The sequence below is a fragment of the Sturnira hondurensis genome, unplaced genomic scaffold (genome assembly GCF_014824575.4).
Source record: "Sturnira hondurensis isolate 20B ecotype Veracruz unplaced genomic scaffold, ASM1482457v3 Scaffold0006413, whole genome shotgun sequence".
Lineage (NCBI taxonomy): Eukaryota > Metazoa > Chordata > Mammalia > Chiroptera > Phyllostomidae > Sturnira > Sturnira hondurensis.
Window position 1 is genome coordinate 7,151,411 of NW_028079044.1, and position 72,089 is coordinate 7,223,499.

The 72,089-nt window shown below is 39.4% G+C and overlaps 1 pseudogene; it reads right to left on the reverse strand.

The window, feature by feature from the left end:
• Window positions 1-28,667: 28,667 nt before the first annotated feature.
• LOC118988894 (40S ribosomal protein S6-like) lies at window positions 28,668-29,378 on the reverse strand (annotated as a pseudogene).
• Between the last annotated feature and the right edge of the window lie 42,711 nt (window positions 29,379-72,089).

Here is a 72,089-nt window from a genome sequence, read left to right on the forward strand (position 1 = left end):
ACACAGAAGTCTCTTTTAAAATGAGAACGTGGAAAAGCATGATCAGTTTCCTTCTTAGTTAATAAGAATGTCCAGTGAACATTTTATCCTAAATACTGAGAGTCAAAGCTCAAAACATGTGTCTCTTAAAAGAAAAGCCATAGACAAACCAATAGACAAGTTTCATATTTTAAACCAGCATTTCCTAACACATGATCCATGAGTATTATGTTTTTTTATCATGTAAAGAAAGCTTTCTGTGAACAGCATTTGAAGAAATATTAAGTTAAACTGGTTTCTTTAGTGCAAGACATCCCATATGCCAAAATGCATTATGAATCTATGAGAAAGGGGTCCAGTTTTGAGTGCTTCTGAAGGGCTGTCAACCAAAATGTTTTCCATGCATTATGACAGAATCAGTGCCGTAAGGAATATAATCCAGAGAACTCTCAACTGCACTAATAGGGAGAATGAGACCATGGCCCATAACCACAGCAGATCCCCTATCCTTAAGCATGAAAATACTTCCCAATAAGGAATACTGACATAGACTCTATCTCCATTTGCTCTTCTCCTTCTGGCCTGACCTGAGCGTCTATTTTCTTTCAAAACCTTCTCCCATCTATTTTCTACTGAAATACCTTTCACAAAGGCAAATCTGATTATGTTTTAATTTCATATTAGAAATGAGGCTTACAATGAAAACTTCTGCCTCTTATTCTATCTATGATGTTCCTAAGTTACCAAATCAGAATGCTGTTTTCTTAAATAAATGATATTTTCTGAGTTCCATTATGTATAAGCAATGTGTTATAAACCCTGTTGATAAGGGAAGAGAGAGAAAAATGTTCTGAGGAAGAACAAAAGACCAGTACTCTAGAGAGCACAAAGTTGGTGACCTTGAAGTTTGCTGAGACCAGACTTAGGGAATATTGGCATTTCCTGGACAAGTGGGAGGGTTGTTGGGAGATCTAGTTAGAAACCATCTAATGGGTTCCTTTGAGACTCAAGAGAGACCTTAGCAATTATTTTAAATCCTAGTTATCAGATAGGGCCTGCAAGATCAAGGCCCTTTTAAATGCTATGGGGGATTTATTTCTCTGTTCTTTTCATGGAAAATGGAAAAAAGGTGCCAGGGAGACTGGCAACCTAAGTAGCAGAGAAGCTTTGTCAAACCCAGAGGTAAAAACTTTTTTTGCAAATGTACCAAAGACAGTAGAAATATACAAAGGCCAGTTCATTGTCAAATACAAGACAATGAGTCTGGGCAGCTGAGTGGATGGAGGGGTAGCCTGGCATGTGGGCATTAAAATAGAGGAGGGGAAATGTAGTTTTCACTCCTGAAAGTTGGATCCCTGCTGCAGAGAGCTTGGGGCAGCTTTGTTTTTGCTTTATCCCTTAACTAAAAAAGCATGCCAAGGGGATCAAAATGTAGAATCAGTTCGCCTGAGCAAAGCTGTAGAGTTTCCCCCCAGTACTCAGTAGCCTTTCCTAAAAAGCAGCACAGAGATATATGAGAGAGGGAGGGAAGGAGGGAAAAAGGAAAGGCAGGGAAAGAAGGGAAGAGATGAGAAGGAGCCGTCTCGGTAAGTGCTATTTAAAGTCAGTGTTGGTTACCTGCAAGTCATGGAGTAAGAAACATCATTCCACTTATGTTTCTATTTCATTTTACTTTTAGTTTCTTTTTAGTATAGCAGTAAGTCATTACTTTCAAGAAAACCTTCTCATTTCTGTTTATGAAAATGCATTTATGGGTGCAAAATAACCCAAGAAGTCCTGAGATCTGGGAACTGAGATTACATGGCATCGTGGCCTGGGTTCCTTCATGAGGTCTGACAGGGGCATTTTTACAACTGACTATGGCATATTAATGTCTCTGTCTTACAGGAGTCTCAGGAGAAGACAAACAGCTGACAAAGGAATAAAATAGAGTGGATACTGACATGACGGGAAGCCAGAGAATCTGGCGCTCCATTCGTCTTCACCTGCTTTGATACAATGCTGTAACAAAGACGTGGGAAAGCTCACTGTGCCTTCTCAGACCAGAGATCACTGAGTCTGCAACAACAAATGTGACCTCCGTCTCTTCCATCTACATGGAACTTCACAAAAATTATATACATGTGTGCGTATAAATGTGCATATATATATATATATACACATATATAAACACATACACATATAGACACACATATATAAGGGGAACCCACCAAAAACCTGGGATTTATTTACAAAAAATTGTGTATTTATTCTTATATATTTAAACTTCAGTTACCTTCAAATTACCTTCCATCTGCTGAAATGCACCTATCAGGTTTTTTTCCACTGCTCAAAAGTTTTAGAACTTGTCAATTTTAATGACTTTTAGTTCTTCTGCCATTTTGGTTTCACTTTTTCCTCATCAGCAAAACAGTTCCATTTGAGGACTTTTTTTTATCCAGGGAAAAGACAAATAAAAAAAAACGTTGCTCAGGGTGAGATCAGGTAAAGAAGGTGGGGCACAGGGGTCATGCTGGTTTTGGTCAAAACTGCTGGACACTCAGCGTGGTGTGTGCAGTTGTGGTCATAAATCACCCACCACAAAATGGGCAAACAGCACTGAAGAGTTTTCAGAAAAAAATTCACTAAGCCAAATGCAGTCTCTCAAAACAATGCCAGCTGGTACACCCATACAGTTGGGTTCTTAGAACACTCACCTAGTGGGGGAAGCCTGTGCTGCAAGGGGCCCATTTTCCAGAAGAAAATTCTAGGTTTTTGGTTCCCCCCTTGTAAATCTCTCTCCCCTCCTCTCTCTCTCTCTCTCTACCTCTAACTCTGTCTCTATCTCTATCTCCCTGACATCTATTCAGAAAAAGTTGAGCCATTGTTAATATGAGGGTGGTTTGTGTGACATCAATACGTAACTTGGCAGCCAATGAGAGTGGAGTGGAATGTACATGCGTGACCAATGATGACTTCACTGTGCTAGTCAGTGGGGGCAGTAGATGTCATTGAGTGAGAATGTATACTGTGTGGCTGGCACATTCAAAATGACTGAGCGAGTAGAGCAAAAAATATGCATCAAATTTTGTGCTCAGCTTTCCTCCATGGAAACTATTCAGATGATTTAGAAGGCTGCAGCTACGAGGAACTGGTGATTGGCAGCTTCATCATGACAATGCACCCACTCATGCATCGCGTCTGTGCAGAGTGTTTTTGTGAAACATCAAATCACCCAGGTGACTCAGTCCCCCAACAGCCCAGATTGGGTGCCCTGCGACTTCTGGCTTTTCCCAAAACTAAAATCACCTTTGAAAGGGAAGGGATTTCAGACCATCAATGAGATTCAGGAAAATATGATGGGCCAGCTGACGGTGACTGGGAGAACTGTATGAGGTCCCACGGTGCCTACTTTGAAGGGGATGGAAGCATCATTGTCCTATGTACAGTGTTTCTTGTATCTTGTATCTTCTTCAATAAATGTCTCTATTTTCCATATTACATGGCTGGATACCTTCTGGACAGTTCCTCATTTAAGCCTCATAAAAACAATAAAAACTCTGCAAAGTGTGATCCTTATTCCTTGCTGTACTGATAAGAGAGGCGGGGCTCAAAGAATGAAAGTGATTTGTCCAGTGTCAGGGAAACAGGAAGGGGTAAAGCTGTGAGAAGAACTGAGATCCCATGATGTCAAGTCTAGTGCACTTTGCATTTGCATGATGTAGGAGAATCTGAGGTATTGAAAGAGGTTCAGGGATATATTCAAGGACACAAGTCTGGTTGAGAACAGAACTCAAATGGATTACACTGAGGTGACTGCAGCATTTTAGGGAGAGAGAATATGATTGATAGGTAAGGTCTCATGGACATTTCCCACTCCATAACACAGTCATCATTTAGAAAATTGAAAGGAACACAGGCCTTAGTCGAGGAGAAAGAAAAAAAATGCAATTGCTCCCTTATCTCCTCCCCACAGTTATTTCGTACAGTCTTGATGAAAGTTCTTCCCAGGATTTTTAATGTCTCACAGGTAAGGGTGAATATAGTTGGAAGGTTCAAGGTGAAATTGAGTTTCCGCATGACAGTTTCAAACCTAACCCCAGCCTGTCCCCAAGCCAGCAGTATAGTAGTTGTGATGTATTCATACCCACTTCATCTAGTAGAGAAATATTTTGTGTGTGTGTGTGTGTGTGTGTGTGTGTGTGTGTAGGGGAGCTGGAATGCTTCCATTTCATTTATGAGCCTTCACAGATAGACACACTCATAACTAAGGTGCTATTTCCAGGATTGACACATTTAATTTTGTGGTTGCCAGGTTTCTTTCATTTCTAGGAAAAGTAGTTGCAACCTTATTTGGATTTCCAAATTTAAAGTCGAATCCAAATTTTTACTCTATCCTTCCTAAAAATGGAATCTCAATTCTTTTTCCCCAATGTTGGCTGAGTAAGCATGAAACTTATCTTTTTGTACATTTCCATTTCCCCTCTATAAAATGGGAGCAATGAAACCCACTGCAACTGCTGGGAATGAAGGCATCTGAATATTACGGAATCTTGGCTTTTATGTGAGATTAGCCTGCAGGAAAGAATCTTAGGTTCTTAGATTTGGAAGCTGGAAGACTTTCATGAAACAGAATTGCCTAATGGTAAAAAGACCTGTGTGGAGTCTTATTTTCTCCAATTTTCAGTTTCTTTGCCTTCGTAGCTGAACTGACGGTAACTCCCTCATAATGTTATTGAGAGGATTAATTAAAATTATTTATATTAGTTACAGAGACCATTAAACATTTATAAGTGTCCAATAAACTTTAGTTATTATTATTATTATGCATATCACACAGCTCTTGTGAGAAGACAGCAAGAATTTACATCCATAAGAAAAAATGCACTGGGACATGTGATACATAAATAGTAAAAGCAACTGCTCAACTAGAGGATATGACAGGGGACCACTATGATTTGCTTCCCTCACAGCTGTGAATTTAAGGTTTGCTTTAGGTCAGTAATACGATTGAGTTAGTTGTGGATACTGTGCTTTCAGGAAAAGGACCAAGCTCTCTAGAGAGAACTTACTGGTAATTTCTCTGAGCCAAAACAACACCAGAGGGTTGTGCTCATTGTCTTCATGAATGGGAACTGGCTTTTGAAGACCCAGTGACTTGGTTTGAGCGTCCCTGTGAAGGTTTGAGAGCCTGAGGAACAGTGGCAACCTACTTGGGCCCTGGCCTGGTTTATAGTCCTGTGAAAATACATGAATGGAGCCAGGGAAGGGTGGGTCTGAGGTGACTTGCCCAGAGTCACACACGTAATAGGTCATGTGGTCAGGAATCAATGGCAAGTGCTCTGGTTTCAGAACCTATTGCACTTGGACTTTTGACTCCTGCCTTATGGTTCTGTCATATTTTAAATAGATATATATGAGGGGAGTAACGTTCTCATGGCATCTTAAAGAAGAAAGGAGAAATCAGCAATTATCCTGTTGTAAATTTCGGGTACCCTCATGATACAGGAATTGCTTCATAAAATAATTCTACAGATAATTATTGGTGGGAATCCTCAGGGGGCATTGCTCTCAGCAGGCTGTGTGAAAACCCCAGAAGAAGGGAGCTGAGAACTTGGTATCATTCTTGTCACTCTGAATGTTTTTTTCAGTTCAAAGAGTTTCCAAGAAAAGATGGTTCTGTTAAGAGTTTAAAACTATAAACTAAACCTTGAACTAATCCAAAAGTGTAGAGTTAGAGCATCGTGCCACAAATGTGATGATCCCAACAGTGGGCAGCATGGCTGGCTAACAAGAAATATTGTATTATTCACATTAGTTGCTACAAACATCACTTTGTCAAAGTCAAGGGCATTTTGTTTCTCAAAAAATTATTTACAAAAAGCACACTATCTTGGTTGTTTACTTATGGTGGAAAGTAATTCAAGAATTATTACATTCTTTCTACAAGTTCCACTTTTCTTCCCACAGAGACAAAGAATAGATTTTTCAACACAAAGAAGCCATGGAAAAATCCTCAATGATTTCCTGTCTTATTTTCTGATGCATAAGAGCACAAGAATGTATAAAATTATATTGATTAAGATCAAGCATAAAATATGCAGCAAAATTTTATCACCATTTTCAAAACTGACAAAACAAAAGCAGCTTGGGAAATGGATTTAACTGAGTCCAGAAAAACCTCAACATCCCCCCCCCACCCCCCCGCAAAAAAAATAACTGAAATTTGTATTCTTCTCTTTCCATGCCAGAGAGGGCACATATTAGACAAGGATAAAATGAATCAGCTGTCACCTTTTCCCTTTAGAGAACAGCAAAGAGAACAGGTACAGGTACAGGCCAGGTACAGCATGGTGCCACATTTAGTGCCACACCCATGTATCGGGCCACAGTCTAGGGAGTGTCTCAAAGTTATAGAGTATCGGCCAATGACGTTTGGGCAACTATGCTCCCTATTTCCAGAGTCAGTGTAGGGATACCATACCAACCTTTGATGGGGTTATGTGGTAAAGGTGGCATTATCTCCAGAGAGTTAGAGTCCAGGGCTTGGCCTTCCCATACTGCAAATACATCTGTAAGCTGCACATTGTCTGGAAGGCCTCTCAGTGCTGGCCTCTTAGCTGTGACATCACCTAAACAGAAGACACTGTTGATCACATTATATATTTTTTTCTCTTCGCCATAGCTCAGGTAGTTGTAGCTATTGTTGTTTTTTCCTAGCAGGTCTGCACCCATAAAAAGAACTTCATCTTTACACCTGAAATTTAATCCGAAGAACAAGGCAATTTCTCTTTATAAATATTAGTGCTGCTTCTTGCAATACAGATTATTTCACTAGAAAAGGGAGTCTCAGGTTATGTCCTGTAGACTCTTGGGTTATCCTGGAAGCTCAAGAGTGTTTTATGAGCTAACAGGCTTCATCTAGTGTTGTAGTATTTCACTCAGTGCTTAAATCTTCCTCTTGCCTTCATGGCCAATTATTGTTTTACAATCTAATTTCACACTTTTATACTTTCATAGCCCTTCTTCTGCAATCACTCAATTATTTATTTAACCCTGATGAAATTCTCAGGAGCCAGGCGAGCATTGTCCTCGTTTTCACAGCAGGAAAATGGAGCGGGGAGTGTGCATGTGGTTAAAGGCATGTGTGTAGGAGAGGAGAGGAGGAAGCACTGTGCTTTTCCACAGAATCGTTTCAGAACTTTCTCAGTCATTTACTATGTCTCACTGTGTATATCAAATGAGGGACACAGCCAATAGATATATGCACTGATCCTATAGATGGTAAGCTGTGAAAAATACAGGTTAAAAAAATTATCCTATCTGGCTACATACCTTAGAAAACTACCAGAGCTACATATAGTTATCTGAAGATAAACCTTTCTTCCTAAATTTTTTTTGTTCTTAATTTTCTTCCAAAGCATTGATGGGTGAAGAGCAAATTGACAATAAGTCACTATAGAATTCCATTGTTCCATCATTTAATTCTCTAGTGGTTTAAGCTTAGTGGTGTGTTTCTTTCTAGTTTTTTGTTTGTTTTTATTTTATTTCTTGAAATTACAGAGATAAAACAATATGGAGTGGTAGATACACTGAATTTCAAAAATTACCTGGATTAATAATTGTCAGACACTTTCTTTATCTCTCTTTTTATCCTTGAATCCAGACAAGTCCTATTGTAAAGTAATTAGACTAATTGTACCTCTATTCTACAATCATTTTGATTTATAAGCTAGATTATTTCTAGTTTCTTAAAATATTTTAGGTAACAGTTACTACATATGGTATATGATTCAGTATATATTTTAATGTTAGTATTTCTCTGACCTTTGATCTACACGATAGGCAAACATTAGCCACTAATTGTGTTTCAGGAGTTGAGTCACACACGATGTATCACAGAAGCAGCACGACTACTCCCAACGAAGTGACAGTAGATGACAAAGCCTTGTCAAACACCCAAAGGAGGTATTTCTTTTTAAAATGTTAGATTAAATGTGATTAACTAGATTAAGAAATAAAGGGTGTTCTAAGAAAAGTGATCATCTCTACTTTCACTATTCTGTATCTGTGTCACTTCTATTTTCAGTAGGCAAAGAAGAAGCATAAGGGGATACAGGTCATAGAGAGGACTATTGAGGAGGAAGAAGGAGCCTGAAAATACTAGATTTAAGGAAGAGGACAGTGGCTACCTCTGGTGGACAGGTAGAGGTGGGAGGAGACAGGAACACATGAAAAGTTATTAAGTGCTGGTAATGTTCTAATTCTTGGAAAGAGTTATGGGTTCATGGGTAAAAATATAGATAATTGACTTATTACATATATTTTTCTTTTAACAAATACTGAGTTACAAATTATATTATCAGCATCAGAACTGGCAGAAATTAGAGTTCTGCCTTCTATGTAATATTTCTACTACTTTCTTATATTGTTATTTTTGTAGCTGGTATTATGAAGTGAAGAGCTCTGGAAACAAAGAATTCTGGGCATGGCTAAAACATAGTAGTCTCCCCCTAACTCTCACAGAAAGTATTTTTACAAACATGTAGGGTGTACATTTTATCTGCTTCACCAAGAAAGCGCTGTTGTATAGACTCTTATTCCTTCCTTTCAGTTATTATGTCCATTAGCCTGTCTCAGTGCCAAAAATTTCACACATTAGAATCCAGGGCTTTTTCCCCTCCATCTGTTGCATACAAGAGGTTTCCATCTGTTGCATGCAAGCGTGCATAACAATAGTCCTCAACAACTCCATCTGAATTCATCTGGCACAGCCTTTCCAGTCTGATAACTAGCTGAAGACAAGACACTTTAGAAATGGAACTTGAGATATGTAAACTTTTTGTTTGCTCCCTCCATGCAAGGGGGGAATGGGAAGATAAAAAAAATAAACTAAAAACTGAGTCATTGTCCTGGAAAACAATACTTAATTATGCAATCTAACTGGATTATTCAACTATCCATTTAATGCAAGTCTTGGGATTTGGGGAGAACAAGGTATCTCGAAATCATGGAAGCTAGAGCTATGTTTTTTTGGTCATCTTTTAGCCCCTAAAATACACTACTAGCCTTCATTTGTTAAGCCAGTTGCTGAGGGGAGGTTGAAGCAAAATCATCCAACCATATGATCCACCAACACTGAGCAACCACAAATAAGGTGGTCAACAAACTTATTTCAAGAGAACACCCTAAAACTCGTTCTTAGGACAGTTGGATATTACTGGGCTTTGGAGAAAATGGATCCAGATATTTTCAGAAGAGCATGAAGATGGTAGGAGCATTATTATCTACAGCAAAGTCTTTGAAGCTGCCACACCGTGTTAGAGAACATCGTGGAGCTCCCCAATCCCCCTTTCTGGATTAGGTAAGACTTGGAGATGAAACCTAGGTTGGTGTGCTCAAGAACCAAGGATAGGTATGTGAATGATTAGGACTAATTCTCAACTTAGAGATGAACTAGGTTACCACCATAAACATATAGCTTTAGTGAGGTCATTTGTATCAGTCAGGATCCCAGAAGGAAACAAAACCCAAGTCACATGGAACAAGAAACTTTAATGAAAGTCATATTCATTGACAAATAGGCACTACTGAAAAACAAAGGATGTTAAAGTACCCAAGTAATAACCAATAGCTAGAAGTCAGTCCCAGCCCAGGCTTGGAGGAGCAAAGGTAGAAACAGTGCTATGGAAGTTCATTGGAATTGGACCTTCTCTGATGGGATAAGAACTATGTATTAATGAAGCAATAAGCCAATTCTAGGAATTCAGGCCAAAGCAAGCACTCAACTCCAAACTCTCCTCTTGCCTGTCTAATTTCCATCACATACCTCCCTTTGGTGAACTCAACAGTCAACAAGGGAACCTAGGTGATTCAGACTTGGAAAGTTAGCCTCCTGGGGCCCAAAGAATAGATAATAGAACTGAAGTGTGGCAGATGAGAAGTCAAATGGGGAGTAATCAGCACGCCATCTAAAATATCAGGTCATCAGGGGTGAAAAATGTTAAATCATCAGGGGTAAGTGGAGTACAATAGCTAACTCCAAGGCACTGGGTCAAGAACTGATCAAACAGAGTAGAAACAGGACTGGAAGACAGTTCCCAAGGTACCATGCACATCAGTCGGAAGAATGCTATTGACCACCGACCAGAGCAGATAATGTCAACCATCAGCCACATGGATACAGAGTCTGAACACCAGCCTCACTAACTTTCATTTTTAAATTTCCTTCTCAAAAGTCTTGAAGAGAACACACTAGTCCCTCCATCTGAATATACCCCAGTACTCTCACTTTTCTTTCAAACTCATAATTACCTTAAGGGAACCTTGACCTTCCTGAGGAGAAGATCGTCACTGGAACACATGCTCTTGCTGAACCATATACTTTCCCTTCATAGTATTTTTCACATGTGCAATTTTATACTTAATTGTGTGATTCTTCAATCAATGTTTCTTTTACTTTCATACAATAAATCATATGACAGTAGGAGTCCTGTCTATTTTGTTCACCATTGCTTCATCAGTGCTTTCATATGGTAGAAACTCAATAGGTATTTTTGAACAAATATATATATAATATATTATAATTATACAATTGGAAATAAGTATCCTTAACTCATGGCATTTGAGTGGCATATCTAAGTCCTATCTTCATAATTTAACAAACAATATCTAAGATAAGCCTTTTTATGTTGTGCAAAAAGAAAATATGGAATTCAGACGTACAAAGAGAAATTGCATTCAATGCTTGTTAAAAATGGTCAGACAGATTTTACTCAAGCTATTGTAGTAAAAGAGAGATGTGTAAGTATAGAACTCAGTTAAACTCTGAGTTAAACATGCAAGGAAGACTCTATTCAAGAACATTACAGAAGGACTTCCACCAAGATGGAGGCATAGGTGGAAACACTGTGCCTTCTCCCACAACCAAGTTTGAATACAACAAAGGTTTAGTAAACAAAGACACAGCCAAAGAACAGAAAATTGAACTATACAGAAGTTCGACAACAACTAACCGTTCAACTGGACTGGTAAAAGGGGTGGAGTCAGCAGCGGAGCAGGGTCAGGCAGGAAGGATCCCCTGACCCCAGGTACCCAGGCGGCCAGGGTAGCATCTGGTGGACCCAGTGAAGGTGCGGGGCGGCGGGCTGACCGTGGTCACACATTCGTGACAGACCGTGTGGGCCCGGTGGCAGGAAGCAGCAGAGGGGACCACCATTGCTCCCCTTTGACCCTGCCCCCACATACAGCATCACAATCCAGCAACTGAGTGGCCCCACCCTGGTGAACACCTAGGGTTCCATTCCTCATACGTAACAGGCACGAACAGTCCAAAATATGGCTCAAGAAGAACTCAAAGCCCCAGAGCCAATAAATCTAAGTGAAAAAGAAATGGCGAACCTCTCAGATGCACAGTTCAAAATACTGGTGATCAGGATGCTCACAGAATTGGTTGATTTTAGCCACAAATTAGAGGAACATATGAAGGCTAAACTAATTGAAATGAAGGGAGATGCACAGGAAACCAATAGTGATGGAAAGGAAACTGGGACTCAAATCAATGGAATGGACCAGAAGGAAGAACAAAACATCCCACCAGAAAGGAATGAAGAAATGAGAATTCAAAAAAATGAGGAGAGGCTTAGGAACCTCCAGGACATCTTTAAACGTTCCAACATCCGGATTATAGGGGTACCAGAAGGGGGAAAGAAACAGCCACGAGTGGAAAACTTATTTGAACAAATAATAAAGGAGAATTTCCCCAGTCTGGCAAAGGAAATAGACTTCCAGGAAATCCAGGAAGCTCAGAGAGTCCCAAAGAAGTTGGACCCAAGAAGGAACACACCAAGGCACATCATAATTACATTAGCCAAGATTAAAATGAAGGAGAGAATCCTAGAAGCAGCAAGAGATAAGGGGACAGTCACCTACAAAGGAGTTCCCATCAGACTGTCAGCGGATTTCTCAAAAGAGACCTTACAGGCAAGAAGGAGCTGGAAGGAAGTATTCCAAGTCATGAAATCCAAAGACCTACAGCCAAGATTGCTTTATCCAGCAAAGCTTTCATTTAGAATGGAAGGGCAGATAAAGTGCTTCTCAGATAAGATCAAGTTCAAGCAGTTCATCATCACCAAGCCCTTTTTACATGAAATGTTAAAGGGACTTATCTAAGAAAAAGAAGATAAAAAATATGAACAGTGAAAGGATAGCAAACTCACAGTTATTAACAACCACACCTAAAACAAAAGCAAACCAAGAGGACAGCTAGATCAGGAGCAGAACCATAGAAATGAAGAACACATGGAGGGTTAGAAACAGGGGAGTGGGAGGAGGAGAAGAAGCGGGGAGAAGGTACAGAGAATAAGTAGCATAGATGGTAGGTAGAAAATAGATAGGGGGAGGGCAAGAATAGTAGAGGAAATATAGAATCTAAAGAACTTGAGACACGTGGTCATAAACTAAAGGGGGGAATGGTGGGGGAGGGGGTGTGCAGGGTGGAGGGGAATGAAGGGGGGAATAGAACAACTGTAATGGTATAATCAATAAAATATATTTTTTAAAAAAGAACATTACAGTGTGGGTCAGAATTAATTCAATAGAGGAGAGAGACTAAACTCAACTCTGTTAAAACAAAAGTCAAGAGAGTTTGTAAGCACTGCGGGGAGTCCTAGAGGAAAGTCCAGAACGATGCTGGGGAGAGGATGGTCAATGTGATTGACCATCAGTGTTTTTAAATGTCACTAATCAAAGTTAGGGTCCTACCCTCCCACGCAGACTGGGAAACAGGGCTACTGTCTTCTTGATTCTAAGATTTCAAGGGATGGCTTCCAGGTCCTTTAGCAAGACATTTCTGGGTTACAGAAAGGGAAGAGTAATAATTTACAATCGAGAATTCTTTTAAAGTAAATGCTCTAAGAAAAGAGAGGACAGCAGCCAATAGGAAGAAATCTGTTAAGATTAGTCAAGCTGAGGGGAGTGTTAAGGCCCTCTTTAACTATGTTTCACCACTTTTCCAGTTTTTAAGCAATCTAAACTACAGGCAGAAAGAATCTTAGCAGCAGTATGAGTTCTTATTCATCACGAGGAGTACCTGGTATGAATGAGTGGGAACAAGAGATTATATGATGATAGTAAAAAGCCCCTTCAAGAAAGAGGAAACGATCTGCCTCTGTGATTTCCAATTATACCCTCTCAGCCATTGCACGGAAAATAGAATCATGCCTGGTAATTATGGAAGAGATATCTTGGAAGCAGGAGTTAGACTAAAAGCCAAGTCAGCAAGCAATGGTACAGGAAAATTATGCCACCCCTTGCATTGCCTTCCACCCCAGAGTCTGACATGCTGACAGCACACTTCCTGCTACCCAGTCTGGAAATCCCAGGAACTGCAGTGGGTCAAGAGCAAGCCCACAATTCACTGCTGAATTTTGTTTATTGACAAACAAAATACCAGATCAGGTAACAAAACAGGGAAAGCTTTCGAGGAACCAAGTGCAACTAACAATGTAGGTCATCGGCTGCTCACTCCTGCACAATAATTGCTGCAGTTAATTTCTTCCGAAAAATAACCAGTGAAGTGAATACCAAGCAGCATATTTGAAATTGCCATGGAGGAACAAAACGGGTGTGGATGATCTGTGTTGGAGTCCACAGACCACAGTGCTGCTGCAGGAGTCTAGAGTGTTCACTGGAACACGTGGACTTCCGTGGAAATGTTTCCCTCGGATTCACCATCAACACACAGGTGACCCTACCCGCTCAGCTCCAGCCCTTCGGCAGTTGCAGCTGTTCCCAGGATTCCTGCTTTCCATTCGCAGAGAGCAAGTCTGTTCATTAGCCTTGGTGCTCTGAGCTTCTGCTTGTTTAGACTAATCAGCTCTCTGCTGCTGGTGAGAAAAGGACATGAGGACCATGATAAGTCCTTTCTTCTTCCCTCTCCCCAACTTTTTTTTTTGTAAATGGACATCTAATTTCTTTTCTTTCCCTTTGTATTTTTGCAGAGACCTAGAGATTGATATGGCTGACGATTCAGTTTTGCTGTCCTGGAAAATTTAATGAGAAGGAGAGGGAGACAATACTATTTGCTAAGGTGACTCAGCTTCTGTAAAATTGAGGGTCTGAGATGCAGTGTGCGTTTCATTGTGTGTGACCCCCAGCCCCCAAAGCAGAGCTGGTGCTATTAAGCATCTCTGTCTCCCTTGCCTGTGTGTGTTTTTGCTCCCCACTTCTTTTTTGCTACAATAGGCAGTTAGTTTTCCTCCAGTTTCCCTGCCTGCCCTCCATTCCTCCAGGGTTGGATGACGCCCATTAACTCCTTTGACTCCTAGATCAGTCAGCAAGTTAATGATCGAGCCACAGGGAACTCTGGATGCCTCAAACCTCCCCTCCCCTGACAACAGGGAGTGTGAGGGGCATGCCTTAGCACGCAATTAATATGACAATTCCAAAACAGACAGTTCATCTTCAAGGTTTAGAGCTTGCAAAGGTTTTAAAGAGATTGCATCAGCATCTCCACAATCCCTTTTGTTTCACTGACAGCTTTAAAAGATTGTCTTCCTTGGCTGCAAAATTATGGATGTCATTTTTAATGATCGATGCTATTTGTCATCGATCTTTGGTAAGAATTACAAAGGATGATCTTTGGTAAGAATTACAAAGATGCCTTTATAAGACAGGGCAGGAGCCCAGAATAAATCAGCAAATGGCTTTATGGCAACCCAAGTGACAGAGCTGAAGTAATCGTGTGGAAAGTGACACCAGCCTCTAAATAGCACTTCCTTCCACATCACCTCTGACCTACTGCTCATTTGTTTGCATTGCCTTTAATGGAACAAACGTTCAGTTGAGAGCACGGGAAAACCCTCAGTGAATCATTGTCTGTTGGACAATGGCCGTCAGCTTCTGCTATCTCAGTAAGTAGCTGTGTGACTTATTCCACATCAATTAACCTCTCTGAGCCCCAGCTTCCCTAACTGTAAGATTGTTTCTGTTTTAATGCAAAGATTCTGTGTTCGCTGTGGTATGCCCATCATGAGAAACATCTCAATGGTTCACTAACTACATCCTTCATCACCATACTGAAAGCTGGCTGAGTGTCACAGATGCTAAAAATCTTCAATGTCAGCATCTATACAGTAATGCCCTCTGGGAAACATCACTCCATAATCAAGTTAAGCAACTAATCCCTGCCTCATTAAGGGAGCCTGACAAATAGTAATTATCCTCATTAAGGTAATTTGGTTTCCCAGACCTTCCCTGACACCCAGCAATCAAAGGCTAACCCCCAAGCTAGATCTTTTTGGAGAAAACTCATAAAGTTTGTGAGGCCCAATCACACACGGCTACCTAAAGAGTGGTTTTGACATTCTTTATTTGTCAAAAAATTGAACCTGGAGCCAAAGTTCAATTTTACCCACTGTGGTAACAGATTAGAGTGGCCCCCATAGTATGATTTACTTGCATAAAATTTCTCTCTGCTACGAATTGCAGATGAAGCCATTTCTCAGTATTGCCAAAGAAGCTGCTGGTGGTGTGTGGTACAAACGCTTCAGCCTCCACAAGTCAGCGCTGCAGCCACGTGACAAAGTGCCTGGGTTTCCAGAAGATAGGCTATCCCTGTTTGGGTTACAGGGTTACCTACTGAAGGAATACAAATCTACAGACAAGATGCCATTGGCCACATCATTAGGGTTCTCCTGGCGTGCCTGCCTCTCTGCCTTGGAGGCGGGTCTCTCCTTCCATGAAGGTATGAGCTCTGAGTCATAGTCTCCCTGCTCCCACCATGACCTGTCTTCTGTGTACTTGTGAAAATAAGAGTCCTAATTTGGTACTGTCTGAGGTTTCTACCAGTGCCAAAACAAAACAAACTTAGTGGCTTAAAACAATACCCACTTATTCTCTCTCCATTTCTGTATGTAAGAAGTACAGCATCGTTCTCCGTATCAGGTTTCACAAGGCCAAAATCAAGGTATCAGACAAGCTGGTTAACTAGACAAGCCCCTTAACTAGAGGCTCTGGGGTTGAACGTACTGCCAGACTTACTGAAATTATCGGCCGAATTCAGTTCCTTGTGGTTGTAAAATTGAGGTCTCCATTTCCTTGGAGGCTATTAGTTGGGGATGCTTTCAGTTCCTAGGGACCACTTGCATTCTTGAGCGCATGGTCTCTCCATCTTCACTGCTTATAATCTCTATTCCTCAAATCTCTGACTTCTCCTGCTCTGACCAGAAAAACATTCAGCTGCTTTTAAAGGTCTTATGTGATGAGATTAGGCCCGATCAGATAATCCAGGATAATCTCCCTGTTTGAAGGTCAGTAATTAGAAATCTGAATTATATCATCAAAGTCTCTCTTGACAGGAAACAAAATATTCATGGCCATGATATCTTATTCACCATTACAGAGGTTAGGGTGGAAAATCTTGAGGGTACATTTTTAGAATTCTACGTACCATAGGTACCTGGACCTAAACATCCTCTGAAATTATCTTTCTGTGATTAAAACCTCACAAACATAACTCTTAAAAGAGATGATGATATTGGATACTTTGAGGCCTATAGGCGTACCTGTCAAGGTGATGGATTGGGTCTGCTCCAGGAAGCAGATGCTCCCAAGAGAACCGGAACCCCCGCCAACTCAAACTCCCCAAGACGGACCTAGAGGCATCAATAAAACCACCCCACAGGACACTCTGCTTAGCAGGGGAACATGCAGGAGAAAGGATAGGGGGTGACACTTTCCAGATCCTAACTTCAGGGGAATTGAAAGAAGCCAGTCAATTTGATAAATAAGGAAAAATTGTGACCATTCAAGAATACAGAAAATAGGGCAGTACTAGCCTGTCCCCACAGCATCAACAAACAGTGCATATACATGAAAGAAAGACTCAGTATCTTCAGTAGGTGGAAGGGACTCAAACACAACCTACTCATGTAAAAATAAAAAGCAATCCCTTGTCATAAAAGAACTATGGATTTAAGAACAGCAGAGTAGAAAAAATGTAGCTAATGAAATCACAGATAAAATATTTGATGTTTATTTTTATCCATTATAGTGTGAAATTTGAAAACACCTAAAGCCAAAAAATAGGGGATCGGTTGATAAATTATAGTAGATTCATATAATGTAGCCATGAAGATGATCGTGCTCAAGAAGGATATTAAATGGTGTGGAAATAGTATTGTGGTTCATTATGTATCTGATGTAAGTCAGTGAAAAGGTAAGCAGCACGCAGGGGGAAATACACAGGATACCACTTTGTTATGAAAGATACACTATCGCATATAATAATGTTTCATATGGAAAATAGATTTAAAATATAACAAAACAATTTCTATTGTTTCAAGGATGGGGAATTGGAAGATGTTTGTGCTTTGTGCATTTTTCAAGTTTTCTATGATGAACATACCAACGCAAAAAATTAATTTTAAAGCCAATAAAAATAAAAACCCAGAAGGGTATAACTTAGGTGTTGCAATAAGGTTGGAGTTGAAGACAATTATTGGACAGAGAAGAAAATGTCAATTCAATGCCAGTAGCTTGGGCAGGTTAGCACCTGGGCATCGGCCCGAAGGCAACAGGTATGTGCATGGTGTCCAAGAGGAAGTAACTGATCTGCCAGCTTTCGCAGTGGCCAGCTGGGCTGGATAGCCTCACAGAGATCTGTCCTGACTGTTTTATGGACATCCTGCCCTAGCTACCTTTTCCTTCCCAACTTCTCCCTTTGGAAAACATGGTCTGCTCAAATCCTCTTCTATGCCTCTGTCTTACTATAACAATTAAAGACAATCACTAGAGGCACTTGGAAGATAAGAGATGTGATATTAGGGAATTCAGACTTGTAAACTTTGTCATAATCTGGAGATAACGTGTTCAGAGAAGAGATGTAGTGTGGGGTTGAGAACGTCTGATTTCATAGGATCGTCTGCAAGACGAGAGTTCTGACACTCACCTGGGCCACATTTTTCCACATCTGTGAATGAGGTTTAACAGGGACTCTAGCTATCGTCTGAGTCAGTCTAAATTGTACAGGCCAAAATCTTATTATTAATACTAGTAAATAGTAATAGTAAGAATAAGAATTAGCTTTGATGAAACATTGTTAAGTCCAGGAACTATGCTCAGCTCTTCGTAAGTATCATTTAATTCTCCTAAAAACTCTATAAGCTAAGTACTGTTAGTGTCCAAATTCAAAAATGAAGAAATCCTAAAGAGCTCAAAAGTAATCATAGCCAGTCTGTTTAAATGCAAATCCTCTAGAAAAACAGTAAGCTTTAAAAAAAAAAATTTTTGAAAACTTTCTACCACCTGGCCCAAAAGTTACTCCTGGTGTTTGCTTCCTTGTCTATCTCCTGACCCCATTCCAGCCAATGGACTTAAATGAAGTAACATGAGGCTTTTACACTCAGTGAATACTCTACATACTTCACAGGGGCTCCTCTGGGAGACTTGGGTGGCCCCACATGGGTCACTCTGAAGTGTTTTTTTCATCCTTCTGCCTCTCTGCAGAGGTCTGCTGCCCTCAGAGCTACAGGAGGGCAGAGCTGAGCCTGCAGCTGCTACTGCTGCCCATGACCTCTCCTGCTCTAACCACCATTTCTTGGTGTTCTCAAGTTGAAAGACTTTCCAGGTGGTAAAGCATACAGCCTTAATTAACCTCATGCCTCTTGGGACTAATGCACTGTATTTTGCATAAACCTGGAAGAAATGTTCTGCAGTTAAGGCTCAGATGTAGACCCCAGGAGTTCCTGGACTGAAAGAGGCAGAAGCTCACACTTCCTTCCAGTCTCCCCCGCATGCCACTCTGCACAGCCAGGTTGCCTTCCACCCACCTACCAAGCCAATCAGCTCCTTCAGAGCAGCCTGAGCGCTGCTTAGATCGATCTCTAGTCATTGGATACAGCCAGAGTGAACTTCAGTGTAGACTCAGCTACAAAACTTTCTCACCCAAAGTTAAAGTGCCTATCTCTTTAAAGGTAAACGTATACCATTATGGACATTAAAATAAAGAAAAAAGAAACAAAACCTAGAGAAAAGGAATGAAGTTCAAGACTCAAGACTCAAACTGTTGCTAGCAAGGAAAACTAAAGGCGATCTGAGAGCCAGTTTCCTTTACCAACATGGCCTGTCTCCATTGTGTCGCTTTAAATTTAGCAGCCATCTTACTGTTTGTTCTACTTTTATCAACATTTCTTTTATATTTAAAAGTACTGTTAAAAAGGTAAGAGGACTCTGTAAAAGGGCATTATATAAATGTTGTAAAATCACTGACTTGACCCTTCTAAGCAGTAGGTGGCATTGACAATGGTATGTACTATGACTGAATGTTAATCACTAACATATTTCCCTCCACACTGCTCTGTAGCCCTTTACACTGAAGAACAAATTAATATAATCATGGGCTTTAATTTAGTATCCACTTAATGGGTGAGCTAGGGGTTTCAAAACACATCCAAGAGCATTTAAAATTTTAAGAAAAATTGAGAAAGCCAAAACTACCCTGGAACCTACAGAATACTGATGCAGCTCAGGGGTTGAAATCTGTGGCCCACTGGCCAAACTGGGCCCACTGCTTGCTTTTGTATAGCTGATGAGCTAAAGTAATTTTTGTATTTTTAAATAGTTGAAAAGATTATTGCATGATGTATAACAACTTGTAAAAAACTACATTTTGTTGTTAATAAATTTTTATTGAAACACAGGAAAGCTCATGCGTTTCCTGTTACCTGCAGAAGCTCTCGTGCCACAGCAGCAGGGCTGAGTAGTTGTGACAGAGGCATATGGTCCACAGGGCATGAAATATTTATTATTCGGCCCTTTGCAGAAAACGTTGCCAATTCCCGATCTGCCTGATTGATTTTGAAATTTGCAAGTTGACATCAAGAAACAGAAAATAAAACAGGTGGATACAATAGCCTTCAAAATATTTCAGCTTGAAAATGAAGTAAAAAAGAGCATGTGTGCACATACTTGTATATGAATATACACATGTGTATGTGTGTATATATGTGTATAGTTAGTTATACTATTACATTTACACAGACAACTATTAAGTTCTAAATTTTTAGAAAACTTTGGCAGATAGAAGCAAGGGAGAAAGTATAGTAGTATTGCAAAGAGTGTGTATTTTGGATTCTGACAAAAACTGGAAGCAAAACCTAGCTTCAGTACTAAGTAGCTGTGCAACTTGAAACACATTGTGTAGCCACTCTGAATCCTATTTTTCAACTATGAAATGAAAAACAAAAATACCTATTTCATTAAAATCAGAGTGAGGCCCTGGTTGGTGTGGCTCAGTGGATAGAGCACCGGACTGCAAACCAAAGGGTCACCAGCTCTATTCCCAGTCAGGGGTCAGCCCTATGTTGAGGGCCAGTTCCTCGGTAGATGGTGCACGAGAGGCAACCACACAGTGATGTTTCCCTCTTTTTCCCCTCCCTTCTCCTCTGTCTAAAAATAAATAAAATCTTTAAAAAGCCTTAAAAATAAAACAAAATCAGACTGAGGATTATAAACAATGTAAGTTACTAGCCTGGTCCGATGACTTAAATGGACTAGCCTTTCAGTGAATGATACGCACAGTGCTGTGGTTTTGGTCAGTCTTCCCCAGCCACACACATCCTTGATGTGTGAGAGAGGTTTCAAGAAATAAATTTAGATTCAAAGGGTAAACTTCTGAGTTGGTTATGTGCTATATAACTTTCAAGATATTTTATTACTACCATCCACCCACACATACAGACATATACATAATACATATATTATATGTAATATATGTATTTTGCTTGGGGAAGTCAACTTGGAGAATGTAGGAGGAAAATTTTCAAGGGTTTCAGAAATCTAAAGAGAAAAGCAAAGAAAAGCAAGATGTAATCAGTGCAGTCAGAAGTTAGCAGGCTATGAAAGCAGTACAACAGCTAAGATCCTGAGCTCTGGCATTAAAAAAACCAGGGTTAAGGGTCCATATGTCATGGTTAGTAAATACTAACCAAGGAGCTCATGTAAGCTCCTCTATTCCCTCATCTCCAAATTGAGAGTCGTATTGGTACCCACCGCAATGGAACTTTTGAGAACAAAAAAGATAATGAGAAGTGCTTGAGACGGTGGCTGGCATACAGCAAGCATTTCACTCTTTCATTCATTCAACACAGTTACTGGCACACCTATGTACCAGACCCTGTGGCCAACGCTAGGAAGCAACTGGTGAGCAAGACAGTTTTGATAGCTATTGTCATGGATTTTATAACTAATAGGGAAACAAGACAATATGCTAGTAATGGAACAAATCATAAGTAATTCTATGAAAGAAGCAAATAGCGTTGGAATTCAGAATGAAGGAGTGGTCTGCATTAACTAGAACATTCAGGTCAGGCTTTTCTTTAAAGAAGAGAAGGGCCCAGGCACACAAACAGAAAGAGCCAAAGAAAAGACTTGTGTGAACTTTTCCTTGGAAGGAAACTAGGTCACTGGCTGAAGTACGATGAGCAAGGGAGAAAGTGACAGAAGATCAAGTCAGAGAGATGGACAGGGGGTGGATGACATCGGATCTTTGAAACCGTCAAGGGGAGGTAGATTTTGTTTTCAGTGGGAAGGAAAACATTTAAATGACTTTAAACAGAGTAACAGGATCTGGTTTACAGTTTCAAAGATCTGCTTAGTGAATGGAGGAGGGCAAGAAGGGAAGCTGGGGCCCTTTGGGGAGCACCTGCAGGTGTCCAGGAGAGAAATCCATCCCTGTCCTGAAAGATTTCAGAGCAGGGGAGAAGTGGAGAAAAAGGGAGGAGCTGAAATGGGCAGGACACTAGTAGGTTGGATATGAGAGTGAGGGAGCAGGAAGTGTCAAGCATGACTGCAGGTGTGAGACATTTTCTGAAACTTAGAAGACTGTATAGGGGGAGGAACAATGGTGAAGATGAAATCACAGAGTCTATTTGGACATGTTCCTGAAGTTCATCAATAGCTAGAGGTTGGGTGGAGGAAGAGACACCAGTTAAAGTGGCTGAGAGAGAAGGAGATTCACAGAAGTGTCAAACTAAGAGGTCAAAAAAAGGAGATGGGAAGACTTCAGAAGATGGTGGTAAGTTATGATTAAAAACTGCCATCACCATTATTCTTACTGTGAAGGAAACATTTTATGGGGCTCAAATCCCCTCACCCAAGTGGTCATCTCTATTAAAGTCAGTCCCCTCAACTGGTCTCTACCGCACCACTGTATTCATTGTATTCAGGGAATTTCTTACAGTTGGTAAAAACCCTACTTATTTATAGTCTGGCTCTTGTTAAATGTTAGTTCCATGAAGGAAGGAGGCCTGTCTCTTTTTGTCCACACTGCATTCTCAGTGCCTGGAAGAGTACTTGGCAGATGACAAATGCTCAATTAACATCTCCTGAGTGAATTAATATTTGGCAGTTTCCTATTTTTTGCATTATTGGTACTTCCTTCTTTTCTCTCTCTTCATCTCTGTTCTTCCCTTAGTGGTATTTTAATACATTATATTAAAATGATATTTTAAACCATGTATATAATTTGACTCTTCATTCTGCCTTGTGAGGATGGTCAGAGAGAATAGCCCACCCCTGTTTTACAGAGAAGGCAGCAGATAGGTGAAAAGGAAACTGGACATGAGCCCAGGAAGCCTGACTTCACATACAGGTGCATACTCTTATTTAGCTGTGTAATTCTAAGCAACTTCCTAAGTTGTTCTAAACATCAGTTTTCTCCTCTGTATAATGGCAATAAAAATACACCTCTCTCAAAAATTTATTATAAGGATAAATGAAGTGATACTTATACAGCATAGTGCAGGGCATGCAACAGTGTTAAAGAGCAGATGAGTGTGTGTGTGATAGCATTGTAGTAATAGCAGCAGTAGTATTAGTAGTAGTAATACTTGGGAACAGTATGGAAAATTTCACATTTAAGTGAAAGAGAAATTTGAGCCTTGAAATTGGTATATTGGCCACATCCTTCAACAATAAACACTATTAAAATGAAAATCCCCATAAAAGAAAAATCTTCTCAAGCCTCCATCAGTCACTTCTTATTATATGAGCTTCCCTTCGCACAATGGGGCTGTCGCATTGCAAGAGGTTGAGCATACAACTCCCTGGAAGTCTTCTTGACCCAGTTCCATGAATTAGAAAGGAGTCACAGTGTCTGGCATATTATTAGGAAATCAGGCCATATATGGTGCAGGCGTGGTATTTATACTGAACCATCATGAGGCTCGAAATATACTACCTCATAAATGAATGTAGATGGCTTATCTTCTTTCAAACAGGAACTTGCTGCAGTGCTTAAAATTCTTAAGGAAAGCGCAGGAGGAAAGTTTCCAGATCTCGAGGTCTGACTTATGCTAGAGAGAGCAGGGCAGCTCACGTCATGAAACCTCTGGGATCAGAGACAGGGGCCACAGTTCTGAAATGATGCCCATGGGCACCATTTAGTTGCAAGAATATTACCAAACACACACTAAAGTACATTTAACATTGTGATATGCTCTACTGTTTCCTTCTTTTAGGGCACTTCTCTGCCTCCTGCTCCTGTAAGACCAGAGTAAACCTTTACTCATCCTCCTCATACTTCCTTGGTTTGGTCACCCCTGACGGTCTGGCCCCTGACCCATTACACCAGGAAAGTACTATGGCTTCTATATTGCCTTATGAGAGGTTATGGTAGCATTTTCCTTTCCTGCAAATCAGAGTTTGGCTTTTTCATCTACAGAATTCCAAACTTCTTGAGGTCAGGAACTCTAGATCACTTTGCTCTTGTGTGAAAAAACACATCAAAACTTAGTAGCACATGATTCTACAAGCCATTGGACCATTCTGACCTCATCTGGACCCCCTTAGGGATCGTAACCAGCAGCTCTGCTCTGGAATTTCACTGGCTGTGAGCTGGGACCCATTTTACCTCCCAGTGCAGAGAGTCCAGGCAGGATTGCAGGACAAGAAATGATGCATAGTCTCTCAAGGCCTAGGCTTGAGACTAACAAGTACATCACCCCTTTTTCGTTCTGTTGGCCTAAACAAGTCCCAAGTCCACATTAGATTCAAAGGGTGGAAAAATGTCTCTATCTCTGGAAGCGGGCAGCTGCAAGGTTGTATTGTAAAAGATGTAGCTATTGGGAGGCATGGAAAATGGGGTCAATGTAGCAATTAATCTACTGCACACTATAACTTGTTGGGGACTGTAGCTCCAGTGCCAAGCCCACCCAGTGTTTAACCCACAGGAAGTGCTCAGTAAATGATTACTAACAGAGGGATGGAATGTTGTACTTGGGCCTGTGCCCTGAGCCTTCTCTTATTTCTCACTGAGATCCCTGATTGTTTCACAGATTTAAGCTGCTTGGTGTTCTTTCCCTTCTTCCTATCCTTGTTCTCTAGTCTAGCTCAGCCCTCATGTCAACTAGAATACCGCCGACATAATCAGCAGAGTCCTGAGTCATTATATCATTATCAAAAATTATCTAATTAAACTATTTGCATTCTGAGGAGGTTTGAAATACTTAAACTGCTTTTTTACTTTGCTTTTAAAAATGGAGAAGAAAATTAAATAACTTTCACAATTGATATTTTATAAGGATGGGGGAAAAGAAATTTTGTTACACATATACACCAAAGACATTTTTAGGTTTTTACATATATTATCTTGCTTAATTCTCACAATATCACAGATATTATTTTCCCCATGGCAAAGAATCAGAGGTGCCAAATCATGTCCCAAAGGACATCCCGATAGTAAGTAAGCAGCTGAACGGACGCCAGGCCGTGCCCTGTCTTCTACTGCACCAGCACGTGTCCTCTCAGACCTCTAACAAGTCACACGCTCCAAGCAGTCTACGACAGGGATGGTCACGAAACCTGGGGTGAGGGTGTGACGTCGTGAATCCTTATCCTAGGCACAAGTCAACCCCAACTCCTCTCGGGGGACAAAGTTCCTGACAGTTACGCAGCAACATTCAGAAAAAGACAGCTTTCTCTCTGCACCTTTTGTAGCTAACACAAGAGTAGGGATGACCTACTCTTGTTAAGGAAAACATTTGGTCCTAAAAAGGTGCCTGTGTCCCAGTCAAAAGCTAGTCACAGAGTCATCTGAAAATGAAAATCACTTACCTTTGATCACAAAATCGTATGTTTTGTTCAAGACACAGAAGAAATTCTCTTTCCATTAAATTTAGCCCCGAACAGCAACAAGTTCTAAGATAGTTCTATTATAACAGCCTCCAAAGGTCCATTAAAATTATTTGGATGAACTAGAATGTTGTTTTATCAAATCTTGAAGTAAATAAATATTGTGTGACAAGATGACATAAATACTAAACTGAGGCCTGATTCTAATACCAAATCTTGTATAATTGAGTAAAATATTTTTAATCTCTGGATACCATTCATATGGCAAATCAAAACTGAAAAAAATACTATAATTGGAGCAGACCTACATCTCACGTGTTCATTACCTCCAGACATCTAGACAAATAGTTGATTTTCATACACAGATGTCCATGATTTAGATCCTGAGACCACAGTTTTTTGAATGAGGACCAGCATCTGACCTGAAGAACAACCAGCTCTATTTAGCATTCTTCTTGACTTACAGTTGTATCAGTCAGTTCACCAGGGGTTGCAAAATGGTGACTTTCTACTTTATCATGCCTTCTCTATTCACCAGCTCTTATTTTTCTAGAATTAAGAGCTTTCCTGTGCTAAATCAGGCTGAATTATAATAAGTCAGAGTAATCAAATTATATCTCTCTTTATTCCATCTTAAACTAAGTCCCCTGACACAATCCTACATAATTCTCTTGTGATGAAGAGACCTACATGCCCCTGGTAGTATAATCAGGGGACAAATACAAATTAGAATTATTACTACCACCACTAATCCCATTGTGACAAATTTGTTTACTTCCTTTGAACAAAGCAGATCCCAACACCCCAAAGCACTATCATGTCACTAATTCTGTTAAAAAGAAAGTTAATCTGTTTTTCTGCTTTACCCCTATAAAATGAATGAGGTTTAGCTAGGGATCTGAAACTGCAACATTTTCACAAGCAAATACACTGTCATCCTCATACATGGCTTTCCACTGAGAGGAAGTTCTCCCACAGTCAATGGGCTGAATATGGTGTAGAAGGTCATCAAGTTTAGAGCAATAGTCTCTACAGAACCATAGAAAAAAGAACCACTGAACTTAAAGACAGGTGGCTTGAGATTATCTAGCCTGACACATAGAAATAAAAATAGAATGAAGAAAAAGAAATCTTCAGAGATCAAGTTTACAAATAAGCTCCTACTAGGAGACTCAGAAGAAGAGGAGACAGAAAGGGACAAAAAGAATACTTGAAAAAGTAATAGGGGTAAAAAGATACTTCTTCAAACATGATGAAAAACATTAATCTGTGCTTTCAGGAAGCTCAAGAAACTCTACACAGTATAAACTCAGACAACCACATAAAAACACATGATAATCAAACTGTCAAAACCAAAGGCGAAGAAAGAATCTTGAAAATAGGAAGAGAGAAGGTACTTCTTAACAACTTATTTCTCATCAGATACCATGCAGGTCAGAAGGCACTGGAAGAATTATTCAAAATGCAGAAAGAAAGACTGTCAACCAAGAATTCTGTATCCAGCAATACTTTTTTTTCCCCAGAAATGAAGGAGACATTAGGACTTTCCCAGATAAACAAAAACAGAGAATTCATTACTAGAAGACCTAACTTTCAGGAAACACTAAAGGGATCCCCTCAGGCTGAAAGGAAGAACAGCAGACTGTAATTTGAATTAGCATGAAGAAATAAAGAGCAATAGTAAAGGTAACTACATAAAAAGGAAAGCATAAGTGTATTCTCTTATTTAAAAGACACTGCATAAAGTGGTAATTTTAAAACTAGGCAAATAATGTATAAAGATTCAATATTTATAAAAATAACAGCACAAAGAAGGAGAAAAATGGACCTACATAGGAACAAAGTATGTATGCACTATCAAAAGTAAGTCATTGTTAATTTGAACAGGTTGGTTCAAATGTAAAAAGCAATCAATGTTATATACTACATTAATAGAATGAAGGACAAGAACATGTGCTTATACCAATAAATGCAGAAAATCATTTGCCAAAACCTAATATCATTTCAGGAAAACACTCATCATCAAAGTAGAAATAAAGTAAATTTTTTCAACCTGTCAAAAACCATACACGGGAAACCCATAGCTAACATCATACTTAATGGTGAAAGGCTGAAAACTTTCCCTCTAAAATTAGGAACAAGACACAAATGCCCACTTTTGCCACTTCCATTCAACATTATACAGGAGGCTTTATCCAAGATAATTACACAGAAAGAGAGATAAAAGGCAGAAGTAAAACTATTTATATTCACAGATTACATGATCTTATATATTAAAAACCCTAAGGAATCATTATAATAAAAGAGTGTAGTAACATTGAAGGATGCAAGACCACTATAGAAAAATCAACTGTATTTCTGTATACTACTGCACTAGCAAAGAACAAATGATGGTATTGAGAAAACAATTCCATTCACAATAAGGAAAAATTAAATACTTAGAAATAAATATAATGAAAGAAATGCAAAACTTTTGCACTAACAATGACAAAACATCACTTAAAGAAATCAAATAACTAATTAATGGGAAGATATCCCATTAATATTTTAGAAGTATTATATGATAACAATCCCTTATCAAAATCCTAGGTGCATTTTTTTGGGTGTGTGGAAACTGACAAGCTGACCCTAATAGTAATATGGAATTACAATGGATAAAGAATAGCCAATCTTGAAAATAAAAAACAAAGTTGGAAAAATCACAATTCTAATTTCAAAACTTACTACAAAACTACTATAATCAAGACTGTGATAACGATCATGAGAATAGGTGTATAGATCAATGGAATTGAATTGAGACCCCAGAAATAAACCCATACATTTATGGTCAATTGATTTTTGACAACAGTTGTACAGAAAATGTAATGGGAAAAGAATAGTCTTTTCAATGACTAGTGGTGAGATAAATAGATATCTCTGTGTACAATAAATGAAATTGGACCTCTACCTCACAACATTGACAAAAGTTAGCAAAAAAGCTTATCGTTCTAAATGAAAATATTAAAACTATAAAACTCTTAGAAGAAACCAGAGGTTCAAATATTTGTCACCTGGGATTAGGCAATGGTTTTATAGATGAAAAACTTTTGTTGATTATGTAATCAACAAACGTTGATTTGATTTTGTAATCAAAACAAAATTAGTAAATTGGACATTATCAAAGTTAAATGTTTTGTGTTTCAAAACACATTAGCAAGAAGGGCAGAATAATGTTCAGCCATTAAAAAAACCCCAAATCTTGCCATTTGCAACAATGTGGTTGAATCTTGAAGGCATTATGATAATGAAATAAGTTATACAGAGAAAGACAAATACTATGTGATACATTTATATGTAGAATCTAAAAGAAGACAAACTCATAGAAATAGAGAACAGACAGGTGGTTGTCAGAAGGGGTGATGGAGAATGGATGATGGTTGATCAAAAGTTGCATACTCCCATTATAAGCTAAACAAGTCCTGGGGATGGGGATGTAGTGTACATCATGGTGGACTATAGTTAACAATATTGTATATGTGAAAGTTCCTAGGACAATAAGTTTTTATGTGTTCTTGTTTACTTGTTACTCTTACAAAATCTTATTTTTGACTAAACTCAGACTTAGAGGTAGAAGCTCTCAGAGAGAACAGCCTACATCTATCTGTTGGCAATTTGTTCCTGGTGGCGTTTTTTTTGGTCACCTTCATTCTCTTAACCAAAAGTTTAGCATATTCTGCAGCCTCTTCCTTATTTTTCTTAGTATGTTGTCCCTTCAGAACAGTTTTCTGATGTTTGTGTTGCAGGACATATGGAGTAATAAGACGCTGAATCTTGGGTGATTTGGACCTAGGTTTCTTATCTTCTTTGATATTGGCGGACATCATCTTCTTTAGACATGTTAAAAAGTTGGCCAATGCTGCTAGCTCTTTTGGATCCCAGGTAATGAGGCACAGTAGTATCAGTGAGATCAGGAATATCTTTTTTACAGTGGCCAAGTTGAGAGCACTGAGATTGGCATCCACAATGCAAGCCCAAACAGAGTTGCACCTTCTCCAGTCCTTGGTCTATAACAGGAGTGCCCCTTTGCAGCAGGTGCACAGGGCCATGGGTCAAGGCGCCCTGCTTCATGGGGAAACCTTTGTCTTTCCTGCCACCAGTCAGAGCCGCATAATCTTCATTCTTCATGCAGAGCATCAGGAGCAACATCTGTGGCCATAGGTTTCTCCTAAAAGGTACCAGGTTTGAGTTCATTGTCCACTTTCAATGAGTTTCTAGTGGCCAGTGTCTGGGAAAGAGATGTTCAGTTTCATCCTGAAGCAGCCCACTGCCCCCAAGGTACCACAGAAAAGAGAGTAATCTTAAAAGTTGTAATCACAGGGAAAAAATGTAACTATGTAAAATGATATATGTGAACTAAACTTATTGTGGTAATCATTTCTCAATACACACATATGTAAAGTCATAATGTTGTAGACTTTAACTAGAGTTTTCAATTAGTGTGCCATGGCACACTGGTGTGCTGCAAGAATTTTTAAAATACGTGTAATATCTGACTATTTAGTCAGGGAACTGACTCTTGTTTCCTTAGATTGTCAAATAAAAAATGACAACAGCCAACACAACAATAGCCTTCTGGTGTACATGAATCAAAATTATACCTATTTTTTGTCAGAATGGAAAAAATATAACATTCTTTGGTATGCCACAGAATTTTAGTAATTATTTGATATGTGCTATGAGATAAAGAAGGTTGAAAACCAATGTCTTAAACTAATAATGTTATTGTTAATTATACCTCAATAAAGATAAAAAAGAGAAGAAAAAAAGAAAGTGGCAGACAACCCACCAAGTGGGTGATAATATTTGCAAAGTGTACATCTGATAAAGGACTCGTATCCAGAATATATTTTAAATGCTGTGTAACTCAACAATAAAAGTACAAAAACCTCAATTACAAAATGGGCAAAGGACTTGAGTAGACATTTCTCCAAAAAAGATATACAAATAACTAGCATCACTTGAAAAGATGCTCAATTTCATTAATCGTTGGGGAATTGCAAATAAAACCACAGTAAGATGTTACTTCATCCCCACTAGGACAGCCATAATAAAAAAGATAAACTATGACAAACATTGCCAAGAATGTGGAGACACTGGAACCCTCATATATCGCTGATGTAAATTTAAATGGTATAGCTGCATTGAAAAAGTTTGCCGCTGCTTGAAAGCTTAAATATGGAATTACCATATCACCTACTAATTTTATTCCTAGTTAGCTACCAAAGAGAATTGAGAACATATGTCCATACAAAAATTTGAACACAAATTCTCATAATAGCACTATTCATAATAACCAAAGTGAAAACAATCCAAATATCCATCAAATGATGAAGAGATAAACGAAATGTGGTATATGAGGTCTGTCCAGAAAGTACCCATCCATGTAATATGAAAAATAGAGATATTTATTGAAGAAGATACAAGATACAGAAACACTGTACACAGGACAAAGATGCCTCAGTCCCCATTCAAAGTAGGCACCTTGGGACCTTACAAAGTTCTCCCAATCGCCATCAGCTGCCCTGTCATATTTTCCTGAACCTTATCGATGGTCTGAAATCTCTTCCCTTTCAAAGGTGATTTTAGTTTGGGAAAAGCCAGAAGTCAAAGGGCACCAAATCTGGGCTGTAAGGGGGATGGGTCACCTGTGATTTGATGTTTAGCCAAAAAACCCCACAAGATGTGATGTATGAGTGCGCACGTTGTTACGGTGAAGCTGCCAATCACCAGTTGCCCATAGTTGCGTCTGTTTTTGTCATATTGCCTCTCTCAACCAGTGAAGAACATTGAGATAGTGCTCCTTTTTCATTGTTTGGCCTGGGGGAGTGTACTCATCATGGACAATACCTTCCCAATTATAAAACACAGTTTTCGTGGTCTTGATCTTGCTGCAACTTTGCCACACCTTTTTCAGGCATGGAGAACCAGGCAACTTCCATTGGGATAACTGGGCCTTTGCTTCTGGATCATAACTAGATCCAGTTCATCTCCAGTTACGACCTTCTTGAGGAAAGCTGGTTTATGGGTAGCAGTTTGAATCAAGTCATTAGCAACAGCAGCACGATGTTCCTTCTCCTCTGGCAACAGAAGCTGTGGGATGAATTTTACCACGATGCTTTTCATGCCAAGATGCTGCACCAGAATCTTAGACACAGTAGTTTTTGGAGGCCACAGATCAGCTTCTAATTCTTGCACCGTCAGTCACTGATCTTTGGTGATTGCAGCCTGTACATGTTCAACATTCTTAGGTGCTCTGCCTGTTGTAGGCCTTCCAGAACATGGATCATTATCAACAGATTCTTGACCATCCTATTTGAAGCATTTGTGCCACATTTTTATTTGTGCTGCACTCATTTTATCGTCCCTAAAAGCCTTCTGAATCATCCGAATAGTTTCCGCAGAGGAATGTTCAAGCCTAATGCAATATTTGATGCAGATTCATGGCTCTACTTGCTAGTCATTTTGAATGAGATAGCCACACAGTACACATGCTCACTCAATGGCATCTACTGCCCCCTACTGACTAGCACAGTGAAGTCCTCATTGTTCACACATGCGCATTCCAGTCCACTCTCCTTGGCTGCCAGGTTACACTGATGTCACACAAACCATTCGCATTTTGTTAACAAAAGCTGGACTTTTTCTGGACAGACCTAGTATCATACCTATGGACTATTATTCAGCCTTAAAAAAGAATGAGTTACTGAAACATTCAATGAATCTTGAAAACATCATGCTAAGTGAAAAAAGGCAGATGCCAAAGATCATAATTATGGTTATATGAAATGTCCGTAATAGGGAAATCTATAGAGACAGAAATTAGATTAATGATTGCCAGGGCATGGAGGAAATAAGGCCCATTAGTCTCTGCTAATGGGTATAAGGTTTCCTTTTATGGTGATGAAAATGTGCTTCAATTAGATAGTGATGATGATAGTAAAAATGTACTTCAGTCAGATAGATTTGTTAACAACAGTCATTTACTGAGTTGACTCCGCGCTAAGCACTGAGGATACCTCAGTTAGGTGGTGGTCATGGTTGCACAACTTTTTTAATGTATTAAACATAATAGAACTGTACATTTTTAAAGGGTAAATTTTTGGCATCTGATTATTTTTCAAATTTTTAAAGTTTAAAAACTTTGTAAAATAACACCAATATATTTGAGGACACTATATTATAAAGTTTAAGTGATTTCCTCTTTGTCTCAAAGTTAATAAATGCATGGCTGATTAGCTCAGTTTTTATGCCCCAAAGTATGTGTGCAAAACAATATATATGCACATACATATGTAAGTATTTTTGTATTTATATGTAAAAATTGAATTTTTTGTAGGAACCCCATGATGTATCATTCCTTTTAATTCCAGTCATTAGCAAGAGCTGTGGACTGAATTTACTCTGTGCTAGGCACTGAGGACACAGAAAGAAGCAAAGTGGCTCTTGATGCGGTAACTTCACTGAATTACCTTAGTAGGCATCACCTTGGTAGGAATTACTCTAGCATGTTAACTATGAAGAAAACAATGGAAGAATGTGAGCTCCACCTTCCCATTCCCAGCCAACCCAGATGCCCCATGCTATCACGTGATCTCTATATCACTGGTCTGCACATGTACCTTCTAACACTTCCTTCCCCCAACTACAAACTCCCACTTATTCCTGGAATGGAAACATGTCTGCCTGTCCTTGATCGCCCCCTGTCTTCCAGGTGTCACTGTTGACTTTAGCCCAGTTTCTCATAGGACCAGACAGTTGTGGGGACTGTCCTGTGCACTGTGAAGTGCTTAGCTGCATCTCTGGCTGCTCCTCACTAATGGTAATAGCAACCCCCTCCCCATGTGACAACCAAATGTCTCCAGACACAGCATATGTCCCCTTGTGGACAGATCCCCGCCTGGTTAAGAACCGCTTCTTAGCCTGACATTTACTCTAAGGCTCTCGCTGGCTTGGACTGCTTAGAGAACTCTTTCCTGAACGGTGTCCCTCTAAGTCAGTCCCCAGGAATAGCACACACCCGCTCAGCACCAGGCTGCTTGTGTGGGGTGGGATAAACTACTTAAAAGCCTGTTTTCAGTGCCTTTCTTCAAAAACATCTAATTAGCTATATCTAGCCCCACAAAATATAGTGTGCAATATATCTCTTCTAAAGACCCCGCTCTACCCCCAGATCCAAACAACGTCAGCACAGGTTTCCTGTGAAGAGGAAGTCGGACAAGTCAGGGAAGGCTTCTGATTGTTAGGTGCACTGACTGCTCCGGTCCTGAGTCTGCTCTTCTCCACCTTTTATACAAGCACCAGCCCACAACAGCATGAAACGGGAAGCTGCTCCAGCTGAAAAGGATGAAAGTGGGTAGGAATAAGTATTGGGCCCTGAGTTTAGCTGTTCTGGGTCTAAATCTGGAATGCAACTGAAGTGCTTTCAACCCACCAGGAGCAGGACGAGTGTGGAACAGACCATAGTCAAGTGCCTGCAAAGGAAATAGATGTGGATGAACTCTGTCACTTCAGAACTTTCCTGTTATGAGGGATAGCCTGTTCAAGATAACTCTGAGGAAAAAATTGTATTGTTCCCGCGGAGGGCCAGTTCTCGTGAAAATTGAGAAATGGATTGTATTGGAACTTTCTGTGACAGATATTCTGTTCTCCTAGTTTGAGGCAAAGAAGGGGAACTGACTGGTTCACATTGTTGGGAACACCAAGCAGTGGGCCAGGGTCAGGCGCAGAGGAATCACTCGGTCTCTCCCTTCTTATCTCTCCTCCTTGCTCCTATGTTTGTTTTGTTTTAAGGAATACTTGTCCCTGTGACAGGCAGTCATCATCAGCATCTGGTTTTCATTGTTTACACCAGTTCCAATAAAAGGCCCCGGTGGGCTCTCCTTGCCTCACATCTGTACCTCCACACCCACCACTGTGTCAGGAGTCAGGAACGAGAGCAGGCCTCTAGTGCCATCTAATTTTGGAAGCCAGAGGAGCCGGAGGGCTGCTGGGGAGGAAAACCACCAGAGGCCGCTGGACATGGAACAGCGTTAGGATCCGTCCTGCAGTCAGTCCTTCTCCAGTCTGACTGCCCCTCCATTGTCCAACACACTTCAGCTTTTCCGGCACCCATTGGTGCCCTACTTCCTTCCTCTTCACATTTCAGCTGTAGCTTTNCATCAGCATCTGGTTTTCATTGTTTACACCAGTTCCAATAAAAGGCCCCGGTGGGCTCTCCTTGCCTCACATCTGTACCTCCACACCCACCACTGTGTCAGGAGTCAGGAACGAGAGCAGGCCTCTAGTGCCATCTAACTTTGGAAGCCAGAGGAGCCGGAGGGCTGTTGGGGAGGAAAACCACCAGAGGCCGCTGGACATGGAACAGCGTTAGGATCCGCCCTGCAGTCAGTCCTTCTCCAGTCTGACTGCCCCTCCATTGTCCAACACACTTGAGCTTTTCCGGCACCCATTGGTACCCTACTTCCTTCCTCTTCACATTTCAGCTGTAGCTTTCAAAGCCCACCCATGAACAAGAATAAAATGTGTAAATTTGGAGCCTGCCACAAAAATGTTTGGAGCCTCTTCTGGTGAAAGGAGAGGGTGAGAGTCCATCACAGACCTTATGTTGTCTTGCATCAGTGAGGATGGGCTGATTCAACCCATTCCGAGCAAAAGGTATCAATTCATGTGTTCGAATGCATGTCAAGCTTCAGGATCCTCTCTGAGGAGAGCCCTGGCAAAGCATAGCCATACATTTTAGAAAGCTTCTAGAGGAGTCTGGCTTTTGCCTTATCTATTCAGACAAACCTGAGCTTAAAAACATATTAGGATCACAGCAGTGGAGGCCAGAGACTGAAAACAGAGCTTTCCCTAAGGGTTGGGCTGCTGAAGGTCAGGTCATGGGCTTTTTTTTTCTAGGGAGGGGAAGCCCCCCAGAATCTAGTTAGCATCGCTGGGCCTCTTCTGTAAGAGCTGAACCAAAGGACCAACAACAAGTGAGAAACCATACTGAACCCCAAAGAGACCCCAAAACATATTCCTTCACCCTCAGAAAAATATCACTTTCATTCTATGACTTTCACAGCTTTGATAGATTTTTTTATTGTGCTGTTTTTTTAAATAGTTATGATATTAGCAGGATCATGAAAAACCCTATGAAAACAAGAGATCACAAAATTTGGAGCAATAAGTTGGGATATAAAGGATAAAAGAGACTCTCCAACACGTACCTTGTTTTCTTCCACAAATGGCCTTGGCCTCTGGGGCACCAGCCAGGGACCAGTGAGGATTAACACTGTCGTGATTACCAAAGGTCTCACTCCTGGGCCTTTGGGGAGGTCTGTGTCAGTTGTGGGGACAGTGTTCAATAGTCATACGTACGTGAGCGGCCAAAAGAGTCATCTTCCCTCTGGTTTCTGTATTACACTCAGGAGATACGAGAGGTTCTCAATCACTGCTCCAGGTAGAATCACCTGGAAAGCTTTCAGAATCTACCTATGCCCTGACTCCATCCTCAGAGATACTGATTTAATTAGTCTCAGGTGGAGAACAGACATTAAAATGTACTAAAACCTTCCCAGATAATTCTATTGTATAGCCAGAATTGAAAGCCTCTGGCATATTAAAAAACTTAGTTTTTATTGAGCTCTTGCTATACACCATTTATAAGCATTCATTATCTCTTTCAAGTGTTATAACAGGTCTACTAGGCAGTTACCATTATTATGCTTATTTTATAGATGAGATGATTGAACTTAGAAGAGTTTAGTCTTTTAAATAGCTGGTACCTTTCAGAAGCAGGAATCTGTACCTGGTGCTTATAGCCCAAGAGTCCACATGGTCAGCAATTATATTACGCTGTTTCTTACTACATTCTGCACACATAAGAGTACAGCGATTAAGTTCCAGAAGAAAAACAAAATATATGTTATCAAATTGGAATAGGGCAATAAAATGTCAAACAGTTTATGGGGATTTGCTTAATTTAAAACAAAGATTTTGCTGCCTTACCAGCTGTGAGGTCACTTTCTTGAACTCATAAACACTATATACAGTGTCTTCTTTGGGGAAGAAAATGATAATACTGACAAGAATGACATAGCAATAATGTAGGAATATTAGTGCCCTCAGTCTTTCTTTTACACCTTCAGAAAAATTCATTAAAGGAAGATAAACATGGTCACACATAGACACATAACATAGAATTTAGAGAGGGTGTGGGGAAAAGGGGACTCTGGTCCACTGTTGGTGGGATTGCAGACTGGTACAACCATTATGGAAAACAGTATGGAATTTTCTCAGAAAACTAAAATTGGACTTGCCTTTTGACCCAGCAATTCCACTGCTAGGATTGTATCCTAAGAACCCTAAAACACCAATCCCAAAGAACCTATGCACCCCAATGTTCATAGCAGCACAATTTACAATAGCCAAGAGTTGGAAGCAACCTAGGTGCCCGTCAGTAAATGAATGGATCAAAAAACTATGGTACATATACACAATGGAATTTTATGCTGCAGAAAGAAAGAAGGAGCTCCTACCTTTTGCAACATCATGGATGGAACTGGAAAGCATTATGCTGAGTGAAATAAGCCAGGTGTTGAAGGACAAATACCATTTGATCTCACCTTTAACAGGAAGCTAAACAACAAAACAAACAAGCAAGCAAAATATAACCAAAGACACTGAAATAGAGAACAGGCTGACAGTGACCAGAGGGGAGAGGGGAAGGAATTTCAGGGGAAAAAGGGGAGGGATTTAGAGGAACATATATAAAGGATACATGGACAACAACTGAGAAGGGTGGAAATGGGAGGGAGGAGGGGAGCACAGGGGTGGGATGAGATAGGAAAAAAAAAAGAATCTTAACATTATCTGCACCAACCTTCTAATTTTACATTTGAGGGAATTAGAACTCAGAAAAGTAAAATGGTAGACTTCCACCAAGATGGAGGCGTAGGTGGAAACACTGTGCCTTCTCCCACAACCAAGTTTGAATACAACAAAGGTTTGGTAAACAAAGACGCAGCCAAAGAACAGAAAATTGAACTATATGGAAGTCCGACAACAACAAACCTTTCAACCAGACTGGTAAGAGAGGCGGAGCCAGCAGCAGAGCATGGTAGGGCAGGAAAGATCCCCCGCCGACCCTGGCGCACAGGCAGCCAGAGTAGCAGCGGGTGGCAGAGCGGACCCAGTGAAGGTGCGGGGCAGGTTGGCTGTGGTCACACATTCGCGTGCAGCGGGATGGACGCACGGCCCCTGCGGCAGGAGGTGGCAGACCGGACCACCATTGCTTTCCTTTGACCCTGCCCCCACATACAGCATCAAAACCCAGTGACTGAGTTGCCCCGCCCTGGTGAACACCTAGGGCTCAGCTCCTCATACATAACAGGAACGAACAGTCCAAAATATGGCTCAAGAAGAACTCAAAGCCCCAGAGCTGATAAATCTAAGTGGAAAAGAAATAGCGAACCTCTCAGATGCACAGTTCAAAACACTGGTGATCAGGATGCTCACAGAACTGGTTGATTATAGTCACAAATTAGAGGAACATATAAAGGCTAAACTAATTGAAATGAAGGGAAATACACAGGAAGTCAATAGTGATGGAAAGGAAACTGGGCCTCAGATCAATGGCGTGGACCAGAAGGAAGAACCAAACATCCAACCAGAAAAGAATGAAGAAACAAGAATTCAAAAAAATGAGGAGAGGCTTAGGAACCTCCAGGACATCTTTAAATGTTCCAACATCTGAATTATAGGGGTACCAAAAGGGGAAAAGAAACAGCCATGAGTGGAAAACTTATTTGAACAAATAATAAAGGAGAACTTCCCCAGTCTGGCAAAGGAAATAGACTTCCAGGAAATCCAGGAAGCTCAGAGAGTCCCAAAGAAGCTGGACCCAAGAAGGAACACACCAAGGCACATCATAATTACATTAGCCAAGATGAAAATGAAGGTGAGAATCCTAGAAGCAGCAAGAGAAAAAGGGACAGTCACCTACAAAGGAGTTCCCATCAGACTGTCATCGGATTTCTCAAAAGAGACCTTACAGGCAAGAAGGAGCTGAAAGGAAGTATTCCAAGTCATGAAATCCAAAGACCTACAGCCAAGATTGCTTTATCCAGCAAAACTTTTATTTAGAATGGAAGTACAGATAAAGTGCTTCTCAGATAAGATCAAATTCAAGAACCACACCTAAAACAAAAGCAAACCAAGAGGACAGCTAGATCAGGAGCAGAACCATAGAAATGAAGAACACATGGAGGGTTAGCAACAGGGGAGTGGGAGGAGGAGAAGAGGGGAGAAGGTACAGAGAATAAGTAGCACAGACAATAGGTAGAAAATAGATAAGGGGGAGGGCAAAAATATTAGGGGAAATATAGAATCTAAAGAACTTGAGACACGTGGTCATAAACTAAAGGGGGGAATGGTGGGGGGTGTGCAGGGTGGAGGGGAATGAAGGGGGAATAGAACAACTGTAATGATATAATCAATAAAATATATTGAAAAAAAGAAAAGTAAAATGACTTGCTCAATTTTACACTAAGTCTCCCGACTTAGTTTGGGCCACTTTTCCATGTCCAGTGATGGACAGCTCCTCTGGATGACAGATCAGGAGCAGAAAATGAGCAACGTGCTATAATAGCATTCCTCTAACCTACGTTCATGGCATTACCCACGGAGCCATGCTTGTGTGCAGCGTCATAAAACAGTTGGCAGAGTGATGGTCTTCCAGTAAGAGTCTCAGGGCTATGTCCTCCACTATGTGTACCTGAAACAGTCTCTCCTTTCCAGAACGGCTACTTAACCCCTGAGAAATGAGGCCCCTGGAGCCATAGGCACTTGGAATTTGCTTTCTTAAGAAGTGTTTTCCAAACTGGCCCTAGACTGTCAGGTCAGAACTACTCCGGGTGCTTATTCAAAACACACATCTGTGGGCCATGAGCCAGAATTACCAGAATTTCTGGCTGTAAGGCCCATTTTGAAAAACTACTCAAGTGACTCTTCTGCACATGAACCTTTAAGAACAACTGATTTTAGGCACTGGCATTTTTGCTACAGGTAGTTTCCACAAAGTACCAGAATAAAGTCAGCAACTTCACAACCACAAAGCTCTTTTTACTCTCTCAGTTTTGAGTCTTATGCTGAGAGCCACTGTACTAGGAAATCCCTGAGGCTCTCAAGATACACCAGAAGCCAAGCTGGGGGGCCTAGACAAAGACTTATGATTCCCTTACCTTTTGATTTTGCACGGGAACCAACAAAGCATCGCAACTTGTGTACCCCCTGTCCCTGGTGGCCCTCAGCTCATGAACACCTTATTTGCTGCCAAGAGGCCCATCTGAACAGGTCAATGGCAGTGTGGCTCAGCTCCTGCCCTGCTGGGCAGTGATTCCATCAATCGGTGGCTTCCCGAAGAGTGACACTCTGATACTCCTGTGTCACCTGCCATATTGTTACTTCTTACTGTGCTTCTGGGAGTCATCCTTTTGATGTATGCTAGCAATAGAAGTACACACAAAACCTTCTGAAGAACATAGAGAGTCCTTACCTCTTCTTTCAATGTTTAACCAACAAAACAAAAAATCAGGAAGAACATCAGGCGCCTGCTCTTTGAGAGGAAGGCAACCACTCCATATAAAAGGCATCTATTTCCTCTTATTATAAGACTGATTTTCAAGGCAGAGATGTGCCATGTGTACCATTATAGCCTCCTGGTACCAGGCCTGCCCGATGAAGACTGTGACATGTCCCACCAATTTGATGTCATGCATCTGTGATGCAGGTAGACGCTTAAGAACAGAGAAGGACAGAAAAGAGCTGCTTCTAACCATCTGTATTTAAAGTCTCCATCTAGCTATTTAAACTAAACTGAACCATGTTCTGTTAGCATGGGCCATTATTTATTACCTAATCAAAATCTTTAGTGAATCTCTTCAAATGGAATCAAATTCATATATAATTGGTACATTTACTAAAATAGAAGACAGAAATATTCTTATTCTCTAATCTCCTGAATAAACAAGAAGTTAAATCGGATTTATATTGCCAATCTAAATCCCATCCAACATGTTCAAAATTTTTTACAACATAGTATCAAACTATTTTACAATGAATATCTACTTTGGATGAATTATTAAATGAGAATTGGGTCATCAGTTACAACTGATGGGAATTTCAGTTATCGCTGATTTTCAGTTTTAGAAGGAGCTGCGGTGACAAGGATGGGGAGCCTCAGCAGCAGGGGCGCGCTCCTGTGTGGGGAACCCTATATCTGACTGCTGCTGATCGCCCCGGAGTGGTGCGGGCTGGGCCTAACGCGGACAGGACTGGTGTATTTCCATCCTCAGTCACGAACTCCACTTAGGATTGTGCTCGTCCCCAGAGACAGCGCTGAGGACCTGGGAAAGACAGAGGCACAGACTAAGAAAGGAGCTGATGCTAACAAGGCAGCCAGCTTAGGGGACACGGTTCCATGTAGCACGATGGTGGAACAGTCTGGTGAAGAAAGTCTCCCACCTGATTCCAATTGGAAAGTAATTTTCTCCCTTAATCACAAGCCTTGTCATTTTACTCTGAGCCAAGTACCTGCCGTCAGGGTTCCTTCGCGGCCTCTGAGGGTGCAGTGGGATTCTGGGGCTGGGCCCAGACGCCTGCCGCCGGCACCAGCACAAGGACATTCAGCGCTTGGCCAGGGGAGCCGCCTATCGGACAGTTGAACACGGAAGCCAGAACCGTTCGGAGGGAGAGCTTCGTCTCCTTCAGAGTCTCTCAGACACAGAGACACCCGGGCGCCCCAATGCTTCCGACATTGAACGAAGATCCTGTCTGTGAGAAGTAAGCACTCTTCACCATGAAAATGATCTCATTCTCTTTTATCCTAGAACTGTTTGAATACTTACTAATACTTACTAATATTTAATACTTATCGGTGCCTCCCACAGTATCAAAATTCAGTAACTGTTGTTTAAATCTTAATATAAGTCAATGTCTCAAAAAAAGCTAAACTCGATTTTTGCTGTAAATGTTTGTACAATCTGTCATTAGTTAGGGTTTACAATACAAACCGTGGAGGTAAAGAGGAGCCTGATCCAGGGGCATCTGAGTTTGTGTAAGCAGCTAAAGCCCCAGTATGTGCTTATAAATACCTAGCGCTCAGTTCTTTCATTGGCTCTTTTTCTGCTTTATGTGGGGAGACTGGAAAGCTTCACAGGCACAGGCAGACATTTTCTTTTGGGATCCAGTCTTTGGCTATTATTCCTTCTCTGTCTTTTAAATATTGCTGAGGACATATAAAAGGCAGAGAAGAGACAGAGGGGGTATTTCAGTCAGTGAGTCCATCAATATATTTTTAAGTACTTATTTTTATTCTGAAGCATACACTTTGCCATGCATTCCAAGCATGTACTTTTCCACACGGCTTTCAGATTCTTCACGATCATCCTATGAGATAGTTATACTTCTTATATCCATTTGATAACTTCGGCTTAGATATGCTGTCTAACTTGCCCAATGCTACTTAGTTAGAAAGCAGTAGAGTTAGTACTTAAGTCCAGCTCTGCCTATCTTCAACGAGTACTCCTAAATATTACCAGATTTACCTCCTGCTGTAATGAGCTACTGACCAAGCGCTTTCTATTGATACAGTGTTAGAAGTGGAGTAAAAGTGGAGAGTAACTCTGGTTTGAACCAAGAATTGTGGAACTCAGATATTTCCCAGCACATCTGTAAAACTGATGGGATGGGTAAACATACATATTCCTGAGGTGACAGAAAGCTAATGCTATGATTAATGATCTTCAGGCATTTGAGAAACCTCTAGTTAAATTCACGTTCCCACAAAACATTTCTGCAAATTCACAAGGCTCATATATCCTCTGCTGTCCATTCAAACCCACGGACTTAGGTTAAGAACATTATTTTTAAGGGGAGAAGGAACCAGTCACAGCAAATTCACCACATTAACCAAGTCTCAACCACAGTGTGGTCCCTCCTGCTCTCTTCTGCCTGCTCCTCCAGCTGCCATGCACTCTCACCCTATGGCAGTGGAAGTTGAGGGTGTGAGTAAGGGAAAGATTAAACCCTCACGAGGAATTATGTTCAGTGTGGGTGCTTGCACGTAACGGAGAAAGCTGCACACATCAAAAAGAGAGTATCCAATCTCAGCTTATTTACTCCTAAACCGCATGCAGCTTTGGTGCCTTGGGTGACTGGCCTGTGCAGTGGCAACAGGGTCTGTCATCATAGAATAGTTAGCACGACCCGCCCGGGACTTCCAAGAAAAATTTCACATGGAGCAAGAGACAGGAGCCCTCACAAAAATATTTGTTCTAAAACACATTATGTGTACACACCCCAGATAGTATTTTAATTAATTGTTTGATCCGTGAATTAATTATTTTAGTGCTTAGAGAACTTTAAAGGATGGACTGAAAAGTAAAGAAGGCTTCGCTTAGCAGTGAGAAAAGAGGTTCATCCCAGGCGACGAGACTAGAAGGTGAAGGGATGAACTCTCTAATTTGATCAAAGAATGAAAAGCACCACTTCAGAAATGAAGTGACTTTTCTGTCTTCTACTAACTCCTTTTCTTTTCTCTTTGGTGGTGGCCCTACTGAATTCTATGGAAGCTGTACGAGATGTATTTCTTAACAGATGGCTTCTCCAAAACCATAAACAAGCTGTATAAGAGTCTATGGTTTATTGTAATTCAAATAACTGTCAAAATAAAACGTTAGTTGCTTCGCCATTCATAAGCATCCCTTTAGATCATAAAAGAATTAGTAATTAAGGTGGATCCCCACTGGATGTCATTGATCTTTCTCTCCAGGTTGAAATCTTCCTGTAGGAAATGAGAACCAACACAACAAGTTAACACTTGCATACAAAGTGTCAGTACGATGCAAGCATTTAATTTCAAATGCCAACTTCAAAACAAGTGAGACTGTAGTATCTTTTAAAGCACCAGTACTTATTAATTTGTATTTTGTTATAAATTGCTTAATATTAAAATGAAAATAGCATGTCCTTTCATACATGATAAATTATATGCATGCTACAAAGATTTTTTTATTTTTTTATTTTTTATTTTTTATGGTTTGGGGGGTGTTTCCAATGTTATTTTTATAGGTTCAGATAATAAGGTAGAAATTGAGCAGGTTGCCACGAAAGTCATTTTTGTAGAAGAGAGCATGATGGAAATTGACAGTTATGGTGATCAAACACGCTAGGGCAGCACAGGGTGGATTTTTGTTGTCCGTTGTTGTGGCTTCTAAGTTTTATAGGACTTTGTTTTTCTTGTGATCAGTTTAGTTTCTTTGCTGTTGGGCACTGGGAAGGTTTAACCTAATTCCAACCCCAGTGATAATTTTTAGACAAATCCTGCTCCTTTATCTACTACATTAAATAATTTGAACTGTTCTTCTGTAGTAGAGATTTTTAAAAACACATTTGAAGACAACAATAATCAATTTAATTACTCATAAAATGTATCTTTGGCCACATAACATATTCGCCAAAAAAAGCCACTGACCTCATGAGCTTATATTCTACATACAGCCTAACAACACAAAGGAAATGATGCGGTCGTGTATAGAATGGTGATTAGTACTATGATAAAGGTCCGAAGGTAACAGAGGGTCTTGGAAGCCAGTCTGTAAGTGCTTTGGATTGTAGTGCAGGTAGGATGGAAAGCCACTGGCAGGTTGTACAGCAAGGGGTGGTCTAATATAACCTATTTTGTAATGGGCTCACTCCAGCTGCTCTGTTGTGACTAGACCGTGGAGAGTAGGGAATGGAAGAAAGATCAGCTAGGAAGCTCTTCCAGGTGTCCGGGTTAGAGAACCTGGTGGCATTCTCTGGAACGGCAGCTGCGGAGATTACAGACGGATTTTAAAGGTGATGGTGCGGGACTTGCTGATATTTTGGACTGTGAGGGAGAGAGAAAAACAAGAAGTTAAAGATGGCTCTAAGGGTTTTGGCATAAACATTCAGAGAGGTGGAGATGACCCCCTTGGAAAACAGATAGCTGAAGAGTAGAAGCTCTGATTTAAAAAGTGGAGTTTGTCCTTCTGGTTTCTCGTCTGGCATGTAAGAAGCTTAGAAGCCATGACTCCATCCTAACAAGTAAAACCTGAACAAAGTGAAAAATGAACAATTTGTAGATGCAACTGCTGCCCCCCAAACTGGAAAGACAGGCAAATGCACAAAATCACAACTTCCCAGAGAGGAAACCCAGGAGCAGAAACCCCTGCAGGAATCAGCGTCAGTGTAGGAAAACCTGACGTGTAATTAATGAGTTACTGAAGGCTCTGTGTGGGCCAGTTTGAGAATTTAAAACTCCAGGGGAGCCAGTCATAGGGAGCCCCCATACTTTGAGTTTTATCTAGAGGTGCCCTACTAGTTCCTCAAGGTGAATATCAGAAAAAAATCTTTATGATTCCAGCAGGGGAGGAGAGAATGAACCATTTAAAAATATGTCGAATTGAGAAACACTGGGAAAGTTTACAGTGCAGGGGTGTAGGTTTCACCATAAAACTGAAACCTAATTACAGGACTCATAAGTACCATACACTAGGGCAGCCACTAAAAGTTTTTAAAAACATACAGGATCCGGCAAAAGTAATGCCATTGAATGTGGTTCATAGGGTACGCGAATGTGAATGAGATGGACAGCAATTTGAACATTTCACCTAAAATGCCATGTGGTGTGCTTAAGTGTGATATGGCTATATTACAGAATTACATGTTTATGATTTTGTAATTAAAAAGGGGTGTTATTTGTGCCAGGTCTTATATAATTGATAAACTAAGAAAGGATGTAAGATGGATATAAAGGATCAAAGATAATTGATATACTAAGAAATCATGTAAGATGCTCATTTAAAACCACAGAAGGTACAAAAAATGAAAGACAAAACTGGGAACAAAACAAAGGCACTGAATGAAAAACCATATGAATAGATAGCAATCCAACTATATTAGTAATCACTATATCAGTCATCGCACTAGTCAATTGTCTAAATACACCCATAAAAACACAAGAGGTTGTCAGAACGGGTCTATTAACAAGATCCCACTATATACTGTTTACCAAAAAAAGCCACTTTAAATATAAAAACATGTATAGATTAAAAGTAAAAGGGACTCAAGGATTCCGGGAAGACGGCAGACTGGGGAGCAATTTAAATAGAGAGTTCCCTTTACTGTATAACAATTACTCAGGGAGAATCTGTCTGATGTAACACTTTTGGAACTCTGGAGGCTATTGAAGGCTTGCAACTTCTATAAGAATGCTTGGAGGTAAATGGTGGGTAATTGTGATTAATTTCAGCTCTCAGCACAGTAGCATCTACCCATCCCCCAGCCTTAGTTACATAGCAAGCAGCTGTGAATGTGTTCATAAGACCAGTCTGCACATAGTTTGTGAGATCTGGGGTGGAAAAATATCAGGAATCTGTGCTCTGATTGCTGATTTCTGCTTCTGATCACAGAGATTCAGATGAAGAGGCAGGAGCCACCGCTGTTGCAAGGCCTCCACCCTCACTGGTTGTTGCAGGTCTCTTCCCCTCTGGCTCAAGGGACTTCCAGGAGTTTTAAAGGGCCGGAGCCCTTCCCTCCTTCATTGTTTTCTTCCCCCACCCTGCCTTCTTTTGGGAGCCAGATATTAAAGACCGGGACATTCAAAAACAATGGCATACATGGGAAAAATTACAAAGTGACTGCGTATGGCCAGGGAAAGGCTCAGAAAAGACCTGGAAAGTTCTTAAGTTTGTACCTCAGGCTGATCTTCAGTCCAGATAGACTCCAGCAATCAAAGAAACAAAAAACAAAAACAAAAATAGCAAATCCTGGGGAAGGGAGAGAAACTGATTTTCAGAGTTACTATACTATTCAATTTAAAGTTCAGTTTTAAAAAAAACAGAAGAGAGAGAACACACATGGCTCATTCAAAGGAAAAATATTTTACCATTAACAGAACGCATCCTGGAAAAGCACCTGATGACAGATGTACTAGACTATCTTAAAGATGGTCAAAGAATGAAAGAAAGATAGAAAGAAAGTCAAGAAAATGACATACAAAAAACAGAAATCTCACTAAATAGGTCAAAACCCTAAAAGGAAACCAGAAGAAATTCTGGTGTTGAAAAACATAGTAACTGAAGAGAACAGTTCAGTTGAGGGATATGAAGGATGGTTCGAACAGGCAACAAAGAATCAACAAACGTGAAGTTGAGACAATGACAATGACTGAGTGTAAGAAACAGACAGAAAAAAATTCTGTGTATCCCCAGAACCCCAGGTATGCCTCATATAACTGTGTGCATCTTTAGTAAATAGTATGCTCAAACCTTTGAAAAAAATTAAATGGTCCTGGCTTTATATAGCTTGATAACATCAATAATATTGATAAGACTCCAGCTACGCTAACTAAGAAAAAAAGAAAGGAGACACAAAACACTAGAATCAGAAGTGAAAGAGAGCAAATCACAAAAGATCCCATGGGCAGTGAAAGAAAAAGGCAGGAATCTTATAAATAGTTCTAAGTTCGCACATTTGATAATCAAGATGAAAGGGACAATTCTTTGAAAAATACAATCTTCCAAAACATCCCAGAAGAAATAGAAAATCTTAATAGGTCTATATCCACTAAATAAATTGAATTAATAATTAATAATTTAAAACAGAAAGCACTAGGCAGAGATTAATTCACTGGCGAATTCTACCAAACATTTAATGAAGAATTTAGACCAATTATCTACACTCTCTTTCAGAAAATAGAAGCAGAGAGAATACATTTTATCTTAGTCTATAAGGTCAGCATTATGCTAATACTGAAACCAGATAAAGACATTACACAAAAAAGAAAACTACAAGCCAATATTTCTCATAAATATAGGTGCAAAAAACCTCAACAAAGTATTAGAAAATCAAACCTAACAATGTAAAAAAGGAACTATAGTTTAACTGACCATATAAGCAAGAATTTATTTCTGGGTTCTCTATTGTAATTCCATTAATCTATCTACCTATCTGTCTATCTATTTATCTATCTATGTTTTTTAGGACAGTATCATGCTATATATCTGATTATTATAGCTTTGTAGTATAGTTTGATATCTGGGAGCATGATACCACCCACTTTGTTCTTTTTCAGGATTTCTTCGGCTATGCAGGGTCTTTTGTGGTTCCATATAAATTTTAGGATTAGTTGTTTGAGTTCTAAGAAGCATGCTATTGGTATTTTAATAATATTGCATCAAATCTGTATATTGCCTTAGGTAGTACAGAAATTTTAATTATATTAATCCTTCTATTTCATGAACATGCTATATCCTTCCATTTAGTATATGTATCTTCTTCAATTTCCTTCTCTGATGTCTTATAGTTTTCAGAGTACAGGTCTTTCCCTTCTTTGGTTAACTTTATTTGCTGACATGGTGAAATGGAAGTTCTAGGTGTACATTAGAATGAGAATTAAAAAAAAAATAAAAGAAATTATGCCTGGGCTGGGTGGCTCAGCTCATTAAAATGTTGTCTAGATATGCCAAGGTTGTGGGTTTGATTCCCTGTCAGGGCTCATAAACAAAGCAACCAATGAATGCATAAATAAGTGGAACAATAATTTGATGTTTCTCTCACCCTTTCTTTCTCTCTAAAATCAATATTATTGTTGTTGTTGTTGTTATTATTATTATTATTATTATTATATACCACAATGAAGTAGGATTTATCCCAGGTATGCAAGGCTGTTTCAACATTTAAGAATTAATAAAATCCATCACATTAACACTCTAAAGAAAAAAATCACATGATCATATCAATTGATCCAAAAAAAGCCTTTGACAAAATCCGGTACCTATTCATGATAAACACTCTCAGTGAACTAGGACTAGAGGGGAAGTTCTTCAATTTGATAAAGAAGACCTGAAAAACTATACAACTAGCATCATCCTTAATGTTGAGAATCTCGAAGCTTTCCCACAAGATCAATGTATAAATCAATGATGCTCCTCTCACTACAAATTTTCAATATTTTATTGGCAGTCCTAGATAATTTAATAAAACAAGAAAAGTGTATATGTGGACTCTCTGCATTTTGCACTCAATTTTGTTGTGAACCTAAAACTCCTCAAAAATTTTTATTAATTGAAAAACCTAAGGAAATTGTTAATCATAAATGATAATATATTATTAAGGGAAAGGGGAGATCATCACATCAGATTTTTTCCAAAACCAAGCTTGGACATGCACTTTAAAATATTTTGCTTATTTATTTTTAGAGAGAAGGGAATGGAGGAGGAAAAAAGGAGAGAAACATCAATGTGCAGTTGCCTCTCACATGACCCGGACTTGGGAGCTGGTCCACAACCCAGGCATGTGCTCTGACTGGAAATTGAACCAGCGACCCTTTGGTTTGCAGGCTGGCACACAATCCACTGAGCCACACCAGACAGGGCATGGACATGCAATTTAAACAGAAGCACAAAATTAGAATGAGAGTATAAGGATGGAAGAAGATACCATTCAGACGAGATTCAGAAAGATGGCATTACTATTACTAATATCAAATTCAGTATATGTTCCGTCCCNTCTGACTGGAAATTGAACCAGCGACCCTTTGGTTTGCAGGCTGGCACACAATCCACTGAGCCACACCAGACAGGGCATGGACATGCAATTGAAACAGAAGCACAAAATTAGAATGAGAGTATAAGGATGGAAGAAGATACCATTCAGACGAGATTCAGAAAGATGGCATTACTATTACTAATATCAAATTCAGTATACTTTAAGGCAAGAATATGATAAAATACAAAGAGGAATATTCCACAATTATAAACAAGCAATTCCTTAGGAAGATATAACTCTAGATATGATTAGACCTAATAAGAGAACCTCCTTCTATTTATTTTCATGGTTGATCCCTAAAAAATTCTGTCATCCCAAATCTGAAACTGCAAGGTTGTTTCAACACACACACAAATAAATGGAACTCATGATACTGACCAAATAAAAGAGAAAAATGAGGTGATTACCACAACAGACACAGAGTAATCTTTGGCAAAAATCATTACTCATTCATGATTTAAAACACACACACACACACATACACAGACACACACATGTGTGAATAATAACTTGTTCAAAATCTGTCTGCCCTACTAGTATATAAACTGCATATATTGTTTGCAGTATATATGCAAACTACATAGGCAAGGGACTGGGTTTCCCTACTGCTGCATCCCTGTCTAACCCAGTTTGTGACACACAGGTCCAAATACACATGGCTCATAAATGGGTTCATTATTTGTACAAATGAACCAACCAAGCAGGTCAAGATTAATTAGTGAAGTCATGACATGTTTGTATATTTTTAGAAAGAAAACAATGCTTTATTGCTTTTATGTAGTTAGTGAGTGAATCTAAGATAGACAAGCAGACCTTATTACTATAGAAGTCTTTAGAAATATGCTTGTCAGTTTTCAATCTTCTGGGCATTCTTTGTCTATATTTTTTCACTCTGATCACTTTCCTTAAAAGAGAAGACAGAATCAAGACAGGAGCTAAGTAGGAACCAAGCACACTGGGTACCAAAGTCATCCTGGACATTCTGCCCATTATCTTCCTTCCTTCCGGCTATGATGGATTGGATAATGTTTAAAATGTGATTCTTTGAACAATACCAGCAAAACATAACACATATTGCGAGCCCCAAATCACCACTGCTGCTTCTCATGTTTGCTAAGTGGGGCCTCAGCCAGTGGTTCACACCATTACAGCAGTGATTTTCAACTGGTGTGCTACAAGAATGTTTGAAACGTGCAACACCTGACTATTTAGTCAGGGGCATTGACCCCTTTTCCCTTAGTTTGTCAAGTAAAAGAATGACAACAGCCCACACAGCAATAGCTGTGCAATATGAAGGAATCAAAATACCTATTTTTGTACGATAAACAAAAAATATATTTTTGGTATGTTTCAGAATTTTAGTACTTAGTTTATGTGTCCCATGAGAGGAAAGAGTTGAAAATTGCTGCATTAGAGCAATAAATACAGAAGAGAAACTTGTATACTGATCCACACACAGGGAGCTCCTCATTGGGAGGGAAAGGAGCTGACCGATTCTCTTGGTGTGTGTTTCAGTCACTTAATGGCATCAAATCACTGCAAGTAGGTTTCCTGAATAATTTTTAAGACAAAGACTATAGAAGAAAGAACACATAAAAAAATCAGCCAGCTCTTCTTGCTAGCCTGCCTAGAATTTTAACTACCAAACAGAACCAATTTGCCTTGTTTTTTAAAAATCTTTTTTCAAGCCCAAGTCTTCCTCTGTGAGTTGAATACACTTTACCCAATATAAACGCCAATTTTGAGTTGTAACTCTGAAGAAGATGTGTTCATTAATCATAGTACTTTGGCTTCAACTTGCACCATCTTCCCTTTGGGAGCTAAAGAAATTTTGCTCCAGATAAAAGAAATCAGGGTCCCTGCTGTGAGTTGAAAAGCATCCCAGTGAGGAAAAAGTGAATGTATATTTATCTACAAAGATAGGCTTCTTTATAAAAACCTCAGGCTAACATTTTAAAAATAATTATACTATCTGAAGAAAGAGTGAGAACTACGTTTGACTTTACCCACTAAAGGAAGAGATAATTTAGGAAATTTTTAACTTAATAACTAAATCTCTGTTTAACTGGAAATGCCAATTAACTGTATTTAAAATAGATGATTTATTCCAAACTTTAGATGAAATGTTTAATCACATAGACAAATGCAAAAAGAAAATAAAACCCTAGTTCATGGCAGCATTGGGTTTTCGTTTTCATTTTGTTTATGCTTCTATAGTGGTTGATTTAGAATGTCCTTAATGCTGTTCCATGGCTTGATACTCACTTGATAGAGGCAGACTGAATATTAAGTTTTTTAAATTTCTGAATTTATAGCTGGGTTCTTTCAAAACTTTGGTGGAGGGGGGACCCTCCACCCAAACCCTGGAATTTATTTATAAAAACTATGTATTTGTTCTTATGTGTTTAAACTTCAGTCACTTTCAAGGTCTGTTTCATGTGATGCAATACACCTATTTGACATTTTCCCACTGCTCAAAACAGTTTGTGAACTTGTCAATTTTGACGCCTTTTAGCATTTCTACTAGTTTTTTCTCCTCTTCCATATCATCAGAACATTTTCCTTGAGGACTTTTTTCATACGGGGGACAAGAAAAAGTCACTCAGGGTGAGATTGTGTGAAAAGGGAGGGTGGGGCATGGTGGTCATGCTGTTTTTGGTCTAAAACTGCTGAACACTCACCGCATGTTGAGGGCAGTATGCCGGTCAATCACCCATCATGAAATGGGCAAATGCATTAAGAATCTTAAAAAAAAAATCACTGAAGCAGAGCACAGCCTCTGACAACACCACCAGCTGGTACACTGATACACATGGGTTCCTAGAACACAGCTAGTGGGGAAAGCCTGTACTACAACTGGGCCACCCTCCAGAAGATAATTCAAGCTTTTTGGGGTCTCCCCTCTTTTTACACACATAAAAAGAGGACACTGGAATGGAGATAATGAATCAGGTAAGGAAAATAAGAATTTAATTCCTTTAAATAGGAATTCAAAGATACAAGCCATGGTAATTAATGATGTTTATGTGACTGAACCTCTAAACATACCTCTGGACTTGCTGACAGACAGACAAAAGGCCAGACATGGTAAGTTTAATCACACGGTGAGAGGAGACATGGTAAGTTTAATCACATGGTGAGAGGTGTGGTGGGAAACTCACTATTTAACTACACGGGACAAAGATTTTCCAGTTATAAATTCTGGACTGAATTTTTCATTGGGATTGCATATAAGGAATCCTGTTTGATCAGTGGACATTATGCTTGGTTTTACAGCAAACACATGGTCATTTCATGAGATGGTACTTGGTTAAAGATATAACGTGACTGAGTGAAGGTGATTTTTATGAGAGAAACTTATAATGCAAGTTCTTGATATGTAATTTGTTTTAATTAATGACAGTTTTAAATTACCAAAAGTAGTGAGTATATTTTATTTTTTCTAGATGTAACTTTTCTCAGCTAGGCTTTTGTTAAAAGTGAGATGGTAAAAATTAGATTATATTCTCCAACCAAAGATTGAAAAGCAAATTTCTCTACAGGTTGTGCACCGAAGAAAGCTCTACGTGCTTTGGACAATAAAATGAACAGGTAAGCAGACTGATATTTTCTTATGACAGTTGATGAACCTTCTACTGTTCTCCTTTGTATTAACTGATGATCTACCTATGCCTACAGGTGAGCAGTTATTAGAAAGGAAGTACTTTTTTTTAAGAAAAGATTTTTAGATCTGATGCAACATTTAAATAAGCCACACATTTGATACCCTCATATGGTATAAAATAATTTTAACTTAACAGGACTTTTTCTTTTTGAGAAAATAAAATGATGCCAGTGATTAGTTTTCATTTCTACATGATCCTGTGTGTTTTAATCATCACAACAAAAAGAGCAATGATGGCATTATTTATTTTAAGCTATTTATGTGTGAAACACTGTTTTCAGTTATCTACACATAATGACTCATGTAATCTTCACAAAATAATGTGAATTAAGTATGATTATCCTCATTATACAGATGAGAATACTGAGGCATGAATCTCAACACTACACCTCTAATAAGGGTTGAAGAGCAGGCAGTCTTATTTCAGGGACTGTGCTCATTAAAAACATATTTTTAGAGAGGAAGGGGGTGTGGGAGAGAGAGACACATTGATTTGTTGTTCCATTTATTGATGTACTCATTGGTTGATTCTTGTATGTGCCCTAACCAGGATTTGAACTATAATCTTGGTATATTGGGATGCCACTCTAGCCAACTGAGGTATCCAGCCAGGGCTATTTCAGTGCAATCACAGCATCTGAAAAAGCTTTGCACCAGAGTCTTTGTAGATCTTACCTAATCCATATAAACAAATACAAAGAAGCAGCCAAAATGTAAAGACAAAGAAACAGATCCCAAATGGAAGAACAAGAGAATTCTCCAGAAGAAGAACTAGATAGAGGCAAGCAATTCATCAGATACAGAGTTTAGAGTAATAATTATAAAGATACTCAATAGCATGAAAGAAGGCACAGAAATCATAAAACCAGACAAATCAGAAATAAAGTAATATCTGAAATAAATAATACACTAGAAGAAATAAATGGCAGGTTAGGTGAAGAAAAGGATTGAATCAGTGATTTGGAAGTCAGGCTAGAAAAAACACCTAGGCAAAGCAGCAAAAAGAAAAAAGAATTTAAAAAAGTGAGGAGAGATGAAGAAACATTTTAGACAACATAAAGAGTAACATCAGCATCATGGGAATTCTAGAAGGAGAAGAGAGTGAGCAAGGGATCAAGAACCTACTTGAAGTATTAATGACCAAAAACTTCCCTAATCTCATGAAGGAAAAAGACATACAAGTTTAGGAAGCTTAGAGAGTCCCAAACAAGGTGGACCTGAAGAGGCCTACACTGAAATACATCATAAGTAAAATGGCAAGGAGAGAATCCTAAAAGCTGCAAGGGAAAAGCAGGTAGTTGCATACAAGAGTGCACCAATTAGACTGTCATCTGATTTCTCAACAGAAACATTTCAGGACAGAAGGCAATGGCATGAAATACTCAAAGTGATGAAAAGCAAGGACCTACAAACCAAGGCTACATTATCCAGCAATGCTATCATTTAAAATCAAAGGAGAAATAAGAAGATTCTCAGAAAATAAAAAGCTAAAGAAATTTAACATCAAACCAGTCCTGAAACAAATGTTAAAGATATTGCTTTAAGAAAAAGAGAAAAAAGAAAAAGAAAAACAGAAGAAAACAGTCTAACAATAAAATTGTGTTAAATACATATCAATCAATAATCATAAATGTAAATGGCTTAAATGCTCTGATCAAAAGACATATGGTAACTGAATGGATAAGAAAACAAGACCCATATATATGATGCCTCCAAGAGACCCACATGAGATTGAAAGATACACACAGACTAAGGGTAAAAGTATGGAAAAAGATATTTCATGCAAATGGAAAAGAAAATAAAGCTAAGGTAGCAGTAATTACATAAAAAATAGACTTTAAAACCAAGGCTATAGTAAGAAGGACACTACAAAATGGTAAGGGGAACAACCAACAAAAGGATATAACCCTACTAAACATTTACAAACTCAACATAGGAGCCCCATATATGCAAAGCAAATCTTGATGGACAATAAAGGGAGAGATCTACAGAAATAAAGTCATAGTGGGGGATTTTAAAACCCTATTGACTTCAATGGATCTTTCAGACAGAACATTAACAAGGAGACAGTGGACTTGGATGACACACTAGATCAAATGGATTTAATTGAGATCTTCAGAGCATTTCACCCCAAAGCAGCAGAATATACATACTTTTCAAGTGCATATGAAGCATTTTTGGGATAAAACACATGTTAGGATACATGTCACAATAAATTTAAGAAGAATAAAATCATATCAAGCATCTTCTCTGACCATAAGGCTATGAAACTAGAAGTCAATCATAAGACCACTGAAAATCATGCAAAGACACGGAAGCTAAATAACATGTTATTAAACAATGAATGGGTCAACCATGGCATCAAGGAAGAAATCAAAAGATACTTGAAATAAATGAAAAAAAGGACACAGCAATCAAAAACCTGTGGGACATTGGGAAAGCTATCTAAAGGGGAAGTTCATAGCATTACAGACCTATCTCAAAAGGAAAGGAAGAAAAACCTCAAATAATCTAACTTAACAGTTAAAGGAACTTGGAAAATGAACAAAAAATAAAGCACAAAGTGACTAGAAGGAAGGAAATAATGAAGATCAGAGCAGAGATAAATAGAGTCTAAAAACAACACAAATAATCAATGAATCCAAAACCTGACCCTTTGAAAAGATAAACAAGATTGACAAACCTTTCACCAGACTCATCAAGAAAAAAAAAGAGGACCCAAGTAAATAAAATTAGAAATGAAAAAGGAGAAATCACAACTGACACCAAAGAAATATAAAGAATTGTAAGAAAATATTATGAACAACTATATGCCAACAAACTGGACAACCTAGATGAAATGGATGAATTCCTACAAGCATATAATCTTCCAAAACTACATTAGGAAGAATCAGAGAATCTGAACAGACAGACTGCACCTAGTGAAATTGAAGCAGAAATCAAAAAATGCCCAACAAACAAAAGCCCTGGACCAGATGGCTTCACAAGTGAATTTTACAAACATTTTGAGAACACCTCTTCTCAAACTATTTCACAAAATTAATGAGGAGGGAGGACTTACAAACTCATTTTATGAGGCCAACATTATCCTAATTTCAAAACCGGATAAAGATACTACAAGAAAAAAATTATAGGCCAATATTCCTGATGAACATAGATACTAAAATTCTCATCAAAATACTAGCAAATTGAATACCGAAATGCAATAAGAGATCATACATCATGATCAAGTGAGATTTATTCTGGGAATGCAAGGTTGGTATGACATTTGCAAATCAATAAATGTGACTCACCACATAAACAAAATGATGGATAAAATCATATGATTATACAAACAGATACAGAAAAAGCATTCGATAAAATCCAGCACCCATTTATAATAAAAACTCTCAGCAAAGTGGCATTAGAGGGAACACATCTAAATGTAATAAAGGCCAGATATGACAAACCCATTGACAGTATCATACTCAATGGGCAACAGTGACAAAGGTTCCCCTTAAGATCGGGAATGAGACAGGGATATCTGCTTTCACCCCTCTTACACAACATAGTACTGGAAGTCCTAACCACAGCAACAAACAAGAAGAAATAAAAAGCACCGAAGTTGGAAAGGAAGAAGTAAAACTGTCTTTATTTGCAGATGACATGATACTGTACATAAATAGATTCCAAATATTGTAGCAAGAAACTACTCAAACTGAAACATGAATTCACCCAAGTAGCAGGATACAAAATTAATACCAAGAAATCAGTTGCATATTTATATGCTAATAATGAACTAACAGGAAGGGAAATTAAGAAAATAATTCCATTGACGGTTGCTTCAAAAAGAATAAAATACCTAGGAATAAACCAAACCAAGGATGTAAAAGACCTGTAGTCAGAAAATTATAGTCATTGAAGAAATTGAAGAAGATACAAATAAGTGGAAGCACAAATGTTCATGGATAGGAAGCATTAACATCATTAAAGTGTCCGTATTACTCAAAGCAATCTATAGATTCAACTCAATTCCTACCAAGATTCCAATGACATATCTCATAGAACTAGAACAAGTATTTCAAATATTTATATGGAACCATAAAAGGCCCCACATAATCTAATGAAAAAACTGAACAGTGATTCTGAGAAAGAACAAAGTTGGACGAATCATGCTACCTAAAATGAAACTATACTGTAAGGCCATAGTAATCCAAACAGCATGGTACTGGCATAAAAACAGATACATAGATCAATAGAACAGAATAGAGAGCCCAGAAATAACACCACACCTTTATAGTCAATTAGTATTCAACAGAGGAAGCAGGCACATATGATGACCAAAAGATAGTTTATTCAATAAATGGTATTGGGGAAATTGAATAGATGTAGAAAAATAAAACTAGAGCACCTTCTTACACCACACAGCATAAATTAAAAATGGATTAAAGACTTAAATGTTAGACCTGAAACCATAAAAATCATAGAAGAAAACATAGGCAGCAAAATCTCAAACACCACTCATAACAATACATTATTGGATATAAAATAACAGAAGAAACAAAAAAAATAAGCAAATGGGATTACGTTGAACTAAGAACTTTTTGTGCATCAAAGGAAAACATCAACAAAATAAAAAATAACCCATATTATGGGAGAACATATTTACCATATATCTGATAAAGGGTTAATATATAAAATTTATAAAGAATGTATAAATCTTAACACCAAGAAAACAAACAGCCCAATTATAAAATGGGCAAAAGGCCTGAATGGACACTTTTCTTTTTTTTTCTTAAAGATTTTATTTATTTATTTACTTTCAGAGGGGAAGGAGAGAGGGAGAGAAACATCAATGTATGGTTGCCTTTTGTGCATCCACTGCTGGGAGTTGGCCTGCAGGGAACCAGCCTGCAACCCAGGCATGTGCCCTGACTGGGAATCGAACCGCGATCCTCTGGTTTGCAGGCCTGTGCTCAATCCACTGAGCTATACCAGCCAGGGCTGAATGGACACTTTTCTAAAGGGGACATACAGGTGGCCCATAGACACATGAAAAGTTGCTTGACATCACTAATCACAGAAATGCCAATCGAAACCATGATGAGATACCATCTCCCACCTTTCAGAATGGGTATCATCACTAAATCAACAAAAAACAAGTGCTGGTGAAGATGTGGAGAAAGGGGAACCTGTTTGCACTGTTGGTGGGAATGCAGACTGGTGCAGCCAGTGTGGAAAGTAGTATGGAGATACCTCAAAAAATTAAAAATGGATCTGCCTTTTCACCCACTGATCCCACTTCTGGGAATTTATCCAAAGGAACCCAAAACACTAATTCGAAAGAACATAAGCACCCCTATGTTCACTGCAGCATTATGTATAATCACCAAGATATGGAAGCATCCCAAGTGCCTAGCAGTAGATGAGTGGATAAAACAACTATGGGACATTACACTTGGCTGTATAAAAGAAGAAAATGTTACCTTTCCAACAATATGCATGGTTCTGGGGAAGATTATGCTAAGTGAAATTAGCCAGTCAGAGAAAGACAAATGCCATGTGATTCCACTTATATGTGGAATCAAATGAACAAACTGAACAAGAAAAATAGAGACACTATAGGTAGAGAGCAGAATCACAGCTGGTGGGGGAGGTTAGGAGTGAAGGGATTGAGCAAAAGAGAAGAAGGACCATGGACATGGACGACAGTGTGGTGATTGCAGGGGGAGGAGTGTATAATTGGACTAAACGGTAAGGGAAAATATTTTTAAAAAGTAAAAAGATAAAAATGTCCCATTATTCTCTTCTGACCTATAAAGTTGCTGCTTGGAAATCAGCTTCTTTATTGTTAATATATATGTTTATGAGCAATTATGGGTGTCCTTTGTATGTAACTCATTGCTTCCCTCTTGTTTTCTTAAATGTTGTCTCTCTTTATTTTTTGCCATTTCTAATTGCAATATATGTTGGTGTGGGAATCTTTCGGTTCATCTTATTTGGAACTCTCTGTGCTTGCTGGACCTTGATGTCTGTTTCCATTCCCAGATTAGAAAAGTATTTGTCAATTATTTTTTAAGATAAAGTTGGTTTCTTTCTCTTTATTCTCTTTTTGGGATCCTCAGAATGTGAATGTTTAAATGCTTGATGTTATCCCTGAGGTTCCTTTAAATATTCTTTGATTTAAAAGTAACATCTTTTTTTCTTTCTGCTGTTTTGATTGGTTGATTTCCACTATTTTATCTTCCAGATAACTGATCTGTTCTTCTGTATTAGCTGATTCATTGTTGATTCCTTGCAACGTCTTTTTCATTTTAGTTACTGTGTTCCTTAGGTCTCCCTCTGGAGTAAACATCTTAAGGGGAGGGATATTGCTTTACTCTTCTGAACCATGAAATATTTTTTTGTGCATAGGCCCTTCAGCTAGGGCCTTCAATCTGTTCAATAAAAGATTTAATTCAGTTGACAGTTCTATTTTGAAAAAGTAACGAGTCCCAAGGAAAAGAAAATAAAAATTATCAAAATGTCCATTCTACTCTTTTTAATCAAAATTCAGCAGAAGATGAAAATATTGACAAATATTTACTGCCTCACAGATTCAGAATAGAAACACTATGTTTTAAAAAGAATAAAATTAGTTCAATTTGTATTATATTGCTAAAGTTCTTGGAAAATTTGAAAAATAATTTAGATTTTATTTCAATAAAATTACTTAATATCAAATATTTAGGTTGTTGCCATCTACCACTTAAACTGAAATGCCCAATGTTTTCAATTTCTTCCAAATGAAATCTCTAAATATTTTCAGGTTCTTTCCCTCCTGGATATACTGCTTTGTGCAGTTCACGTTATATCTATGAAATTCAATTTCTGCATAAAGCTTATGATCAGACTCTATAATCTATTTCCTGCATTAGCCAGGTTCTTTAATGTGGCTTTCAGTCAAAATTATTTTATCTCTTTTCCTTTAAGCTTCTGAAGACAGGCACAGGGATCCAACCTCTTTCTTGAGCTGTCAATTGTCATTTAAGTATAAAAACTTTTCTTTAGTTGTCGCTATCAAACCCTGAATACAGAAAATCCCTTTAGCTGTTTCTCTAACTGAAAAAGAATGAAAGTGCATTTTCCATTCCATTTCTTAAAAGAACCTTCCCACATGTAGCAGTCATACTGTGTACAAAACTTTGGGGGGAACACGATATGTTAGGTTCAGAAAAATATCTAAACCCAAGAAATTGCCTCAAATAAAATCTCTCTTTTATAAATAATGTAAGATGAATTCAGTGCATATGACCTATTTTTAAACATATGTTTCCCTGAGAGAATACTCTGAAGCATGTTCTACTCTACATTACAATTTTTTTAGTATTCCTAGAATAAGCATATTTATGAGATCACACAAGGAAGTCAGAATAAGTTAGTCTAGTTACTTCAATTCATCAGTCTTCCTCATGGCATGTTCAAGTTCAAATATTGGAAAATAAATATCTAGAGGAATTTTAAGGAGTATTCTGAATCACATGCCTCTTTCTTCCTTAAACATTTTTCTCTCCAAGTTCTACAGAATGGCAAAGATGGTACAGAGTAGGGCCAGACATTGTACATACCTTCCTAGTTGGTCTAGGTTTCCAAATTGTGGTAAAGAGTCAGATTTTTCAAACTTGTTTATTCACTGGCATCATCTATAAAATCTAAGCACCCAACTTTTATTAGTTTCTTTAACTACCATACAATACAACACAGGTACAAAAGAGGTGAATTGTTACCGCTTTCCAAAGCAAATGGGTTTTTATCCAAAGTAAGGTGCTAGGGTAGGTTTTCAAGATAGAGAATCCATTCCAGAGTCTCACATGCCAACATAATCCTCATGTTAAATAAGACTGGGTAATCTTGTCATCTGCTCTTGGTCTTAGTTTTTGGATGGGCTTAAAGCTATTTTTTTGTGTGTGAAATATCCCTTAAGAATTGCTTTCCCCTAATTGCTTTGTGGTTCCCTCATGCTCTTTTTACATATCCTCAATCAGCTTTACCTTACTTGTCATATAATATTAAAACATATGCAAAGGTATTTACCAAACTGATCCTCGAAATGCAAAACACTCCCACATTTTTTAAACGTTCTTAAAAGTAATTTATTTATTTGTAGACAGAGGGGAAGAAAGGGAGAAAGAGTGGGAGAGAAACATCAATGTGTGGTTGCCTCTCGCGTGCCCCCTTCTGGGGGACCTAGCCCACAACCCAGGCATGTGCCCTGACCGGGAATTAAACCAGCAACCCTTTGGTTCACAGGCTGTGCTCAATCCACTGAGCCACATCAGCCAGGGTGAAACATTACCATATTAAAGCCTTTACATTAGCTATACACACTGCTTGGAACAATCTCATACCATCTGCAATCAGCTGGTAACTTTAAAAAATTTACACTCCAGACTATTTATTGCTGACTACCTGATCTATAATAACCATCTAGTCTCCCATACTATTTTAATGTTCTGAATAATCATTAAAATTGATGTGTTCCTTATTCTCTTGTTTATTTGGAGGTCTTGCTATGAGAACATAAACTGAGAGCACAGACCTTGTATGTCTGACTCACTTGCTCATCCCTAAATCCAAAGTACCCAGAACAATAGCTGATGTATGTTGGATGGTAGATAAATATTTGTTGGATGAAAATTACCTACCTAATTGCAGATAGAGTCCATAATGTGGTCTGCTGAAACAACATATCCTTATAATTCTATGATGGGACCTTATTTTGGCTTCTGTCTGGTCTTGTGGTTAGCAAGGATTGGTAAACAGTTATAAAACAACAATATATATGTGATAAAATAACTAGCATTGTGCTGCTGTGAGCATCAGCATTTCTTCAGAACACAACAATTTTCTTCTAGTCTGCATGTCACATTAATACAAACTGTCGACTTGATTATTGGAAAGTGTCCCCTGAACTGAAAATAGCACCACAGCACAAATTCTGCTCCTGCAGCTCAAATGGCCGGGATGCTTCTTTACCAGCAGCCGACGCCAGACAACCTTTCACTCCCTCAGACAGGCCACCAGCTGGGGAAGCTGTGATTGCTGTCAAAACCTATATATAGTGCGACAGATAAAAGGGTTAGGTGTTCTATGTGAAAAGACAGAGGGGGTTCAGCCGTATTCCTGAAATATCTGGAATGTGTTTTTAGACTTTTGGGGACTGAATAGGGAAGTAATTAGTTGAAGGTGTATAGTTTCCAAAGCAGTAAGAAGGAGGGTGGAGAGCAATGGAGCGTACCTCTATGAGGATCCATTATATACACCTCCCAAGGCTCCCCAGGTGTCCTGCCGGTTCAGGGTGATCATATCAATATTTATAGCACAGTGACCCAGGGTGTTCATGTTCCTTAGCGGGGGTGATTCATATGTGATATCGACACCTATGACAAGACATTTTAGACCTGTCAGCCAACAAAGAGATTTCTACTTCCTCTGTCTGCTGAATTCCTAAGCCTTTTGTTTTGTACAATAAACCATCTATAGCTGGAGCTGGAAGATGGATGCGTAACTGCGGCTAATTCTTTAAATAGATGTCTTCCACTGGCAGGTGACCTGTCTGTAGCCTGTACCAAATATAAGGAATTCTATTTCTGGTGGAGAATAAGTGGGCATGGAAAGATTTGCCTGCTATGGGTTTCATAGCATGCATTTAAACACTGAACTATATATAAAATGGAGGAAAAGCCAGGTTTTTTTTCCCTCAAGGCTCTTTCAAATGAATCTAATACATATTATACAGCAGAAATGCAAGAAAATTTATCTTTAGAAAGTGCTTTCTTTGTAAGATTCTGAGGTGGTATGTAAGTATCGATTCCTTGAGATATGATCAGCTCATAAATGGACTCTTGTGAGTTCCATTTTGGTAAAAGGAGTTTTTGGGACTTCTCCCTCAAAAAAACAGAAAATGAGAACAAATTCTCAGGTAAGAGAGAAGCATGGTTTTGTATTTTGTATTTTCAGAATGTGTTTACTAAAGAACAAAATTCGGGTGACCGCATGCTGCAGACAATGCCCCTGGGTGTTGCTAAAGGTTTTTTGCGCGCAACTGAGCAGGCTGAACAGAGGTTGTGCCCCACCCCCCGCCCCGCCCCCCAGGTTCACGCCAGCTCAGCCCTACCAAACCCATGCCCACTACTCCCAGAAATGAATGTCCTTTGGCTCTTCCTGATCCATCAGGGTCTGTGCAACATATCCTTGGATTCCCCTAAGATTTTATCACTATGTTAATGAGGAAACAGATCCACTGGAGTTGTAAACATCACTAAAACAGTCATGGAGTGAATGGGACAGTGGCTTGCTAACACACATACCAGTCTGAAATTGGATTCTTGTCCTTGGTTATCAGCATACACACTCCTTAGTAAAATGGCAAATATCTGCCATGTGATTTCTGAAAGTTGATTAGAAAATGATGATGATGTTAGCTAGCTAGTATATTTAATAAGAGCATATTATGTTCTCTCTGTGCTTTACCTATGTTATATCATTAAATTATCATAATCATTCCACTAGGTAAATATTTTTATGCCTATTTTGAAGATGAAGGAATAAATTCCTAGATTAAGCAATGTATCCAAGATTTCACAAATAGTAAGTGGTGTTGCAGGAAATTAAATTAGGATTTCCTGATTCTTGATCTGTGATAAAGTGGATTATTATTATTCTGGGCACCTACTATTCTCTCCTCTAGGAGATAGAGTTCCCTGGAAATGTTTGACCTTGCCCTCAGATATTTACAGTCTTAAGAAACAAGACAAATAAACATGAGTAAAACAATGAAAGAATAATTCAAAATGAAGTACTTAAGTGCTGATAAAATAAAACCAAGTGTCAGCATGGTATTATATAGAGAGTCCCAGATATGATATCAGAAACATAGATTTAAGTATAGTCCTGCCACTCATTTCTACATGTCTTAAGGCAAATCACTTAACTTTGATCTCCTTACAGAATAATAGTATCTGTCATAGGAATTTGTCTTCTGTCTCTACTGGACTCCTACCTGAGTCTCACAAAGTCTGCATAGAAAAACAGAAAGGTATTTTACTCAATGTCTCCTCCAAGGAGACACCCAGTACTGCCTGGGCTCACCTCTGAGAGATGATAACCTTGCAGACAGACCTGGAGCAGAGTGCTTCCCCAACAGCCTTCATACCAGCAGGGTTCAAGTGCTTCCTAAGAGGAACAGCTGTAAAACAGTGGCAGAGGAGCCAGCGGGGAGCAGCAGGGCCTGGGGAGCTGGCAAGAGGCAGTGGTGCCCCGCAGAGCAGGGAGGGAGTCAGCAGGCCCAATGTAAACCTTCACAGGGCAGAGGGCGAGAGAATAAACACAGTCCACATAACGGATACCTAAATATTTTAAAGTTGTGAATGGAGCTAGTAGACTGGCAAATAAAATCCTACCTTTCTGTGATTCCCAGCTTGACCGCACTGGGAGCTATTGATCATCCCTGGTCGGCGGCATTCATTCATGACCTCTTACTTCCTAACCAGGCTCTGTCCAGCCTCTCAGTCCTCACAGAGGCAATGTGGACACCCCAGACTAAGAGCCTAAATTCCCTCTGTCATCTTCATAAACAGCTCCACTTGGCCATTCCTCAGGCCTATGGGTGTGCTTTGTGACAGTGTGATCTTCTCTCAAAGTGACAGTTTTGGGGAGGTAAGAGCTGGCAGGTGAATGCTGTTTCTGTAGCCGGCATCCTGAGGGGAGGGTAAGTTACAACTGCAAAAAAGGAAGCTAGCCAGCTCCTTGTAGAAATACTTCCGGAACTAAAGAGAAGGTAAGAAGTCGTCGAAGGTCATTATGTCACAGGTTGCTTTAGCCTTGGTGCTTGGCATACATAGTTTTGAAGAAACGACTCCTGCAAAGTCCCTCTGTCTAGTCCAAAATGATAATTGCATCTGCAGCACCTAATTTCAGATATGATACATAATGAGCAGCAAGCATTTGTTAAGTAAATGCACAGGCAATAAAGCTATGTATAGAGCCGAAAGCCATGTGAATCCAGAAAGAATTATTTAATCAAATCAGAATTAACTAGTGGTAGAACTAATAAATGAATGAAATATTTTTCAAAGGAAAATTGGGGCACTGGCATTATCACTATTAGATTGTGAGTAACTAAATACGTATGGTTTAGAACAGAATTTTAAAAATAAAATAAAAAATAAATTGTCCTAGAATCTGCACATAGAATCTGAATAAATTGCACATAGAATCTGAATAAATGCTTTGAAAAATGTTTTTTTTTAGGTCACTGTCCCTTGCAAGTGCAGGCAGAGCTTAAGAAATAGCACACATAAGGTCTCTATTAGATTTTTTTCAGCACTGAGGTTACTTAAAAAATAATAACATAAACTTTATTTAAGTGACATAAATTTATAATTGTTATGGTCAGACATATTTATTAACATCCTATTTTTCTTATCTATTGTGCATGAAAGCTCTATAATATTTGATTAATTTAAGCAATTTTTCTTTCATCACATAAAAATACAATGGAAGCAGGTTTATTTTTTATATGTTAAAAAAAAATCTGAGGTTATCTCTCTCAGGAACCTGTTCTACCTTATCCTGGAAAGAATTTATATAGGGAAGGTCTGCAACATTGTAGGCAGGGAACTTATGCATTTTTAAAAAGTTACCCTCTCCACTATGCATTTCTCCTTGGCAGCCTCCTAGTCAGGGAATAGATATCCTTTACTTCATATCAGTTTAAGATTAAATTTTATTGAGATTTTTACTTACTAGGATTTCAAATGATGCACTTAAAAATTAATTCATATCCCCAAATGACTTCTCTCAAAAATCTTCTGGGTCATCAAGGAGACTGATGCTAGTAAGCCGTGGTGAAGGGTGGGCATTAGCTGATGTTCTCAGCAAAAAGAACAAATACAGGTGATCCCATGACCTTCTTCTTCATATCCAACACAAACTACCCATCCTCTAGTCCTGTAAGATTTCCCCTATGCAAATGCTGCTTGAAACCCTGGCTGTTAAATCTGGAATAATTTCTGCCGACTCCACTGCACATGTGCTAGGCTCCTTGGCTTCCCTCTGCCCACTGCCTATCTAGGTTTACTTCATACTTTCTGCTCCTTATCAAAATGTAACTGAGTTGTTAATGGATGCTGGTTGACCAGAAGCTTTTCCACTTTTATTTTTCTGGTGCCTACAAATTTTAAAGTGCTTAAGAAATGTTTTAAAGTGCTATATCTATGTATATATATATACAGAAAGAGAGAGATGGATATATATATATATATGGAGATTATATATGGAGATATAGATATAGATATAGATATAGATATGGAGAGAGAGAAACCATCATGTATTATTATATTAGTCATTTAATATAAGCATATATTATAGACTGAAAGGCTGTTAATAGTGAGGTGAATACTTCTCTGACTTGGCCATAGTCAGAGAAAATTCACTGCATATTATTTTATTTGGAAGTCCTTCAATATCTGACCATATATAATAATGTTAGTTGAAATTGAGACTGAAGTAAGAGGATGTATGTAAGCAAAAGAGGGTGCTTATTATTTAGAGCAAGATGTCCCCCTTCTGCTTCCCTCTGTGGTTACAGGGTCTTTATGTTTTCTTGTCCCTCACTCCCTATAGATAGCTGCTCTCAAAAGTCATCTGAGAGTCTTTTTTTTTTAAATATTTTATTTATTTATCTTTCTAGGGGAAGGGAAGGAGAGAGGGAGAGAAACATCAATGTACGGTTGCCTCTTGTGCATCCCCTGCTGGGAGTTGGCCTGCAGGGAACTGGCCTGCAACCCAGGTATGTGCCCCGACTGGGAATCGAACTGCGATCGTCTGGTTCGCAGGCCTGTGTTCAATCCACTGAGCTACACCAGCCAGGGCCCTGTCATCTGAGAGTCTTATTCACATTGAAATCTAAATGATAACTATGTGCTATGTGTTACTACATGCACAGAAATTGTTCTTAAGCATAGCCTACATTACTAAATCCTTAACAAAGGGATTTCAAATATTAGCAAGCTCATGGAAATCTGAATAGTTTTCTTTCAATTACGGCAATCACTTACAAAGGAGGAAAGCCAGCCCACCCTGAAATGCAAGAAGAGTCTGATTGATTTTCTATTGCATTACAGTGGTTTCGGTGCAATGCAGAAAGATAGTCTCTGGACTAGTGAGGACTTGGAGAAGGGTAGTCATCTGCATGATTTCTCAGCATGACGTGGCAGCTGGCAAGAAAAACTGCATCAACTGCAGTCCTTCAAGAAGAGGAGGAGATGAGTCCTTGCGGCCAGACGTTCTGTTCCAGGGAGGCAAAACTGCAATGAGGTGAGGGCTGTGTATGGATGAAATGGGGACTGGAAATGGAAGACAGACTGATATCCCTTACAGATCTGTAGGGGCAACTTACTCACATTTATGTCCCCCAAAGCCATAGGCTGTAAGGAAAGTGAAATCTACACTATGAGGAGTTAGAATGGAAAAAATATGGAGCACTATCAAGAGAAGCTCTCATTAGCTACTACTCTATCTCTAAATATATAGAGTGCTTGAAATTTTTTTCTTTTCATCTAGTCCAGGCTATTTATTTAGTTCCATCAGCAAAAGAAAACTTGAAGTTTCATTAAATTTACTACCAAGATTTTTCTGGCCCTCGAATTCTCTAAAGAGAAGCTTTTAACTATAGGTAGATGCCTGCTAATATCTCTGATGAGAAATTCTCTGGAGAGAAGGCAAGGGGAAAATAGGAAGCCAGTGGATCTGTTTTTGCATTTGCTAGGAAAATATAAATGCCTATGAACTGAGTTTAACTCAGCACCAGTCCTATATTTACCATGCAATTGTTCTTGCTTTGTATGATTTATTGTCAATGTCAATTATTGACAATTTTTGATAGGTTTCTGCCTCCTTTATTATAGCAAATGTTTCAAAAATAGACCAGCTTCTGATAGACAGGCAGACTCATTCACCTGAGACCTTTATCTGTGGGCACTGGCATAACTGGTCACATGGAAGGCTGTGGGTGTGTGGACACATGGAAAATAACAACAATATATGTGTAGTTTGTACATGTCATAGGTTTTCCCAGGGGAGTAGCGAAACTTGCTGGGATAACTATATTTTATTAATTCACACAGTCAATAAAAATGGAATGAATGCTTGTAAGGGGCAGCTGTTAAACACAAAAAGCTCTCTGGATAGATCACAGTCCAGTGTGATAGATGCGCAAAGATATTATAAGATAAATTACTTAACAACATGTACAATTACAATTTAGTTTGGGAAGCCATTTAAAGCATCTCTAGAAGTTGACATTCAAGGTGAGACCTTGGAAATGACCAGGAGTGGTCATTTTACAGGCGGTGGGGGAGGGTTTTGGCAGGGGCGACAGAATGTGTAGGGCTCTGAAGTGAGGAGCTTGTCTATTTGACAAACTAAACCTTTGCTCACTGAGGAGATGATGACCCTCTCCATTGGGATCCTGCCTGTAGACATTTGGCTTCTGTCTTATAGGGTCCAAACAAGGGACAGACGTTCTCGTTAAATTAGAATAATGCGAAAAGGGTTTAGAATACATAAACATGTGGGCAGGTTGTAGGGAAACAGAAAGGATGTTGCAGTTAACCTGGGGTTTGCCACCATGGAGCCATTGCTACACTCAGACTCAGAGACAAGTCAAAAGCATGTGATAGAAGGCGGCAGTGGAGTACTGTGTGGGAAAGGCCACCCTGACTAGAGCAATGACTTTCAGCCCAAAGAGCTGGTTCCTCAGGGAGGGAGTAAGTTGAGCCACAGTCTCCATTCTCTTTGTGATCACCTGCTGGAGCACCCCACTGACCACACGAACTGGAAGCCACAGGGGCGGGGAGCCTCTTGATGCAGTAACACAGTTCAGCTTCCCCAGACAGACTAGATGGAAAGGGATGGAGGGGGGATCTGAAGGAACAAACGAAAAATGCCTGGCATGCTTGGTTGTTTCTAGGATGGAGAGGGGATGTCAGGAAAGGAGATGGCCTTTAGATCAATTATATTCTGATAAAATAAAAAACCAAACCAAAAAAAACCTAGCAGTATAATCCACCCCCACTTCCATTCTTTTAGTGAGTTTCCTCATTTCTGTTATTTCTCTGTTCATTTGGATGAATCAGCTTCCTATTAACAACATGGTCTCCCTATTTGCTTTCAATAACACACCCTGGAAATACAGACTGACATCGCTCCACTTCTCTGCAGGAATCCCTACACCCTGCTTTCTTGTTCTTCTAAATCCATGTTCACAGTAGGAACCACGAATATTTTCTCCCATGAGGTGGTATGCGATTCTTATTCTACGGGGTGTAGGAGACTCACTTTGGGAGCTTGTTGAAAGGGAGAACTGTGCCCTCAGGAGTTTTAAATCAGTAGGTTGGCCTCGGATCCTGGAATCTGTATTTAAAACAGCATCCTAGGTGATTCTGATGCCTGGGATCCAAGGGGCCTGTGCTAAGAAACTCTGGTATAGCTATCACAACAAAGCATACAAGGGGGGAGCCAAAAATCCCCAGAATTTGTTTATAAAAATGTGTATTTATTCTCGCATGTTTGAGCTTCAGTCACCTTCGGAGTGCTCTCCTTTTGATGCAGTACACCTATAGAAATGTTATTTCCGCTGCTCATGACAATTTGTGAACTCATCAATTTTGATGCCTTTTAGTGCTTCTGCCAGTCTTTTTTTTTAACCTCTTCCACATTGGCAAAACATTTCCCTTTGAAGACTTTTTTCATCTGGGAAAACAAAAAAAAGTTTCTCACAGCAAGATCAGGTGAATAGGGAGGGTGGGGTATGGGGGTCATGCTGTTTTTGATAAAAAACTGCTGTACACAGTGCGGTGTGGGCAGGTGTGCTTATAAATCTCCCATCATGAAATGGGCAAATGCACTGAAAGAGCCTTCAGAAAAATTCACTGAAGCCTTACACGCCTCTCACAACAACACCAGCTGGTACACTGATACAGATGGGTTCCTAGAACACCCACCTAACCGGGGAAGGCTGAACTACAAGGGACCCGCCCTCGAGAAGATAATTCTGGTATTTTGGGGGTTCCCCATTGTATTACTGAATGGGTAGATTTCTCCAAACATTGATAAATATACCATTTTTAAAACAGAAATTTTGGAACTAGAAATTTAGATTAAAAGTAGAAAAAAAACTATTCAGTGAATTACTTACTTTACAAGTCATCATGAGCTACTAGTGAAATCACTTCCAAAGGTTTTACCTTTCTCCATGACTAATGTTCTGTGAATAATGGTTCACGGTGTTTTCACTTTACATTTATCTAAGCACCAACCCTCAGGGTCACCTCACGATTTTTAAATCGACACTTAAATGCACTAGGGTAGCTCATGTCTTCAAAGAAACTTGCAAATTGTTTTTTATTGCTACAACATTTTAACCATGAAAAATTATTTTCTATACTACATGCCAGTTTTTTACATGAAGATTTCCTATCAGATTTTACTACAGAGTAGAAGTCAACAATTTGTTTTGTAATTAAATAGCGAATGTTTTAGGCTATGTTGCCCGAATGGTCTGTCACCACTACCCAGCCCGGTGGCTGTGGTGTGAAAGCAGCCGAAGGCCACATGCGAACGAGTGGGACCGTGTTTCAGTAAAACTTTGTGGTCAACAACTTTGAATTTCACATCATTTTCATGGGCCACTAAATAGCCTTCTTTTTATTTTTTTTCCAACAATTTAAAAATGTAAAGACCATTCTTACCTCACGGGCCACCCAAAAGCAGACAGGAGGTTATAATTTGCGGACCCCTAATTTTGAGCAATCTTACAGATTATAAAACATGCAGATTTTGCTCCTTATTCCTAGATGTAAAGCACAAAAGAATGTAGGCCTTCAAGCAGTCCATGATAATTTCCTTTTACAACGGTGTCTTAAAGAAAAGGTAAGAACGAAGACAAATCACATGGATCTGGGGCTGAGTCTCAGCTACTAACTTTACCTCCACGGACGGTGTCATGTTGGGCAAATCATTTCTCCTTCCTAAGTTTCTCTTTCTTCACTTTTAAATAGGGTTTGCTATCCTTATTTTAGAGTAGCACTAGGAACATGAAAAAAGGTAAGTACTCAGCACCATGCCTGGCACCTGGAAGATGCTCCTTAAAAATGAACCCACTTTCCATTTCCCGATTGTAGTTTGTAACAATGGGGAATCTCCTGGGAAGATTTTTAAACTTTTGATGATAAAGCCACAACCCAGGCCAACTGGGTCCGTATCTCTGAGGGGATGGGACACCCAAGCCTCACTACTTTTAAAGCTTCCCAGTGTGCAGCCATGATGGAAACCACAACCTTTCACATGGCTATTTTTAAAAACGGAAACGCTGGTGCTTCTGCTGTGGTCATGCAAACATTTGAGACACTGGTTCAGCAACATAGTGGGCCACATTTATCTGTGTCTCTAATAGCCCACTCTCCGGCTTCCTGCCCAGCCCCCTCTCCTGACACCGTCAGCGCAAGCCCTTCCTGCCACTCACACTCCCTGTACTGTGCTGTCCTTTCCCCAACCCCACAGCGACCCCACACGAAGTCCGGGGAAGGCCCTGGCTGGAGGGTTCACTGCACTGGCAGGTGAGGCCTCAGCTGGGAACCGAGAGGAGAGAGGAGGGCCACCGTCACTTTGGAGACGGCAAGCAGAGCAATCAAAACTGCTAAAACCAGACTCTCTTGCCAGTACAGACAAGTTACCCAGAGGCCATAGCAGTGACAACTCCACTTGGCAGAACTAAATGACAGAGACTGGAGGCCAGCTGGACTGACCGCAGCTCCGGGTGATCTCAGTGGTGCCAGGGCGGAGAGGAATGGAGCCGAACAAAAAGGAGAGCCCAGAGTTGGCCCTTCGTGGCTAGTGATTTATATTTAAATGATATGTTTGTTTAACTCTTATATTTTATAAACTGAGTTAGATACATTTTGTTCAAGTGTTACTATTTGGAAAGCTCTAAGTAAAGAGGTTTGGTAATTTGTTAAAATACATTCTGCTCTCCTTTTCATAAAATGCCAGTATTTTTCAGAAAAAAAGAAGAAGAAAAGCAACTCTGTCATTTCCCCAGCGTTGCATCAGTGCTTCTATCCCTCCTGATGCCTGTGCTGCTTCACAGGGCCTCCTTCTGGCCACCCCCACTCTCGATGCAGGCGAGGGAGGCTCCGTGACTGAGAAGCCCCACAACCCAGAACACTCTCGGTGAGCCCTTGCTCCACCCGAACCGCCTACCTAAACCTTTCCTCCCTCCCTCGCCAAAGCCTCTGCATACGTTCACCTTAACAGTGCCCTCTCTTCAGCCGACTCTAGACAGCGAGGTGAGGTAAGAACTCAGATAATAAAGCACATTTAATTGACAGCAGATCAATAACACTTGAATTCAGTGGCTCTGAATGTAAGATCAAGAAATAGACTCTGTGAAATGCAAAGTCAGCAGTGGCAGAGCACTGCCATGAAATGAGAGTTAATATTATCCCAGAATCTTGACACATGTCATGATTTTTAATATTAGGTAAAATCTGGGCAACTTGCATGGGCTTAAGGGCAGCCACTTTTTTCCCTTCAGAATTATTTCTTCTAAGACAAATGCATTGACTACAGAGAACAACCACTCATTTCTTGTTCCTTCCACTTC